Here is a 72,089-nt window from a genome sequence, read left to right as displayed (position 1 = left end):
GAAACATTTTTATGTGTCTAGAGGTGATATTCCATGTGGGTCACTACTCACCCATAAAATAAGAGTAATAATGGAATTACTACTACTATTGCTACTACTAATAATAGTGCTACAACTACTACTACCACTACTACTACTACTACTACAGCTAGCATTAGAAAGGGACAGTTGTGGTGTGCAGTTGACAGGGTCACTCTGTGGGAGAGAGAGACAGGCAGGCAGGGTTTCCCTTCATTTGTCCTCAGAGACACAGAGACCACATGGCTCCCCTAATGAAGAACACATGATGTGTGATCAGTAAGAAGATCACACATAAGATTTGGCAGCCATAATATAGAGAATTCAGAGGTCAGACCTCCAGAGAGGTAGAACACTGCACCTGAAACAATTCAGGTGAAGTCAAGCCTCACTGATTTCACTCATGTGTCATCTTCTTGTTCTAAACATCACATCTTTCTCCAACGTATTCTCTTTGACACTCAACTCACAAAACAAATGATAGTAGAAATGAATTAACATAAACATGTTCGCATACACACATATATGCACATATATTCACACATACAGTATACACACAGGAGCACAAACATACACACACACACTTTATTTTATAATATAATTGAAAAGCTCTTTTAATATCACTTCAACTGTACACTAGAGTGCTTTGTTCCATGAAAAATATGTTCTTTGTGTTTGCAAAATAAAGATGTGAATAAAATAAAACATTTATTAAGGTTGCATGTGTGATATCAGCCCTGGATGAGCCACACAGAGGTCTTGAGACATGTTTTTGGTGGTCCGGGACCCGGTGAGTGATGTGTGGGCAGACAGCGTAACACTGCCTATCAGATAACAAGGGGGTCAGATCTTAGGAGTCAAAGTTCAGAAATCTCCTCCTTCCTGTTCCAAAATTCCTCATATTTTATTCCTTCCAGAAGAAAAGGGAGGAGGTATTTTGAATGACAACTTGTCTAAAATTTTGTTTTTTTGTTTTCAAGCCCAGCCCAATTAATTATGTTTACAAAAACTGGAATCTTTCTTCCTGCATGTAAATTAAATTCCTTTACTATAGCATTTTCAAACTTTTCCCACCAGAAGGCTTTTGCTGAAAACCATTCAACGTCTTTGTTCTTCCCCATTGTTTATGTCTACAGTAATAATCTTCTCACATGTAAGCTCAACCACAAACATGAAAAAGTATCCAGCTCCTGACATCACACAGGTGTTGATTCAACACTTGCACTGTAGTAATCTCCCAATGGGAGTCTGTTCAGAAGGTGATGGGCTCAACTGTCACCTAATCACCCCAAAAGTGCTGCAGAAAATGAGAAGGGCCCTCATGCAACAGGCTCATCGTAAGTAAGCCTTATAAATGTCTGTTGTAATGACAGCAGGCTCACAGCACATGTGTCATTATGCTATCTGAGAATTACAAACCACCAGGAACATGCAGAAAACAGAGCAAATGCGTCAAACTTCAAAGTGTTCAATACAAACAGAGCTGCCTAATCCAGAACAGGTTAGATTGAGTGAGAGACGTGCAGACATGCACTGCTGCCCGTGTTCCTTAGTATTATCTCACTGCTTCTGCTTTTAAGCAGGGGGCATGGTGCTCTTGCTGACACGCACACAGAGAGAGGTGAGGGAGATGATATGACACAGGCTGAAATATGCTTTTGAGAGGCCTCACTGTCAGTAACATGGGAAGACATTGAGCTCTGATGGTCAGCCACTCTATGCTCTTATTTTGTATTTACGCTTTAAATTTTACTTAACATTTATATTCACTGTTGGTTGCTGGTGGTCCAAATATGGTGAGTTTAACATAATTATAGCCCCAAATATTATTAGCTAAAAGTGAGAGAATGACATGTTTAGGTAATGCAGAAAACTATGACCTGTAGCCATTTCAATGCTCTATCATGGGGTCAGAATAATATTATTCCATCCTGCAGCCCTACAAGGTCCCTCCCTTTCTGTTTAAGATATAAATCAGAGACACAGACACCGTAGGAATCCTAGAGCTGGTGTCTCACAGATCCTGGCATCATTTTATCTCTATGACAACACTGCATGTGGACATTTCTGTTGATAATGTTCTCAATATAGCATAAACTTGTGTATATTTGTACCGATGGACCTTTGATGGCATACTGAATGCTATACAGCCCTATTCACACAGTTGTAGGACACGTGTCACATGTGGTTCACTTCACTGCTGTAACATGAAACATCCTCATTACAGAACAGCCCCCTGCTGAAAGAGAGTTAGTGACAAGGGACCCATAAAATAGTTCATTTGTTTTCACAGCAGCCCTCTGACATGCCTGTAGTTGTGTTTTTTATTTCACCCCTCCGTAATGTCCTTTGTGTGTTTGAATGTGTGTGTATGTGAGAGAGTGTGGACCCCACAGTTCTGAACCTGAGGGGAGACAGACTATGCTGAAGTGGGGATGATGTCCATGCATATCCTCATCTGAAAGAGCAGCAACAGGCCCAATAATGGCATGAGCAAGGGTCAAAATCTGTTTTTATACCTGGATATTAAGATGATTGGCAATATGTCATTATTCTGTAGAATTTAGGAATTCAGTCTAGGAATCACTGATCTAAGTGACTTCGACGGTGGTATGATTGCTGATGTCGAACATGGTGTTCCCAGCATCTCAGAAACAGCTGCCCTGCCGGGATTATCACACAGTACATTCTGTATAGTTTACAGAGAATGATGTGACAAACAAAATACATCGAGTGATGTGGGCAAAAAAAAAACCTTGTTACTGAGTGAGGTCAGAGGAGAATAGGCAGCCACTTTTAAAAGCTCAAGCCATCTACTTGTACAGTAGTGCACAAATCCGGCCCCACCTTGAAGTGGATGTATCAGAGCAGCAAAATAATATGTTCCTCTCCGGTCCAGTCCATCCAGTCAGATGTCAGGTCTGAAAAAACACAATTTCTTTGCAAAATATACACAATATGGTCAGAATACAGTGTAAACGCTAGTATTTTGATAGTGAACTACGGTGCTAGATAAAAAGAAACTGAATAGGAAACAGTCTGTGATTCCTAAATGGATTACCCAATATAATAGATAAATACTGTGAAATTAAAGCTGGAAGTCTGCACTTTAACCTCATATTTATTATCTAATTTCAAATATAATGTGATGGATTTCAAATACAATGTGATGGATTCCAAATACAATGTAAACTTTCCAAATATTTAGAGATTACACTGTATATACAGTATATTCTGAGCAAATCATATGATAACTGAATCTTGACTGAACGTTTCTCCAACATCTGGGTTTGGGTCATGGATAAGCTGACGAGCGATATATTCATCATCCATTCCTCAGACAAGCACACACAGCGAAGGGAGCGTTTATCTGCCACAACACCTGGCTTCTGGCTTTCCGGAGTTGTCAGACCCTTCAAAAGTAGCCTTTCAAACTTGGATTTATGCAGCCACGGAGAGACCTCAGTCTGCCTTCAGTGGCGAGGATTGATAGTGGGGAAATAGCAATGGTGTGTAAGTACATATCTGTAACCTCTTTATTAGTGTCTCCATCCTGAGTGCACAGGATTGAAATTCTCACCATTAGACCCCGTGTCTCGTGCCAGAATCCCGTCCCAAGAAGAGATGTTTTATTGTGGCAAATTTTTCCCCAGCCAAGTTCAGAACAATGATACTAAATACTATGAGGGGTAACCTTCCACAATGACTCTGGGGAAAACAATAGAAACATGTAATCACACAGCCTGTGTGGCACATTGAGGAACAAACAGGTATGCTGGTCTGAAGTCCTTCAACAGTATTTCAACAGAGACTCTTAAATTGATTGTTTTCACAGCTGGCATGGCCTTTTGTGACAGAGGGATAAATGAAGAAAAAAAGGCATGTTGCTATCTGCAGACGTTTTCCTTCCCTGTTGACATCACTTCCTGCTTGTGTTTAACTCGGATTTTCACACAACACACTTAAATAGAGAGGCTATCCCAATATGGGCACTTGCACACATACACACTCGGGCACTTGGTGAGCATGTTCATGTGCTTAGCATGAGTGTGCAAGCGTGCTCCATTTCTTGAATAATCAAGGTTGCCTGGTTGTGTGTTTACTGGAGGCAAATTAATAAATATAAAAGATGTTTGCAAAGATAACATATGAGTTATATTCTATTTATTTCAAATTTTAGCATCATGATAGTATTTTTAATGTGAATATAACATTAGCCAGCTTGATTAATTTGTCTGCAGTTAGCAAGCTTTGCACAGCTATTACTAGCTATCAATTGTGGTGTGACAACAAGAAATTATTTGAAATCTACTTATGAAGTCATCGAAGTAGAGGAAGAAGAAGAAGAAGAAGAAGAAGAAGAAGAAGAAGAAGAATGCTATTGATTACTGTCGATCAAACTTCCAATTAGCCTTTCAGATTCCAGAACCACCAGGCAAATATCAATTTCACCTGCTTGGATAGGTTAGATGACATCCTCATCTTCACAAACAACAATTACCATTGAACCTGAAGTTCAACTTCCATTTCAGCTTCAGTTGTGCATGTTTATATAATCTGTGGAAGCAGGGATAAGCACTTGAACTGCATTAAGACAGGATTAAAAGGATTTGTGTAATTGTGGTATTCTGGGGTTCTGGGCAGATACAGCAGTCTGTCAATCAGGCTATATGGATAAATATAAGAGATGATTGACTAATGGGAAGTTATGACTGTATTCCAAACCCAACAGTAAAACCAGGCAAATATTCCTTGAAGTCACTGCAAACATGACCTTTGCCATACAAGTGTATGGGTATGAAACACGTTATACAAGCACTGTGTGAGATAGTGGGGGCATAAAGAAAATGAGAGCAGAGATGGGAGGAGGGAGTGGGGGGGACAGGGGGAGTGAGAGTTAGTGGGAAAGAGTGAGGAAGAGAGGCCGAGTGCACAGAACCATCTTCAATTATGGAACAAAGGGAACTCATTGAGCAGCAGGGAGCTCCAGTCCTGGGGCTTTGCATGGGTAATGAGCTCCTCTCTGAATGGTGAGAGGACCCCAGCTAAAGCACAGAGAGGTTCTGCTGTGAGCTCTCATGGGCGCTGACTGGTTATGAAACACCAGGGAGAGCCTCTCCATACCAAAACGAATCATTCTTTAGGTTTGGCTCTCTACAATTGATTTCAGCAGGCACCAGTCAATCAGGGACTCTTTTCTAGACTCCAAACAAGGTAGCTGCAAGCATAAACATACCTCATATTCATGCCTGCTTTTCAAAAAACGTGGTTGTTTTTTTTCCCCTCTCAGGAAGCAGCTCAGTGAGGCAGTTTGCCGTATGACTGGGCATCCTGCTGCTCTTATCCATCTTCCTGAATATGTGCAGACATTTTATCACCTCTCCCAGATAAACCTGCCATGCTGCATTAAGACTGTCACACCTTATTCACCCTCAAAATTCATCTGTTGCTACTTTGAACTCCAGCAGTTCCTGCAAGGTGGAACAGTTGCTTGATTCTTTGGGGGAAGGATGTGTATCTGTCTGCAGAAAGCCAAGGACACCACCGGTGGGAAGTTTGGATGTCACAGGATATGAGCGGTATTCGCCATGACATCCCTTTTCGGAAAAGGATTCAGTTCCTTTCAGGCTTTTTCCAACTTGTAACGTTTCTTTGATTAGGTCCCAACCGATTGCATACCTCATCTATTAGTCAGCAACCATGAGAGCACACATGTCTACTCACTGTGTGACCTCCCATTGTTTTCATATCAGTATATCCTTAAGGAAAGTGCTTTGCGTCATTGCAATAGTTTCATGATATATTACACTTTTCCCCTACTCTTTGATTTAAATTAGTGCAATGAATTGTTTTCTGTGCAATCTAATCAGTGGTAGTAGCAAATATACTCTAGATACTATGAAATGGGGGCCTGACATGATAATGTTTTCTAATACATTTTTTTAAAGAATGTAAGCACCTTTTATAGTGATTTTTTTTCTTTTTCAACATTCATTTTGTAATTCAGAATGTAATGTTCTGTAAGTAAGGTTAAAAAAAGAACTAGGGTTGGGAGTATGATCAATATGTTTCACTATTGTGAATAACAGCACATATATAGGGGAATAACAGCACATATATATAGGGGTATACTCATGCACTGTTCCATCATCCATGTGGAATCCACCATTTTCAGCATCCACTCCTAACCAAAGACTACAGACTTCAACAAGGGCAAGCTTTTGGAATCAACACTCACATTACTCAGACACAAGCCTGTATCCTATGAAGACAATTTTCCTTGGCTTTGACTTACAAATAAATGCCAATGCTTTTTCTTGCCAAATTTTTCTTCACGAACAGGAACAACATGGTTAGGACAAATGTTGATTGAATCCCTCCCACAGTTAACATAAAAACAAGCAAATGTTTTTTTTCAATCATGCTTAATTGAATAGGCAAGAGAAAAATGCAAACTAATTTGCACAATGCTTGTATAGCTAAATAAGGAACTTTGATGCTATTCTATGTTGATTGGTACCTTGCATGGCAGCCTATCATGGTTGGTGTGTGTGTGTGTGTGTCTGTGTATGAATGGGTGAATGAGAGGCTTCAATTGTACAGCACTTTGGATAAAAGTGCTATATAAATGCAGTCCATTTAGCATTTACAATTGATTTTTGAGCTCTCCCCTGAACAGAAATACAGAAATAATTCTAAAACAGGTAAAGATGGTGTTTCTACAGTCTTGTAAATGAACACCAAATAAAGACTCTTTCTCTCGTTGTTTTCTTCCAGTGCCCACTGCTGTCACCTGGTTATCTCGAGAGCAGCCTGCTCCATATTCAGACGGGTAGAGGTGAGGGAGGGGTACAAGGGACTGTAAAAACACACCAGAACCAAATAAAGACTTTTTTCAGTACTCCCTTGAGAAGTCTGCTTCTTAGTAGCAACAGCCTACCAAGGGAATAGTGACTTCCCTGCAGTGAGTCGTGGGAGAACTGAACGCTTACTGAAGGAAAACATTCATTTCATGCCTAGATTGGAGGATAGGGAACCAGAGCCTTTAATATAATTTGTTTATTTAATTAATCTAATTACCCTCTTTGGTTTATTATTTCTATTTCTCTTGTTGTATTGATATGGGAAGTTTTTCTTCATTTACTTCGTCAACAATTCTCCCACTTTCTAATCTTATTGTTTAACTTTACAAAGATGATGTATTCTTATATAAATGTACATATACATATAAGCTGCCACGTGTAATTCAGAACAAAGGGAACAGCATAAATGTTGGTGAAATAGAGTCACTGTATGAATCATTGTATGGTAAATACATTTTGAAGAAAAGAATATGAAGGATACAGCTAGCATATATGTCAGTGATTTTGGAATTCTGTAGACATAAACTTAGATTTTCCATCACTCACTCTTTCATACTCCATCCTTCAGTTCTCTCCCTTTGAGCTCATAAAAATCCTCCTCCTATATTTCTTTCTTTCTCTCTCCCTCTCTCCGTCACCATAGCTGACAGCAAATAAATGGGAAAGTGGAGTCCATGTTGAGAAACAGTTAATATCTGAGAGGAGTCTCCACACTCTTAAAGCAAATCAGCCCTTCATTGCAGGGAGATTTGTCACCGGCTGACTGGACTCAAACAAAACCGGGAGAAAATGAAGCTGGAGACAAAAGAGACTGTCCAGTTAGAGCTGCCTCACTCTCCTTCAGCAGACTGAATGCTCTCACAGAGGACCAGAGGCACCATTGCATAATCTCTTCCAAAAAACAACAATCTGCTCCTTAATTGGGAGGGTCACGTGTTCGATAGCTGACGGCCGTTTACTGCTGAAACAATGGCCAAGTAATGAAATTCACAAGGTTATAGCCAAAGACATGATGGTGTACGTTATTCACAGAATAGTTATTTAGAAAATGTGAGTGACTAAGCAGCGAGAGTATAAAACTATTTAAATATCAACATGTTAATAATATAATTAAACTATAATAAAAACTTCTTCAATGATATTTGTGATTACGTTAAAAAATAATGAACAACATTTCCCTTTCTTAGCTAAGCTGTAAAAAAGTATTTCTTCTGTGATACATCTCCAGTGACATGTCAATTACTATTTTAAGTGTTTTAGCAGATAAGAGCAGTTTATCTTTGGTATGTCTGAAGGCATTGAAATACAATACCCACAAAATTTTTTTACACAAAATGTAGGATTGATCTTACCATAAGTATTATAGAATAAACAAACAATAAAATATTTTCCTCATACAATACCCTCACCAACAAATGCACGCATAGAATGCAACAAATATGCAAGGGACAAGACCTCATTCCTTCCTTCCTGCCTTTCTCTCTCTCTTTCTGTCCCTCTCTCTTTCCCTTTCCCTCCCCCACACTTTTTCCCACCATTTGCGCAAAATAAATTCTCATTAAGAGCCAAATTGTTTTCAGATGCCGGGCTGGCAGAGTTTCCCTAGAAACGGTTGGGGTGCAGGGAGCAGCCTGGCGTCTCTACACTGAAACAGGCAGTGAGAGATCCGGGCACACTGCAAATCCTATTGCCAGGGTTCACTAAACCCATTCTGTCCAGCACAATGTTCACTGACGGGGGCTTTTCTGCTTTTTAAATACGGCAAGGAAGCTCCACTGGAAAGCACCCCGACATGTAATTTTCTTTCAGCTAAATTCCAAAATATAGTTAATCTATTGCATTCCATCACTGTCACCAACAACCCACCCTCACCCCAGACTCAAACCATCCATTCATGATACAGTTTACAGGAAAGAAAATAGCAGAATTAGGCATATCTTGTCTACAAGGCCAAGAAAATTTTACAGACACGTTTCAATTAGCAACTAATCAAAGCCTGGTGAAAAACAGGCATCGGACTTCCTATCCAAACAATGACCTCAGTGATGTGGTTTAGGCCAGTGCTGGAAAAGGAAACAAGTGGCCCCACTACCCTGAGGGAGTGGAGGTGGCCATTCCGGCTCCAGACCTCCTTTCCCACCCCTGGAGTTTGATTTCACCCTACAGGTGACTACCAGCTCATAGTCGAACTGTGCTTCAATCTACTCACAGTGACCTTTAATAAACTAAATTAATATATAATGTCCACAATTTGTAGTAAATGTTAACGGGACACTCTCCATCAGTCATGTTATGCTGTCAGTGCTGTGCAATCAGCACCAGGAAATTTCACACATATTGAATAAAGTTCAAAACATAATGAAACCAGGCATAATCAATGCATCCATCTGCTCTTTCTCTACAAAAACTGTTGGTGATATCCTTTAATTGATATTCACACAGGTCAAATTTAATACTGTACACATTACACAATATATGAAGTTGTTTTGGCATATTCTATTTTAATTCCATGTTTGAATGCTACAATGCTATTTGAATGCTATTCTACATTGTATTGAGAAGGTCATAAAATTAATTTTCGGTCCTGATTTGGAAACAGCTACCATTCACAATATGTTTTATCTATCAAAACATTTACCTTAAGTCCTCTTTTCACAGTTATCCAGAATATTTGGAAAGCAAATATACAAGACACATCCCTGAAGGGATTAATCATGAACCAGAACAATTCACATTTTACACAGCTTGTAAATCATTTGTAAAACACTAACAGTAGTAACAATAACTGCAGTAGACGCTCCTGTGGGACACTGTTTGGTGCATTGGTTCAGAGTGCAGATGAGGTAAGAGCGAGGAAGATTAATTATTATGTTTTTTCAGAAGGGTTGGGGTGGTGTGGGCAGAAGAAGGTTATGGGGTTCAGTTTTGGGGTCACCCTACCCCCCACCCCTAAGCACGCACACACACACACACACACACACTCACACTCTCACTCACTCACATAGACAGCCTCCCGTACAATGGTTTGTGCTGGCCTCATTCGGCCCATTCAGTGCTGGGATATGAAAGGGTTCTGTGGGGACAAGCAGCGTCCCACAAAGGCCTCTCTTCCCAGTCCCTGTTTCTGGGGGTTTTTCCCACAAGCAGTAAGAAAAAAATCTTTAGCTAGTTGTTTAAAAGTGCAGGAAGCAATAGATGGGAGAGAAAGCTGTTGTCCAGTAGTCCAGCAGTGTTGGGAAAACAACATTTTCTCTCTTTTTCTCTCTCTCTCTCTCCCTCCCTCATTCCCTCCCTCTCCTTCCCTCTCTTTCGCCCACCGTCTCTCTCCCTCCCTCCCTCTCTTTCTACCTCCCTCCTTCTCTCTTTCTCTCTCTCCCTCCCTCTCTCTCATATTAATTTATAAATTAATGTCATATTAATGTAATGTAATATTACTGTAAATGCTGAGAACATACAAAAACACTGTGTCACTGAGGTGAAGTTTGTTTATGGAAAGTTTGTTCTATATACATCACACAATTGTATACTGATGCACAGGAAGGGGGAAAACATTTACATCGTCGTATTTATTGAGGACTGAGGAAGATGGCAGCCTTTTGATCAAATTACATCACTCAAAAACAGAAAAACAGAGTTTAAAAAATGCCCCGTGACACGCCCAGGTTTCCCACACTTATCCTTAGCACCATTGCTCACAGTTGACCTTGTCTGACACTTCCCTGCGCGGGGGTCAGAGGACAAAATCCTCTCCTGGCGGGATTTCCATTTCCCTGGCTGCTCATGTATGTCTGCCTACTGCTAAGGCCTGAGAACTATTCTTGGACAAAACTGTTCCATATTTAACCACAGAACCAAAGGTAAAAAATACTTTGCGGGGCTCTATCATCATTGCAGCAGATCTACTTCAAATGCATAATAAGTGTTGATGTAAATAATTGTTATTGTTAGCTATATTTTACCAGATTGCATTAAGATCATACCATATCATCTAACCCCAGTCTTTATTGAACGTTCGGTATGCACAGCTACAAAACACACCCTTCTCCTCCCTCCTTCATCCCTCTCCCTTTCCTAGTCTAGTTCCTTAGAATGATGCTCAAAGTAGACTGTTTGAACCCCTCTGCCCTTCCCCCACGATGCTGGCTGAATGACAGCGGTGAATGGACATGCTGCATTTGTGACACAGACCATCCTGCTGAAGCTCTTTCATGCTTTCACCATAGTGTCAAATCGGCACGTTAGCAGCACAACAGTGGGGTCAGGGTGGTCTTTCCTTGACAGCCACAGTCCTGCTGGGATGTTTGGTGACACACACTGCACTGCACAGTAACAGCGCTGCATTACACGAAACAACCACTGCTGAATGCACTGCAGTTGGCTACCGTGCACAAGGCTGAATTATCAGAATGACCATGAGAATTTAATACCTAGATACAAAGAGCACTCTGTTGGCTTCTGGACTGGGTTCATCTGAGAACCTGCTTGGCAAATATCTTAGCAAGTTTCACAGAAAAGTTAAAGACTCTGGTGCTATGGCCCTTTTCCTGACTATGAAAAATGTTGAATTCCTTTGCTATAGATATCTATAGAATCTAAAGAATTTACAAAATGGAATAACACAATTTGGTCTTATTAATGAATCCATGAGTCTGGATTTGAAGTTTCTTTAAACATCATTTTCAGTGTAACATTATTTCCCTATTACTACATCTGCCCTCTAATACAAGAACTTGTGTATTTCAAATTTAAGTTATGACTAAATCACTTTTCAGTTTATTCAATACATTTTGTACTCGACAGCTTACAGTAATATAGCATATATTTTTAATCACTGCAGTATAATTAGTCTGAAGTGTAAGTAGAAATAAAACATTTACTCATTACAAATGACTGCACAAGGAATTTCACTGTTCAGTTTGAACAGAATGAAGAGACCAAAGAAGAGAGAAACTGAAAAAGTGACCTACAAGACTGAAGAATAGCCATTTTAAATAGACGTGATTAAATATTTTATTACAGTCCTATGTATTTATATCTATGCCATTGTAGTTTTGGAGATTCTCATCTGTGTGAGCATAGTGTTCCTGCCCCTGGTTACAATGAATTTATATATTGACATTGATTGATTTATCACATAAAATCATATTAGGCCTATATTTGAAATGCATATATCCACAGAAATATGTGACACTTTCATGTGTGTTTTTCACTTCTAAAAAATAAAATAAAAAAATAGCGCTGATATGATTCTTTTCTTTTCTTTTTCAGTTCTGCAGAAGGGCGTAATTCGCCCATGTGTATAATTCTTCATCGTAGCGACCGCTTTGAAAGAAAGTGTCTGGACACAGAATTCGAGAATGACATATAGCCTAAATAAATACATTAATAAATAAACGCTGAATATATTTGCAGCATATATTTTGGTCAAAGTTTCGACTTGTTGCGGGTGCCTCCTCTCTTCTACCTTCTGAACTTCTCTCGAATACGACTGTGACGTAAAATTCTTTGCTTTGCGGCAAGACGTATTTCGAGAGAAACAAGCATGTATTTCAGAGCTGCATGTACCGGTGGAAGGTTTCAGTGAGGAGAGGAATATTATTTTTTTAAAGGAATCTATAATGTAGTCTACAGTATTATTATTAGCGTTTTTTTAAGTGTCACACAAAGCGCGCCTGAATGTCATACTTTCTGACAGTTTTATGTTGAAGTGTTTGGTAACAGGCTAATTTTGCAAATTGACGATAAAATGCTCTACTTCATTGGTCTTGGTTTAGGAGATACCAAAGACATCACTGTAAAGGGACTCGAAATAATTAAACAATGCAGTCGTGTCTACCTGGAAGCATACACATCCATACTGACTGTTGGAAAAGAGGCTTTGGTAGGTTGGTTTTCTCTAACCTAATATTTGGCTGAACCAGAATTTCTGGAAAGTTGTGTCCTTTATTATTTTAAAACACTGTTTGTCTTACAAACATTCGGTGTCGTAGCTACTGACTAACCTACAACTACATCTATTACAGCTAAACCACTGAAAATATCTAACATTTATTCAGGGTATAATGTCAATATGGTCGCTACAGGTAACGTTAAACGCTCAGCCTTGACAGACGCGCGTAATATTTGTGTATTAATTGCAGTTATTGTGCCTTTTATGGCAATGGGAGTTCGATGAAAATTAAACTTATTTGTAAAGTACAGGCTACGCAACATTCTAAATCTTAGTGACTGAGAATTAAGGGTGATTTTGATATTTTAATCCAAATATGCAAATAGAAGTAAGTGCTGGTATTCGTTTATATTATTATATTATTATATTATTATTTTGTAGACGTATTATTATTATTGTTGTTGTTATTATTATTGTCGTTATGTTCTGAGTACTGGTTTTAGTATATTGATTTATTCAGAATTTGTGCAATATACATAAGATGAAGATTGTTGCAATTTCGTCATTATGTGATGCAGTTTAGTTCATTCCCATCCACAATTAGCAGGGCTGCAACCCTGGGCCTGGAGAGCCAGCAGCAGCTGCCTGTTTTTCATATTACTCTGGTCTGCACTTAATAATTAAAGGGACAGACTGAATTAATGTATGTTCCCCCCTACTCATAGTACTGTCTATCCATCCAGATTGTTGCACTTGATTTGGCGAGTTTTCTAGATATTTCTAGCTGAGGTTAACTCTGATGTAGTGGATCTCAAGGGATCCATATTTTTGTGGCGCTCAATACACAGGAAGTATACATTCATAAATCTCAACAGCAACATTTCCTCTGAATGTACTGCCAAGGTTACTCACAAACATCCACAGAGCTTAATTTGAGCATGGTTTCATGGAGAACTACATCTTCTACTGAAGTACGCCAACTGTAAGCTATATCTGCTTGGCTAGTCTCAACCAGAGCAGGTCATAGTGTGTCACAGTTTGTAGCTTTTTTGAGCCAGGGGTTCCCATTGATTTTTTCCATTTGGTTTTTGTTCTACGACATAAATTCCACCCGTTGATATCTCAGCCGTGAGTTGTTGAAACTACAGTACAACAGACGTCACATTACCACCACCATCTGCACGGGGCTTTGCTCGGATATATACGGTTGACGTGCACAAATTAAGCTCTGTGGATGTTTGCGAGTAACCTTAGCATTATATTTGGGCACAGACTGTGCGGTTGAGGTTTTTAGAATGCTTCGGTGCGTTGAGCGCCACAGAAACACGTGTAACTCGAGCTCCGTTGTATCAGGGTGTGCTGCAGAACTAGTCAAATCCCAGGGAAACTATTTGGAAGGATATATAGTACTCTAGGTGAGTGGAAACATACCTTCATTTAGTCTTTGGGTGAACTGCCCCTTTAATCAATTAAAGCATGCGTTTAAAACCCTGCTGTGCTAGGGGAAAATAAATTTATGTGTTTATTTGTAAGGTAAAATACGTATGTCAAATTATTACGTTAAAGTTGTGGCTGTATCCTAATGAGTTATGGTACAGGGATCACTCTTTCCAGCAGTTACTGTATAGCATGTACTGTGAACATCTGGGTATGTCTGGGTCTGGCCCACCAGGAAGACAAGGAAAAAGAAACTGGAACACCAGCACAGACTGAAGTTATTTGATCCACCAATATGTGCTTAATTTTGTTGGTTAATGTCCTTGTTCACATAGATCACTGACACCGGCATGGAAATCAATGTCCACATAGTTCTTATTTGTAGAGAGTCTGATATGGTGATGTACAGGTTTAATGTTCACCCAACCCCCTTCTTTGGATTTGTTGAAGTTACATCATTAAGCAACTTTTCTAGAAAGATTTAGCTTTGGTGCGTTTTGTTTATGCACTTCGAACTATCCTAACTTTATACATCTTTATCACCTTTTTATAATCTAAAATGAAAGAATCTGATTGCAATTAGCAGTATAGCCACTGTGGACTATTCCACTTTTATACCTGGTTAAATCTATTATGTTTACATTTAATCTAGTTTGAAGCTCAAATTTTCAGGAGTTCTATATCTCACAATTATCTACCAACACACAGAAAAAGAAAAAACCTCCTGCAGTTGGCATGGAATGGCCCTATTGCTTCCCACCTTCCTTATTTTCCCTGACGACTTAAATAATTACCTTTTTGTTCTTTAGAATTGTTCACCTTCACATGTTTATTGACCTAATGCTATTTGACCTCAATAGGAGGAGTTCTATGGCCGTGAGCTGATCCTGGCAGATCGAGACATGGTGGAACAGGAAGCGGAGGAGATCCTGAAGGGGGCTGATGTCGGCGATGTGGGGTTCCTGGTGGTGGGCGACCCGTTTGGGTAAGGAGCATTCTGCAGATTCTCCACCATCAGATGTTTGTCTCTACTTGAAGAGCGTTTGACCGAGGATGGGCTGCTTGCACGGTGGTTCAGTTTTACATACCCGTGATCCACAGGTGACTGCTCGAATGGGGAGTATCTGCAGGCTGCGGAAATTGGGATTTTGTCAGGAAGCTCACAAGTTCAGGAAGCATAGCCAAAAAGGCGTGAAATATTGTTTAAAAAGGCTTCTGGCCAAAAGCGATAAGTGCTGTCACAGCACTGCACATAACTATTTTTCAGATGGAACGACCCCTTTCAGCTCATTTCGAAGTTCAGTGCATTGTCAAAAAACTGGAACAAAATGAACCCATACTGTCGTATGCAAAATTTTGGGCACCCCTGGTCAAAAAGCCTTTTACAATTAATATCTTGGTAAACAGTTAAACATTGCAATTTTTTAAGCAAGATTGTGTTTTTGTTTTTTCATTTTTACTGTTTATAAATGATAAGAAAGGAAAAGGGCCATGTGCAAAAGTTTGGGAACCCTTTTGGATTATTCTTTGTTACTTTTAAAAAAGATCATTGCTAAGGCCCAGATAATTTTACCAAATATTTCCCAAAAAAATGGCCTACCCCAGCTTTAATTTATTCACTTTCAACATGCTCTTAAATCCTCCTTACATGTTTAATTTATTTCAACTGGTTTCATTCTGCTTTTTTATCCATACTCTGCAGTACCATATGCAATTTTATGTTTTGTATAGTACTACGTTTTATTAGTGTGTTAAAACAGTTCATATAACTTGACATTTTAATATCCCTAGGATGTAAAAAGGGTTTGCTTTTGTAAAACCTGGGTATATATTTACATGGAAAGCCCTTACAGATTTCAAGTATGTATCATACTGTATGACTAGTAATTTTAGTTCTTTACCAAAGGTTTAAATCCATAAATTCAACTACAGGTTTTGACAAAAATGGAATGCACTATTCACCACACATTAATTATTCTTGAATTGTCATCTTGCCTGCTATTTAATACCAAAAATATCAGTGGTGAACTATAAATTATCTAGCCCATTTCTGAACTCGTTTTAATATTTGAAAAATATTACAGTACACTATATAACTTTTTCTATGCTATGGATAACTTCGGGTACTGTTTTGCAAAGTGAGTTTATGTACACTTAACAGGAGTCAAAGCCCTCCTAAATTAATACAAAGTATTTTAATCTTCAGTTATCTTAACCCATTAGCATCATTCAGCTGACACAAACAATACAATTATGGGTAGTATTAAAATGCGAAACCTCATGTGTTTAAAAGAACAACAGAGACAGAGGTGTCATGGATTCAAGCAGGAAGGAGATTGTCCTGCCATGTGATGGTGGGAGCTTTTACAGTGTTCAGCAAAAGGCGAACAGTGTTGCTAAAGGGCCTTATCAGTACAATTTAAAACGACAAGAATTCCTGGGTTGGTAATCGCAGAAAAGAACACCACGCGACTCGACAAAGTGCTTTCACAGCCCTTTTCCTCGGGTCCAACTGCGATCAATCACAGTCAGACGTGGATTTCGGCTCGCTCGGACTTCTGCGCCGCGTAAACACTCGGAAAAGCCTCTGGAAAGAGTTTGCGATTGCACCGCACCCCATCTGCTAGAACCACTCGAACTGAGCTCAGGAGGAAGAGCAGCCGAGCGCTGGGCTCAGCGATTTTTCCGTCCAAAACCACCAAAGCCCACATGAATGAGCAGCTTGCCCAGGCCTTCCCTTCTGTCATGGTCACGCTGGGCTCGGGACGCTGCTTGGTTTTAATAAACTATAATGACATATTGTGAGGCCAAGGATGACAATTTGGGGCCAAAACCTAGTTTTCTTTCCATTTCAGACTGCATTGTACGTCTGTAAACCAATAGCCATGCAAGCAGGAATTTTACTGACCATGTGAAATGTACTTCCACCTCATACACTTTTTCAAACAAACGAGTTGGCCAACTTAAGGAATAATAAAAGCATTTCTTGTTATATTTAAAAGGTCTGCTACGGTCTATTGTATACATTGTGTCAGTGTTCATTCACTAATAGGATTTATTGTCTTGTGTATATTTAAGAGCCACCACCCACAGTGACCTGGTTTTGAGAGCAGTGAATGCTGGGATACAGTACAGGGTCATCCACAATGCCTCCATCATGAATGCAGTTGGATGCTGTGGGCTTCAGGTAGGGATCCGTTTCCATCTTTATCTTTTACTGTTTCTGTGAGCCAGTAACCATACTACCCTGTCTGATGGCCAGCTGGGCTTGGTTAGTACTTGAATGGCAGAAATGCTGTTTATAGGCTTATAGGGGGTGGTCTTTCCTTGAGACCTATTAGAAAAAACAGTGATGCAGTGCAATGACACTGGACCAGGACACTATGTTGCAGTAGATGCTACCTTTCAAATAAAAAAAATCGATGTCCTTGCTCACTAAGGAAATGAATGTCCGTGGGCATTTACAGTATAGGAAATAATAGATAAAAAATAAATTACCTGAAGACCTTGCTAAAGTGCTTTGGGGTTCAGAGATGAGACGAAAGGCACTAAGTAAATGCAATCAGTTATTGTTTGTTTCTTGAATGTTTTGCCGGTTGAAGCTCTAAATGGATCTGTCACCTCGTCAGTGTGTGTGTGTCCAAGCTCTGTTGTCACTGCTGTTCATTATCAGTCTGAGATGACAGTGGCCATTGTGCATCTATATTCCAGTGAAAAGTGTGAAGTGAAAAATTAGCATAGCGGCGCTAAAGCTCTCGGTGCGCGGTCCTGTCCATTAATAAAGCGCCTGTGAATTGAGCTGTCATGGTGGCATTGTCAGCGCTGAGGCCCAGCCCAGCTGGTGCTGCACACCCCAGCGTCAGGGCCTCGGTGGCAGGCTCCTGGCAGAGCGCAGCTGGCTGTTTATACGGCGCGTTATTGTGGAGCTGGGCTCACCACGTCCGTCATTATCGCCGCTCCTCAAACGTGTTAATTGGCCGCAATTGGCCGGTCCCCTCTCTCGCACAAAGGGCTGTGAGCGAGGGGGCACCAAGGAGCCAGGCTGTACTACTCCAATTAAGGACCCGCCATACGCAAGGGACTGGCCCAGGTCAAGTTTGTGTGAGCCTGAGTAAGCATTGTCCTGTCTGTCTATATGACTGTCTTATTCAGACAGGAAAGAAACCATATGTGTGTGTGTATGTGTGAGAGAGAGAGTGTGTGCCTGTGTGTCGGTCCGTGTCATCAATTATCTTTTGAGCTTTCCATCTTTCCTGCCATTGGATAGATCAGAACATCCATGACTTTATGCAGTATCATGAGCGATAGCAGGCTGGCAGCACCCTGATGGAGGGCTCTTGCTTCACCCAGTATCATGAGCGATAAAGCAGGCTGGCAGCGCTGTGATGGAGGGCTCTTGCTTCATCCAGTATCATGAGCGATACAGCAGGCTGGCAGCGCTGTGATGGAGGGCTCTTGCTTCATCCAGTATCATGAGCGATACAGCAGGCTGGCAGCACTGTGATGGAGGGCTCTTGGAAGAGACCCAGGCGTGTCATGTGCCCTATGCTGCTCCGTGTGATTGAGGCACATGTTTTTTGGCAGGCTGACCAGAATGCCACTGCAGTGCGGTGTGACGTCACTCGCAGGGAATAACAGGAAACGCCTCGTCTGGGGCGCTTTGTGCTGGCAGTCTATAAGATGATAGAGTACTGCTTACACATACACACACACACACACACACAAACACACACACACACACACACATACTCACTCACACATACATTCACACAGCCACCCTTGTGCAGACACAAAAGTAGTGCTCATCAAAAGCAAACAAGGAACATATTTGCACAGTTTCCACAGTTGCACCTCAGGAAACTCCTTTATGTGCTCTTGGACATGTATCTGTATAACTCTGTATAATTCTTGAAGGTTGACATGAGAAAGGAATACTGTACGTCTAGGTATAGTTTGGAAATCAGCCTTTTGCCAGGAATGTGTTTCCAAGCACAGAATCCTTTGAGTGCTATGTAATGAGTTAATGACCTGCACTCACTGTATCAGGAGAGCACAGCAGCCTGGTCCAGATAAGTCACTCTGTTACAGTTAGACAATGGGCTTTAGCCATGAGCTAACTGTGCCCTGGGCCTCCGCATTCAACCCCACATATCTCTGCCACCTCTGGAGGAAAGGGTTATCACAACACAGACTAGGAAACGCTACCTCCTCAAGGCCTGCTCTTTTCACAGAGACCCTAAGGCCCTGGAGCTCAGTTTGTTCTCACTGCCCTCTTCAGAGACCGTAACACCCTGGAGTTCAGTCTGCCCTCATCTGATTGTGTCGGGATTTATGTGAGTTCACATAAGCTGTGACCGACCAGGTTCAAAGGCCAACTTCCTGGCACTGGTGTCATTTCCCAGGTTTTGAGTTGATGTGCAAAATGGGTTTCTGAGAGAGCCGGCTATGTGTGGACGAAGAATATAAGGATAATACAACATTATTACAAAATAGTTTGTTGGATTGTTTTTCTTCAAGGAATTCATCAATTAACAAATTACTATTTGGATTTTTTCCAGCTCTATAACTTTGGAGAAACCATTTCCATTGTGTTCTGGACAGACACCTGGAGGCCGGAAAGCTTTTATGACAAAATTCATAAAAACCGTGCGAATGGGCTGCACACACTCTGTCTGCTGGGTAAGTGGAATTTCTTCCGCTCACAAATGAACTCTTCCTTGTCTTGTGAAACTTTGAATATATATTCACACTAAAACTCACCTGTTCCGGCTGCTTCCACCAGAAGTTAACGTCCCCTGACGCTGACTATCCCAGACACTAAAACACTTTGATTGATGTGAATTGGACCAATAATTATAGAGAAAATTACAAATAACTGTACAACGTCCCCGTGTTCGGAAGATTATGTTAACTCACGATGGTCGGAACACTGCCGTATAAGCCTGCCCGGTTCGTAGTCTCCTTAGCAACAGCTTCCCCAACACAATGTCACAGTGGAGCTCTATCTTAACTGTAACTTCATGCTGAAATGGATTGCGTATGTGACTTGTACCAAGTTTTTATGAAAACAGAAGGAATTATACTTTACACACACAAAAACCAAAGCTGGAAGTAATTTTTTAGTTATTCATCATGAAAGTTGCACTGTTCGGAACATGGTGAGCTAACTTGGTGTTCGCAACACGGCGAGTTTACATTACCATATTATGGTCACCTGCTGCCCTAGCACTTTGTCCTAATGCCACGTAGCGGGCCATAGATTTGTGAGGTGATGATGTCTCGGATGTCTGTCCGCTCTGCCTGCTCCCTCGGCCCTCGTTCTCCCGCTCCGCCCGGCCGCGGCGTGACCTCACTGCTCCAGGTGGGACACACGCGGGCCTGTAAAATGACAGATTGGCGGGCGGGGCGTGTGTAACCGTGACTGTGAGCAGGGGCCTGCTCCATCAATCAGACGCTCAGGCGCACGGAGCCCGGGGGACCAGGCCCAGGTTAGCGCTGCGGTGCGAGCCTGTCCCAGCGCGCTGTCGTGCAGCTGCGCATTAGAGGGACCTCATTCACAGCCACAAAGGAGCTGCTGCGAGTGTTATTCCTGTGCTGGAGAAGAGGCCCTTATTACGTACAGCAGAGACAGATGGCTCGATGCTCATAATTTACTTTTATCTGCCCGGGTTTGAGGTTCTTTTCCCCCAGCGCGAGAGCGGGGCCACGGGCGGGGCTGCCCAGCGAAAGCGGCCCTGTAGTTTAGGGTAATGAGGACAGGCTGAGGGGTGAACTCCCCTCCTTAATGCCTCTGTGGGCCCAGGGGGGGGTGGGGTGGGGGTGGGGGGGGGGGGTCAGACCCAGCATGTCCCCTCCTTATTGCCTCTGTGGGCCCAGGGGGGGGCGAGAGGGGGGGTGAGACCTAGCGTGTCCCCAGGTGCGCTCCCAGCTGGGGAGGGGCGTGTGCGCGAGCCCCACATTATTGATCTCATTACTCGGCCACAGGATCACCTCCCTCCCCTGGAAGGCAAGGCGTGCAGCAGAGACAATGAGTGTCAGAGACAACAAAAGCACACAGACACACACACACCCGCACGTGTACACACACACACACACACACACACACACATACTCACACTCACACACACTCCTCAGACACTGAGCGCACCCTGGTGATTGGTATATAAATCACCCTTTCAGCTGGCAATGTGAGGACTATTCATCTGCATGACAGAGAAGGGAGAAATGCTATAAAAAAATAATGATTTTTAGATAATGGTTGCGTGGTGGTTATCACTGTGGTTCCTGTAGCGTTCAGTGTTTCAGAAATGGTGCCATGAAGGTGTGCAGTAATTGCAATTAGTAAAATTTATGAAAAGAAATATTTTTGTCTTGCCCAAAAGTTGGATATTGAGTGCTAGTACTAGGGTGAATACACTCAAAGCTGCTTTCCTCCTGTTTAAAAAGTTCAGTGGGTGTTTAAAGAACTGTAGTCCTGGACAGCCTGAGGGGGAAGTTGTCAAGAAAAAGCCAAAGAAAAGTTTCAAACCAAAGCATTTAGCGCACCACTCTAAAACAGTTTCTGTTTTCCAGATATTAAGGTCAAAGAGCAGTCCATGGAGAATTTACTGAGGTAAGCCCCTCTCGCTTTCTCCCTCTGCCGGGAATCGGGTTCCTGATTTATATCTTGTCAGTCACAGAAATGTGAGCACTTTGAGGTTTATTGCAGACGCTCACTTAGCATACATTTATATACATGGCTGGAGCGGATCCACGTCAGTGAGCGAAGAGATGTCAGGCAGATTTGTTTGGCTTGGACTAAAGAGCTGTTATCACTGCAGACTTTGGGAATGATCCAGGGAATTTCTGAAAGCCTTCTGCATGTTTTTAAGAGAAAGTTTGTAACTACATGCAAACACTCCCTTTGTCCTACAACATAGCCTTATAGCCTTCAGCAGTTATGCTCATTTTGGGAAAGGATGGTAATGGATGCGGTTTGCCCATGTACACAGGACCATAAACTAGTTTCTCATGGTGGAATAGTCATTCTCTCAGCTATAGCACACCTGGTCAGTTTATAACTCAGTTCATAAAAAGAGTGTAGTTTTAAGTCATGTATACCAGAAAGGGGGGTTTAAACCAAAGCATATTTTTATTATAGAGTGAAAAGGGACATAATTTCGCCCAGATTTTCTGTAGAAGTCATATTATTTTAAGGAAGTAGCATAAGCGGATGCCGTGTGATTATGGTTAAAATTAAATTTTTGTGACATTATCATGTTTCGGTGAGAGAGAAAGAAATCCAGCCACAGGTTTTCCAGGATACTCCTTGTGCGGAAATAACTCCTTAGCAAAGACCAGCAGTGCTGTTTAATGGACAGGGAACTTGATGAAGAGCTGGAGATGAGTTTCTTCTGCTGTTTTTATAGCTGTGGAATGGTGATTAATGATCTGAGCTGTTCCACCATGTAGGAAGACCTAGAGAGGTCATGGGAAGAGTAAAAGTGTGTTTATTATGTGCACCTCACTATGCTGAGGCATGGGGGTGCGGGGTATCCGCTGGTTAAAGAAGGACACATGGAGACCCTGGTCAGCTCAGCACAGCTCAGAGGACAAGGGTAGAGAGAGAGAGAGAGTTCATGAAACATAGATGGTAGATATCAAACTGAATACATGGTTTCAGTTCCATCCTGATAGATAATAATAGTTATAATATTTGCATTTTAGCACTTCTGTATTCCAGACATCCTAGACAAAATTTAGCCTTAGGTGCAAATTTAGCTGTTCGCCAAACAGCTACATGTTTGCCTTGGTCACCAGGACTGGGTTCAGCCTCAGATTGGAGCCAGTGACCTAGATAAAGAGATTGATGGAGGATGAAAATGATGAGACATGGGGGAGCTAAACCTGTAGCGTGAGCAGCATATCTTCAGCTAATGCTAAGTTTAAGTGTTATAGCTTCTAATGAGAACACATCCTCAATCCCACACCTCTCCCTCCTACTCTCCTCAGAGGCCGCAAGATCTACGAGCCCCCCAGGTACATGAGCGTGAGTCAGGCAGCCGAACAGCTCCTGGAGATCGTAAAGAACCGCAGAGAGAGGAAGGAGGACCTGGGTGAGTAAGCAGCCTCTGTCTACATATGGCTGAGTGCTACTAGGCTAGTATTAGCCTCCCTTGTTGAGCTTGAGTAGCCGTATGTTACTGTGAGTCAGGTATTATGGGTTTGTGCTTTGCCAATGGTCAGTTATTTCCTCTTAAAATTCATTTTGATATCAAATGACTAGTTTAATGACATATTTGACATCTAATAGCCCCCTGCATGTTCATTTAATTCAAATCAGTATTTAGTCAAACCTGATTCAGTAAGGTATTGGACATAAAACCAGAATACACAGTGTCCAGTTCCAGGACAGAAAAACATAAAGCATAAACCAGAAACCATACCTTTATGTCACTGTGGAGATGTTCAGCCATTTTCCTTACTGTCCCGCAGCCTTCACAGAGGACACGGTCTGCGTGGGGCTGGCCAGGGTGGGGGCAGAGGACCAGGCAGTCAGGGCAGGGTCACTGCGCCAGCTGGCATCATGTGACCTGGGCGGACCTCTGCACTCCCTGATTGTGACGGGGCATCTACACCCGCTGGAGCTGGACATGCTTGGGCTGTTTGCGGTGGAACCCTCCGCTTTGCAGGGCCTGAAGACGCTGGATAGCTCCACATACACCTCCTGACCCCCACAAGACGGTGGGAACAAGGTGTTCCAATGGAACGGGAAATGATCGTATTGGTTAGGATGTATGAGACCGAATTGGCATGTGTTATTTTACATCAGAAAAAAACACAGCAGAGCTTGGCAGTTAGTTAGGCTTACGAATCTTCTTGCTGCTGACTTGACAAATTATCCTCATTTATTGGAATCATTCATGTCAGGTGACAAAGTAATTTCAGAGTCAGAGATCAATTAAAGATTTAAAAATGACACTGAGAACTGTCAGGCCAACATCATCTGGGTTGAATTGGAAAAATGAACTGATATTGGAAAACAAACCCATTTCAAACTAAAATAGTCCATATCCTAACAAATGCTGCAGAATTTGAATGATACAATACCTGTATACGTAGTTTTACCAAACGTATTTGTACGGACTGTTTCCTCATGCATTGTTCAAGATCCGTCGTCAATTCACAACAGGGTTTTCTATGCTTTACAGATGAGCCATTTTATCATTAATATAAATCAGGCCCATTTTTTATTGCTGCTGGTTTCCTGCAGCATTCCTCAACACATGTGGAGCTGGTTTATAACTGGATGTTCTGTTTATGGCCGTCTCTGGTGGAACACCACGGTGCTGCAGTGATAGAATGCGACTGTTAGGGCACCACCCGACATTAAAAAGCAGCTGTGGGCATCATATATGGATGAATCTATTCAGTCATACCATGGGTTTAAAAAAAAAAAAAAAATCCTTTTGGGAATTAACTTTACAGAGTGGGTTTGAGGTTAAGTGTCTTCCAAATGACTAATGGTCCAAGCTAATGGCTGGTTTTTTGGTTCCATTTCCCTGTGGTTGCATAATTTGATGGGAATGTAAAGGATGCTTTCACATTTCTGTCCCCTTATTAATACTGTTGAGGCCAGTTTTTTTTTTTTCCTTTTTTTTTTTAAAGATAGGGTTTGAATTTTAGCCAGGGACTTGAATCTGGGGACAACATTAAATTAATAGGGAGAATTGAGGTCAGAATGACATCTGTGCAAAGCTGAAACAAGTGTTCCATGCCCATACCACTACAAAGCCTTACTCGTGTGTGCCAGTACCCCTGGGTGTGGGGTTATGTCACCCTGGAAAAATCAAAATTAAAATACGAAGAAAACCCATGAAGTACGTGCTCAAATGTGAAACGCATATGGAGATCTATTCATCAGGCCTCACAAAGGGATCACAGAGACTCCTTCCTCTTCACATAATTTAAAAACGACAAGAACTGACATTGAAAGTGCAGATAATGCTTTATTACATTGCAAAAAATACAACTGGCCAATTGCGAAGTTCGCTTGTTAAATAAAATTAAGACGAAACGGGGAAATGAAATCATGAACTACTTCACTTTCGCATCTGTTTTTGCCATCTTCCCTTTTGCACGGGCAAAAAAAACAGACGTTTATCATTTATGAGGCTCAATCACGCTGGTGTGCAGCCCAGGGAAACTTGGAGTTTTCGAATGGTCAAGTGGATTTCACACAATCCATACATCTGGAAAAACACCCTCATGTTTTGGGGTTTTAGAAGAAACCTCACGTTGGAATGCCAAAACACGGGCCTGAAGGGCTTCAGTCTTCTGGGTAATTCATACGAGCCTCTAAGAGGGCTTCAGTCCAGCTCTCAACATCTACAGGTGCACACACGCACACAGGTAAATCAGAGATTGTCCATGATTTAATTAAAAGGCACTTTGGAAACCAAGAAATACTGTTTGGCTCAAGAAGTCCACAAAGTGCAGTAAAACAGCCAATTAGAATTTACTCCATTATGGTTTTGCATGATGGCATCAGGTTGACATATAAAACGGACGAGATGGAGCTGATGGGTTTTGTGTACCGTTTGAAGATTTTAATAACTGCCCGGTGTGCTCATTGTGTTCACAATGACTCCAGGGAATTACATTAAACCCTTCACGGCAGGGAGGGGAAAACAATCGATTAAAAGCATCCACATATTTATAAAAATAAAAAAGATGACAAAAGATATCCATGGTAGTCCATGGGGAGGAGCAGTTTTGGCAACTGGTGAAAACGTTCACCTTGATTTCCATAAACGTCACATTATTGGCAAGTTCCTTTCCTTTTCTAGTTTCAGTTTTATTTCCTTATGAGAGTTGAGTAGCTGCTTCCATCTTGGTCCCAGGTTTGGGAGGGAGAGCAGTTTGGGGTGCGGACGCTCCCCACAGCAGCACAGAAGGCTTTGGTCCCAGGATGCCCAGAGAGAGGAATCCAAACACTACATCGCCGCAACGTCTATCTGAACGTAGAGCTGCCGGACCCCGACCTGGAAACGAGCACAGGACACACACGAGGAGCGCAGTTACCGACACTGCATAGCCACAAACATCGTGTACATGCAACACCCCCCCCCCCATTAGGGTCCGGTCGACGTCCACACCTGTGTGAAAATGTTGTGCGTTTGGCTTAGGATCCAGCGAGAGTCGGCATCCGGGGCGACCAGCAGTTTGAGCGTTCCGATATAGACGTCCGTGCACAGCGTCCAGAAGTGGGGCTCCTGCAGGTTATACACACCCTGCAGCTGCTGTACCTGCAGAGGGACAGAGACACAGTGAAGCAAACCTCTCTCAACCTGCCCTAAGAGAGCAAAGCTGTAAAGGGCCTTCAGCATGCTGAAGACTGGCGGTAGAGGGAGTGGATGGTATTGGCCTTACCCTCTGGTAGCACTCTGGCAAGGCCTGGTCCAGTGAGGGAGGAGTCCTCTGCATCAGAATACCGATGGACTCCCTCAGGAGAGGAACCACACTGCAGCAGAGGGGAGGGAGAACAGGGCGAGGTCAGCGGCAGTAATTACCAGTCCTTCAGTCTGCCAGGCCTTGGGCATTCTGCACAGTCAGGGAAAAGGCCAGCTACAGTCAGGGAAAAGACTAGCTACTCCACGGGGGTACAAGTCCAGCAATATCAAAAACATACGACACTTGGAAAGGAAGAACAGTTAATTGCCTTTATACTTGAGAAGATGTGGCATCAAGATGAGTAGATGCATTTACTTATTGGGGACAATACCAAAACTACAAGTTAAAAACAAGAAACAGACGGCATATAGGTTTTTGGACTTCAGTCACTGCTTGCTTCACTTGACATAATTTAGGCATACAAACTCAAATGAATATCTTCATTACAATACATAATATATATATGTTTAAAAAAGCTTCATAATAAATATTAAAATGAGGCCATATTGTACAGCCTGCTGCTTAGTTGCAACACCACTGCAGAGAATTGTATTGTGTGTGTGTGTGTGTGTGTGTATATACAGCAAGGTGGTGAGGAAGGTGCACCACTTGACAATGCTTAAGACATCTGCAGTCAGAGGTCATTCTGCCATTCACAGCTGGGACCCATTGCAATTACAACTGACGCTGCCAAGTAAAACAGGGACTACATAACTTTGAAATTAGCTGGAATCGCTGGACCTGGAAACTGTCAGACTTGAATTATAAAAAGGGAGAAACCAAGGTCACTGGTGTAAAGTTATACGTTTGATTTTCTTCTATAATTACTTCAGCTGTTTGTTTAACTCTGGACATAAATGTCATGAAATCCTGCTGCCGTATAAGAGAAGCAAAGTTCTGACGAGATGAGTGCTGACCCCACTGGTTCACCCAGTTCACGTGGCAAAACCGACTCGCAAAATGGCAGCTTTGCTCCACTTCATACAGACAGCCAGTAAAGGCCCAACCACATCACTGCCATGAGAAATACACCCTACCACATCATATCACTGTTTCTTCACTCAGAGACAGAAAAGCAGAGAGCCATCTTTGTTTTTCCTTCTTTTGTTTAGAAGTTAGAAATGAGCCTGGCTGTTCTCGGGAATGTTTAAAAGCTGGATATCTACGATGTTTGAAGTTGACTTTAAAGAGCCTACAGAACTCGAGCCAAGTCTGGGCCAAGAGGGCCTCTTATCCTCCCTCTGACCCCGCCCCCTAGCTGTGAGGTCACAGAGGCTACTCTGAGGGAGCAGCAGCAGATAGGACAGAGAGGTCGAAGCCCCTCCCCCCCAGATGACAGGCATGTAATATCACAGAGAGCCACCACTCTCCTCACTGGCGAACCGTTTCAGCTCTGCCATGTCACATTTTGCCAGACTAATGACGTTCTCGGTCTTCTTCCTAAGCCACACTCAGACCACTACCGCATATGAAAGCCATTAGTGGGTTACTGGGCTTGGAGCCTGTCCTCCTCCACCCCCCCCCTCCAGACCCACACCCAACCACAACCCCCAACCTCTGCACTCAGTCCTGCTCAATGGAGGCACGCGTTCCCTTTCACTACGTCAGCAAACTTCCATACTCTTTCCTGGGTTACATCCATAAAGCACCACAAACAAAGAAATTGCCACCGTCTTTATGCACGTGACCACGTCACCCTAAATTACTGCAAAGTCACTGTTATATCAAGCTGCAGAGGAAGGAAGGCACCTTGCCCTGCTCGGGTCTCCTGCTGAAAATGAGTCATCAGGGTCACGCTATACGTGCCATCTCCAAAACAAGACAGAACAAAGTACAGACCCCATGGTCTAAGGACAGACTTTATGACCTTATAATACCCCATTACAATGACAGTCCATATTAATAGTGATTTTGTCATTATTACCATGTTAATAATTATTTAAGCAGTTAAAAAGGTCAAATAAAATCATTAGTAAATAGTGTGAGGCCTATATCGTGACTACTTCTAGAAGACCAAGATTGAATTTTTATGGATGTTGTCTTCTTAGATGGAGAAAAACAAACATTTGACCTATTTAAATTCAGTGTGACTTTGATTCATGAGACGCGTGCCACATCGCCCTGCCACTTCCGCAATTCCCCAACATCTGCTTTTAAGGTATGTGCAGTGTTCCTCATGTCTTTCAGTAAAGCCTCTCGTGAGGGGTACTGAATACTGCACATGCAAGCATTTCACCTAATACCCGGAGCCCCCCACTCCCTGCTCCGAGAGGCTGTGGTTCACCACACCGCCTTTGCCACTGAGTAAGCGGACAGAAGCCCATATCAATCTTTATGAACCATAATCAGCAACGCAACAACGTTTACTATATAATCAATCTGAATTTCAGAGGAAAGAGGTCTGAAAATATGCTCAGATGTAAACTGCACTGATGGGGTCCAAAGCCAAACATAACATCACTTTTCAGAAGCCAGCATAAACAAACCTTTCTTACAATTATGACAGTATGATATTTTGAAAGTATGACATTTCTTGAAGTCCTCTGTCTAAAGAACAGGCTAGTGGGTCGGAGCAGTAAATTAACCTGAAGGCGAGTTGAGATGGGAGTGTAACGGGCCCTCCTGACTGGCTCTCGTCTTTTAAAAATGGGGGGAAAACAGGAAAGCGCAGCACGAGGGCCCGCCAGGCTGTGACATCAGCCCATTGTTCCTGCACTTCCTGTACGGAGCCGCAGGGGGAGGGCCCCCAGAGCACACACAGCACCTCCCGTCAGCTCCACCTGAGGCCGCCGGCCTGGCCTCGCATGCCCACTGCAAGGGCACGCAAAATACATCTGAGGGAAAAGCCAGGATTCAAATGTAGAGAGAAGGTCGGTACGACACAATGTGCTTCTCACCGCACCGTTATCACAGCTGCGTGAATTCCTTCCTCAACTTCGTTATTTCTCCATTAAAATAGCAGCTCTCAGTGCATTCCATTTGCTCCTTTTACTTAGTGACTCATACCAGTCAGGAATGTCTCAGAGACCACGTAGATGGTAATGCTGGTTCTACGGCGTCAGAAACATCCGGTTAAAACATCCTGGCCATAAGCAGCTGAGCTGGAGCTAGCAGCAGTGAGAAATGCTTTTTCCAGTCCGGCCTGAAGACCTCACAGCTAATATTCACTGCACTGCGTTAAATTGAGAGGCACAGCAAAGCAACATCAAGGCGACGCAAACAATACTGTAACAGCTTGACTCTCTGAACGCCCTGTCCATCTAACACAGAACAGTGTGAATTAAAATGGCTGCTGGACTTCACTTTCACAGTGAACATCACAGAGTGCTGCTTAAAAAGAGGGGGGGGGGGGGGGGGGGAGGATGGGGGGAATAAAGATGACGCATAAGCCAGTAAAAGGAAGGTTTTACTCCTAACATCTTATTAATAAAATATTTACTTAGTCGTCTTCCATTACATGGGGAAATTATTCTAAATCACATCTCCACCACAAACACTCGCCTGACAAGTCGTTGCCAAGCCCGACAGTACACCAAGAATGTCTGAAGCTCTGGTCCTGCAGTAAGTAATGGAAACGCTGTGTCTGAACCTACGTTCCAGTGTCTCTGACCTGCGTTTACCACTGTTCTCTGCTCCAACACATTCCAAGCTGAAAGGGCTAAAGGCTAAATCTGATTCTCAGCTTTCCCCTCCGAAAAAACTCAACTAAACCCTACCCTCCTGCCAGAGCAGAGAATCTGGCCACGTTTGGTGGGACATTCAAGATCTCGGGCGAGGGAGGAAGGAAAAACCATGACATTTAGTCCGTTTTGTCTATTGTAATTTCAGCGGAACCAGACTCTACCAGACTTTCGAAGCTCAGCCAGCGGTTTCACTGTGGAAGGGGTAGGGGGGTCAGTCAGGAGAGCGGGCCTGTAAACCAGGCTGGAAACAGGCACATGGGAGAAGCAAACTCTGCAACCTGTGATTAGTGAAAGGGAAGCCAGAAGCAATAAACACCATGTGGGATAACTGTCCCATTACAGCCAAGTCAACGCGCCACTACAAAGACAAACAGAGACTTCAGATGCTCCAGGGACTGAAAAGTACATGTAAACACATATTATTATTGTAGGTTGTGCTCAACTACAAAGAAAACAAAGAAAAGAACCAACTGAAAGCACTATGCTCTACATGAAAAAAGAAATAATGGAAAAGACCAAGCACTGTTTGGAGAAATAAAAAAGGCCAATAATAACATCAGACTGTCAAGCTTTGCAGTCATATCTTGAACAGATTAGTCACACCATTTTAAACTATTATCTTTCTTTTTAAAAGCCCCACACTTTCTTTTTTTGAAACCAAGTTCGTGATCAGTCTGAAACACTCAAGACCAGTCTCACAGATGCAGATTAAGCTTAGTCCTGGACTAAATTGTGTTTTGTTTGGAGAATCTGCATTCAACATTAGATTTAGTCTAAAACGAGGCTTAATCTGTGTTTGTGAAACTGGCCCTCAAAGATTTGGCCAGAGAATAGCTACTATTATCAGTAGGTTGCACCTGCATGCAGGTTGTCTCCATAAATTAAAATTGGGCCAATGTATTTTTGTTAAAGAATGATAATTTGCTGACGCAGACTGTAGAGACTTTAAAAGAATTGGTTGCGACACAATTTGAGAGCAGGATTATTACAGATTAAACAAATGAATCATATTGCTCAAACACTGACGGTTTACATCCCACACTCAGAACAGGGCAGCTTGGGAATATCGGGGGTGTAGCTGTCAGGAAATGTTTTTGTGCTGCTTGCAAAAGAAACAAACCCATCAACGCTGGCCCAAAACTGGCAGCTGTATTTTGTCAGGCATGGGATATGAGCACAACCTTTGAGGAACATGAGCAGTGCTAATTGGAGCGGCGCTTGGCGGAGTAATCGCAGCCCTCTCTTCTGCCTTTTTCTGCATGCAGATTCCTAATTACTGGGCGTTTCAAAGGACCCGATTAGCGAGAGGCCTCCTCCGAGCACCACGTCGATGCTAACGGCGCTTAACTCCGCTCATTCATTCAGCCCGCCGCTCTAAATCCCAGGCAATTAAGGGTTCCTGGAAGCCTTTCATACCTCTGCAGCCGCACTCCGCCAAAGAGGGAGAGCGACCCGCCCCAGGGCTGGAACAGCGGGCCGGAGCAGTGGTACCCCCAGGGGCCCCGGGGGCCCGACCGCAGCTCCGCTCTCTAATCACAGACCGCAGAGCCGAGCCAGGCCCCCCCGCTGCTCATCCACATATCTGCCCTCGGGGCACTTCATCCCAGAAGAGCGCAGAACCTCGCGCCCAACGCCCAGCGGCCCCATCCCTTCCAGGAACGAGGGGACCTCCGTAACCTCTCGCTGTGGTCAATGTCGAGAAATCAAAACAAGAAAGTTCCCCAGAGCCATCAATCTCTCAGCCGGGGTCCTGGGGTGAGAACGGAGGGGAGACCGTCTCTCCGACCGGCCAGACAGCTCTCCTTTCATCCGCCCATCCTTCCATCCCCTCGGCCCTACACCTCCCCGAATCCCCTGGGTCAATCCCTGTGCCTATCCACACTGCGGCAGGTATGTGAGAATCCTTAAGCCCTGCTGTGCTGCTGCGATATGATCCTGAACCCTCCCTCACAGGGAGATCAGTTTTACGGACCCGGGCTGCTGCAGCCTGATCATCCAGAGGAATATTTTCATACGATGTCAAGAAGCTTCTAAAAATGACCGTTTTAAAACCATACTCTTTCTGAAAGGTCATGGTCCACTCGTCCACTGAGAGGGAGACGAAGATAAATATTTTGATAAGCCAAAGACGCTTCTAAAAATGACCGTTTTAAACCCTTACTCCGTTTCTGTAAGGGCATGGCCTGAGCCATAATTGTTTCAGTAATCTAAGACCAGCATAAAGATGTCACAAAATGTACATACCACCTGACACAGACCCAAGATAAACAAGATGGCGAGCGTTAAATTGAGAGGCGCAGCAAAGCAACATCAAGGCGAATGGAAAGCCATCCCTGAAACGGTTAACATATCTGGGTGGAGTGCCAACGAAATACCCACAAACGGGAAATGTTTTTACTTCCCCGCGTGACTCGCTGACATTTTTTCTATAGGCAAGAAATTGTCCTCGTGCATCTTAAAAAAAAAATATCATAATAATAACAGCTGCTCATTAAGGGGTTTATAAAAGTGAATACAGAAATCAAATTTCGTTCATGTTTTCTGCGTCCAATTATTTCGCGTGGTGTGGAGCCCTGCTTTGTCTTGCTGTGGGAACTCATTAAAGACACGGCCCTTCTTCAGCTCTGTCCATCAACAGCACCTGTACCAAAACCTGCATTCTCTCCTTAGGCCTTGCTCTGCATGAGAAAGTTTAGCTTTATTTCTTAAAGCAATCATTTCTGTGCATTTCCACAGAAAAGAGACGGCCAGGGCACAGTTCTGGGGAACAGAAAGCCCCTCCTGATAAGGAGGGGAAAGCTGTGGTAAAGGATGTCTTTGTGCACGCATGTTTAAAGGAGCCGTCACACATCACAGCCGCATTCCTGCGGCAATAAGAAAGGCCTGAAACGCAGAGGGGGGAGAGAGATTATACAGGAGGCTTTTCAGCTCCTGCATTTCAATAAAGGGGCCTTCTGCGCTTTCTCCACTGTGATTCAGTGCTCTCTGTACAGTGACGTACCCTTCCAGTGCAACTGCCATCTCTGTATAGTGATGTACCCTCCCAGTGTAACTGCCATTTCTGTATAGTGATGTACCCTTCCAGTGTAACTGCCATCTCTGTACAGTGATGTACCCTTCCAGTGTAACTGCCATCTCTGTATAGTGATGTACCCTTCCAGTGTAACTGCCATCTCTGTATAATGCACTCTGTATAATTTACCCTTCCAGTAGAACTTTCATTGTTGTATAGTGCTGTACCCCTCGCACTGAAACTGCCACCTCTGTAGTGCTGTAACATTTCAGTGTAACTGCCATCTCTGTACAGTGATGTACCCTTCCACTTGAAGTGCATTCTCTGTACAGTGCTGTAACATTCCAGTGGAATTTCCATTTTTGTAGTGCTACACTCCATTAGTGGAACTGTGATCTTTGTCCAGTATTAAATTAACTCCATATGTAGCGTTTCCCCCCCAATTACCAAATACACTTCTCTCCCAAAAAAACTAACTCTGGAGTGTCCATTTAAACAATGAAAACATGAAATTTAGATTACCAACAGCAGGGTTTATGACTAGTTTTGACTTTCATGGAGACTTCCGCAGTATGGATGCAATTACACAGCTGAAAAGATAAGCAAATAGATATTGGGAGTAAAAACAAGTTTGCAACAAGCTGTGCTCAAAATAAACACACATGCCTCCCAGAACGGCTTCAAACTGTAAACTATTGAAAATGCCACAGGAAAGAGAAACAGTATGCCTTCACTGTTCCAGGAGACCCCAACCCTCCACCCAGCTTGGATTAATTCCCTCTGGAGTGGTGCCATCCATTTAGGATTAACAGCCACCATCTTACGAGGCTGTAAACATGCATGTGTGATACAGAGGTGGAGCCCGGGAGGGATTCAAAACACACCAGTGCAGCGGATCATTCTACCCAGTGTAACGATTTCTCCCGGGCATTTCCGGTTCCCTAACACTGAACTGTATGAACTAGGTGGTTAATTTCATACATTTGCACAATTAACCTGTGAATAAACCTCTGTAAAGGAAACCTATATCCGTCTTGTATGTGCAGATATACATGATGTTCTTGAGTATGTTTAAAACAGCTTTTAAGGGTATGCATCTGCAGCTAGCCATTAGCATGGTAGCCAGCATTAATCCTTTATTAACCTATGGACCTCCATAACGTTCAAAAAGCCGGCCTTTTCATAAATTTGCACAAACCTTTTCTGGAATACATTGATCTGATTGGACACTGCAGAACATCCCACCTGTAGTCAAGCAGTGATTGGTTATTTGTCAGCAGAGAGTGACGGAACAGGAGATGACCAGGAAAAGTTATACGCCGGCAGCAGGAGTCAGAGGTCGCCACGCAGGCACGACGAGCGGAGCCTGACAGGGCTGGGACGGGATCTGTGTGCGATTGCTCTCACCTGACGCCGATCAGGATGGAGATGAGCATGGAGCAGATGGGGTCTGCGATCATCAGGTCGTACTTCTGCATCAGGAGAGCGGAGATGATGACGCCGATACTACCCAACGTGTCGGCTACGATGTGCAGGAACACTCCTGCAACACAGAAACCACACCAACGCCACAGTTACTGCACCTGTCACTCACACTCTCACAAACCCAAGTGGCCACTCAGACAGTTTACACAAACTACACTAGACACTACACAAACTGTTTGCAATTTAAACACATTTCTTTCTTCACAGTGGCATTGTGTCTAAACAGTTACACTGCTCAGAGACGCCACATGCGTTTGTATGCATTTGTTCAGGTGTTGTGTTACTTGCGGTCGTCAGTTGTCAGCCGAGTAAGACTCAATCATCAAAGGAGCCTCTATGACAGCACTGAGCAGCTGAAGCAAAGGCAGCCTCTGTGTGGTGTGGAATGTAACCCTGTCACTCCATCCACAGGGAGATATCATAGCAACAGCGTTCACAGGACTGCTGCTATGTGACCGCACAGACAGGCAGACGGAGAGACAAGACAGACAGACAGACACACAGTATCACCACGTTATTCCCCATGTGGAGGAGAGAGGGTGGCACACAGCAGGGAGAAGCCGAAGCATTCCCAGGACCCACACACCGTTTCCCACTCCTCCTCGAACCCCACGCCCTCTTTCCTGTTCTCTCACGTTCCCCTCCCGCTCCACAGGCACTAGTGGGAGCTGCTTCCAGTCAGAGCTGCGTGAGTGACGCGCAATTTCCCCAAACATAACAGTTTGGTGAAGTCACCGGAGCGGTTGCTTTCTGATTGTTTGCGAGGAGAAGGGTAACACAAAGCAGAGCTCTGAATCAGAGCCACATTCTCAGTGCGGGGCAGCGGCGGGAGAGGAGAGGACAGGGGGGGGAGAGGAAGCGGAGAAAAGAAAGGGGCACAAACGGGCTCTGTGTGCACGGCTTGTGACGACAGCGCAGGAATGCTGAAGAAGTGCTCCCTGCGCTGAAGGGGAGCCGCACAGGGGCCACGGGCAGACGGCCGGCCCACGCCACGGCCCTCACACAAGCGCACACGATTCATCACCGCCGCAGAAAGGCTCCTAGAGCCGTGACAAAAGAGCCAAAGAGGGGGTGTCACCTCCCCCTTTCTCCCCCCTGTTCTCTCATGGAGCTCAAACCCCCCCCCCTCCCCGTGCCCTGTGTCACCGTCCCCAGCGCAGGCCTCCCAAAGAGCCCATTCTCCCTCTGTGTGCCAGCCTGAAGGAGACTCTCTCCTTTCATTTCCACACCGGTCACACACAACACTCCCAGACTCGCACACAAAGCCCTTTAAAGGGACAGCGTTCCCAGACACTCCACAGAGGGGTGAGGCGCCCAGGTCAGTGGGCTGGCAGAGACGCACTCGAGTGACTCTGGTCTCAGAGGTGAGGGTGAGAGCGGGTATGAGAACCTGCACTCACATTCCACTCCTCCTCATTCAAACGTTTAGTGTTTCTCCACGAAACACAAAAACTCCCACTTAAATAATTGTCCTCGGTTCGTGAAAACTGCAAGTTTTCTGACAAGCCAATACGTGTTATATCCGAATCAATGTTTTTCTCCATTTAAAGTCAGTTATGAACAAACTAAAACCACCATTGCGTTTCAATGGAGGTTGTGTAGGTCACGCAAGTGCTAACGTTGTAGTTTTTGTAAATAATGGCGACTTTAAAATGAATAAAATTCAAAAATGAATGCAAAGATCACCACATGTTACATTTTAAATGCAAGGCATATTTGTAAACCGTTTGATTAATCTAATCCATTTGATTAGTCTGGAGCTGTCCAAACTGATGCCAATGTCCAGTTCAGACTGCTAAGAGCACGGACGCCATCAGGTGGTGGTAAACTGTACTACAAAAGTAAAGTTTACCTTCCAATATCTGTCGGCTTGAGCCTTTTCCTGGTGTATGGAACTCATCTGGGGGGAAAAAAAGAACAAACATTTATGACTAGCACAAAAAAGGGTGTGAAATCTTATAGCTTCACACAACATAAAACGTAACAATCACCTTTTTGTCAATTGCCCCAAAATATGAAGACTGGGGTAGGTGAAACTTGCCGCACCTTCCAAAAGCAAATACACCAACTCCCCAAATACAACTTTCTCCACAGCCAACAGCACACAGTAAGTAACAGAGACCATGCCAGAGAAGAGTGACTGTGAAACTGCGAGCAGGTCTTACCGTGACAGTGTGGGTCATCGTGAGAGTGCCCATGACCGCCATGACCGTGGTCGTGTCCGTGACCGTGACCGTGGTCGTGTTCATGACTGTGTCCGTGACCTTGGTCGTGCCCGTGGTCGTGCCCGTGGTCGTGACCGTGTTTTGCCCCATGGCTGTGACCGTGACCACCATGGCCTGCATGACTGTGTCCATGACTCACACTGCCGTTGAACAGAGAGTGGCTGTGACCGTGCCCTAGACAGAAGAGACACCAATATAAAAAACTAGCTACATAACATTATGCCAGTCTGCCCATTCGACCAAACTGGTTCAGTAAATGTGATGTTTCCAAGAACGCAGCTCAGCAAATAGTGAATGATGAGATGTAAGAGAGAGATGTCTGTGATAGCAACAGAACAGAATCACACAGCTCAGTGTTTAATATTTTTGGGTGACTGGCCCCAAACCTTACCTTCGTCCCCGCCGTGAGAGTGGCCATGGCCTCCGTGCTGGAACACAAAGATGCCCACCAGGTTGACCAGCAGCCCAGCGACGGACACCGGCAGCAGACGCTCGTGGTGAACATCTGGAGGCTCCAGCGCCCTCTGGTGGGGGGAAAGAGCAGCCAAGAAAAATCTAAAGTAAATGACAGCAAATGACATACCGTACTGCGCAAGTCTTAGGCACCTGTACAACATTCTGTACAGATAAGATTCTTTCAAAAATAATTCAATGAAAGGTCCTAAATAAACGTACTATACATTTTAGGAATTTGGCAAACAATCAAATTCGGTGTTAAAACTGCATCACTTCTTTGAGATATAGAACTGCAGGACAGCGTTGGCTAAGACAATCAGTAGGGAGGTTGTTCCAAGCATGTTGGAGAACCCGTCACAGTTCGTCTGCAGACTTTGGTTGGCTCCTTGCTTCTGATCTGACAGCCTTGATAAAAGTAGTCAATTGCTTACAGTAATATGTTACTTTTAAAAATTAAATACAAAAAAATCTCTGTAAAATGAAATCTTTTGGAAAATGAATATTTGGAAATCTCAAATGTGATATTTTATACTAACATACACAAAAAAATTAAAATATATATAATAAAGTCTAGGGTGCCTAAGACATCTGCACAGTACTGTACAAGATAACAGGTGTACAATAAAACACCCTCTTTAGCTGAGAAACAAACGCATGAGCAAGACTTACCTCGACTCCCTCTGAAAAGATGAAGAAGGCTGTGAAGATGAGGAAGAGGCCGTTGACAAACCCAGCCAGCACCTCCGCTCTCACGTACCTGTGGGTCAGGTTGGCTTGCATTAAAACATTATTTCACCCCGAGGCGTGGGTTTATATGCTTACACAGCAATGTGTTTTTCATATGGAGTGCCTCAGACCCACAATACTACACAATACTCGGGGCCACTGATGTCAATCCCATAATTCACAGGGTATCCTAAAATTATTTACAATTATTTTACTAATTATATGTCGCTCTTCAGTTGACAAACGTATACATTTTAACAAAGATAAATATGAATTATACAGTGATGACTAACGGTAACGAGCGGATGAAACAAACAGCAAAGCCTTGCTGAAATGCGTCAGAGACTGGCCTGTGGTCACGGCTCAGCCGGCCCCCTTACCCGTATGAGAAGGCGTCGTTAGAACGCCACCTGGATATCACAGAGGCGGCGAGCCCGGCCAGGAGGGCCGTGCAGTCAAAGAACATGTGAAAGGAATCCGATATCAACCCTAAACTGAGAGACAAGGAGAGGGAGAGACGTCAAGATATGGATATCGACACTAGTGGAGGAAATGTGCATTTAACCGGGAAAAGCATTTTGTTAATGGTCAATGCAACTTTAACATCAAGAGTTCTGGGGCCTGTGTAAGCAGGGTTACTGAGTAAAACCCAGAACCCTCCAAAATCTGGAAAGAAAAAGTCGGAAAGAGAAGTAAAAAGCTGTTCTGGGTTTTACTCAGTTTTAACTCTGTAATCCTGCTTCGTAACACAGTACCCAGGAAGAGCAGGTTAAACTTCTTGAACCTGTTGCTATTGTAAGCAGCCTGGCTAGTCTAGATAAACTTGTGTAAACCGGTGAAAGCAGAAACCTTACCTGGTGCTAAATATTTACAGTACAAATTCACAAATTTACAAAGCCTACTCATCCCCCGTCTTGAAATACGCCCTGATTTGACAGATCAGGTTAGCCTGCTGTGTGTGAAATCTCAGAGTGATGCATCAAGCTGAGACACTGATTGTGATAGCAGTGGTGCGCCCTACTGTATTGTTCAAACCCTCACTAAACCCATGATGACCAAGGCTCGGAGCCACACATGATGATGCACAACTGACTAAATTGTCACCCACAGTTGGAGAGTTCCCTTCTTCCTCACTCAAGACTCGACCCGATGCCTGCGATCTGGCTACCCGTATTTCACATTACACTAATGCTAGTATGCACACCCTGAAGGACATTGCAGCAATTCTGGTGTTCAGTGCCAGCCAAACATTCAAAACATGGGACACGAGGGGGTAAGTTATTTGAATTGCATTGTGTATGCTTCACAGTGGGCTAACAAACAAATCCTATAAAAATTTGACAGGGGGGATACTACTGTATGTAAACATTTTAAAGATTAGAACATGGAGTCTTTAGTAGACATGTTGCTTCATGCCAGTGCACCTGCATATAACTTGGTAGTTTTCTGAAGACAAAGTTTTTCAAGACACATGGCCGTTGAAATGCACTGTGATTCCTAGGCCTTTCTATGGGTTTTCTATTGGGCACCATAGTCCATAATGGGTTAACTTAGTAAGACAGCCAGTTTACACTCTCTATACAAACACACTCCTTAAGAGAGCAAGCTGGTACTTTTACAAACTCTGGGTGCAAATGACTTAATGACCAGGATCCCTCTGGTGGAGTAAACCACCTGCTACAACAAATGGCCAAGTTACAACATAATGTTGAGAACAGGCCATTCAGCCCAGCAATACTCACCTTTTCCTACCACTAAACGTACCTACTGCTTAGTTAGCCTAAAAGCGAAATAGTATCTAGCACCGTATCAAGCCTGGTCTTGAAAACCCTGCAGTGTGTTTCTGGCTCCACAACCTGGTGTGAACTTTAGACTTCATCACATGAGCATTTTAAAACACAAATTCCCTTTTCTTCCGAATGGGTCCAGATAATAAGGTTGTGAACATTTTAAATTGTGAGTTATGTTAACAGACATAAATTTGAAAACCCCACCCTATGGTGTTGCAGTGTTGCATTGTAAAGAAGAGAGCGGGTAAGGTAGATCACGCCTTGTGTACACTGCAAGGTTTGAGCTTTATTGTTCCATCAACAAAATTCAGCTGAATAGATCACACATCTGACCACTTGAAAAACCCAACCAGACAATTAATGTTGACTCTGTCTCGTCACAAAAAAACTCTGTGACCCTGTGCTTTGCCATTTCCAGGTTTACCAAATCATTTGTCAAAACAGAAATGTACTTTATATATTGATACTATGAGCCAAATATTTAGACAAATTCTAAGAACACTGATGTTCAGTGTAGGCTTTACATACAATTAAGCATTAAAACCATTGGGAACATGACTTGTTGTCCAGAAACAGATAACACCGTGGAATGATGTTGCAACCAGCTGCTGCCCCAGTTACCGCCCTTGATTTCCCCCACGCAAACTCGTATTCAAATAATATAACGTTATGGCAGCTATATTGCTCCTCATTTTGCGCTGTCTGTACGCAACACTGATAATTCTTCCAGTGTGACAACAAATGATGCCAATGAAAGCAAGGTCTTCCCTTTCCTTGTTTAGTCCGACGTGGCACATCCTGTATTGTGAGACGTGTTTCTATGGTTTTTTCTCCTTCCTCTATACTGTGGCTAGCAAGTGTGCTAAAATTACCCAACTTACCTGTTGCTCCATATGCCGTACAACAGCTCAACAAAGGCGAAGGACAGGTTCAGGCACAGGAAAAAGAATAGGTTTCTTGATGTTTTGTCCGACAGAATGGATCTGAAAATAAGTAACCCCGCCATCAAAACATGTTCTACTGAAACACAAGCAAGCTAGCTGAGAAAGCTAAGGCTAAACGTTAGCTTGCTCACGATAAGCTTCCACATCTATTGGCCAAAAACACCAACCAGTAGACAAGAATAAGTAGTTCATTTAGAGAACGTAATTACAGGCAAACAGGCTATACTACAGGGACACACGTCGTTATCCAATTCATTAACTAGCTAAAAAGAGCTGGAAGGAGAAGCCAGCTAACTGGGCTAGCTAAATACCGTTAGCTCTAGTCTAACATAACGTTCTGCTGCAAGAAGGAGCTTGCTGGTTAGCTAACCACATTCATTCAAAGCAAACACAAACTCTGGATTTTTAGGGTTGATTGGCGCTGGTTAACGTTTAGCTAGCATATCACTGGCACTACAAACAAGCTACATAAACTAGCCAGCGGGATAATATTTTGCTTGAATATAGCTAGCTAGCTAGGCTAGCTACAGCTTGCCGGCTAGCTACCTAACTTCATAATGACTGAATCGAACAGCACTTGGCCACATTCAGTAATCAGAAACAGAAATAATTTACTTTGCTATTAGTTTCTCGTTTTAATGCGAGCTTTCACGCATATCAATGTCTAAAAAACAAGCCAACTTGGCCAATGTTACGCCGATACCAAATACGGCCTCGGGGTTCCAGGGTCGGTACTAACCGAAGACAGTCTTTCTAACTCGGATTCACCAATAATCTGATACCGCTGATTGTAGAGAATAAAACCATATAATAGAAAACAACGCGTAATTCACCTAAACCATCCAGATATCTTGGCAAGTAGGTTGAATTTCGTAGGCTTGTATTCATCATCCTTGACTGACAATGGTAACATTTTAACACAGAGAGTCCTGCACACTGATACCCAGCCAGTAAAAACTACGGACTGGGTGAATAGATTTTTTCCAAATTGGGCACGGAAGGAACAGTCATGTTTCCGGTCGCCTGAGGGCGCTATGTGCGGTACATAATAGATATAATTCCAACCAATATTAATAACTGTATTCTTAATAATTTTTGGCTCTATAAAATGCGATGTCATAAATGCACACTGCTAGGTTTGTCTAGGTCTACAAAAAATAAACTGATAAAATGATATCGTAATAAATTGAAGAAAGTCGGTTCCAGAACTGTGTTCTGGATTCAAATACTTTTCTGTGCTTGATTGATCCTGCCTGATGCAATTGAGCTGTCGTTCTATAAGTCTTCTACGTTCTATAACTTATCAAAAACACGTGAAGCCATTTGTCCCAAATGTTGTGGTGCCCTGAACTGGGGCATGCATAAAGTGCTGTAATTTCTACCTGAAAATCTGCACCTTGTGTGAATTGTTGGATTTCAGATCTAAAATAGTGGAGTACAGAAGTAAATGCAGGAGTAAATCAAGAGGAAAAAAGTCTTTGTCCCAAGATTTATGGAGCTCAATGGACACACACACAGCTAAGATCCCACAATTGTATTTCTTCGAAGAAGTTTTAGTCGCTGTTGTGTTATTTGCTGGCACAGCTGTAGACAATTTTCTGGTTTGAATTTTCGCATCCAGTTGAAGCCCCACTTAAGCAAGGTAATGATACATCACGATATAGGAGAGCAACTGATCACTGCTTTATTAGCACAATCCAGCCCAGTGCATGCCAACCTGGCCACGTTTTTAGAACTGTATGGTTCTGAGCTTGCCAGATGTGGCTAACAGTAAATGGGTTTGGTCTTAGCCTGCTCCTGCAGAAAATGTTGTTGGTGTTATTGTAAAGGCTCTGTACTTTCTGGACAAAGCAGAGAACATGACAGGGATCTTGATGATTAAATTATAAGCTACGTTTCTGGCTTACTGTAGTCATCAAAGATTCCATGACTCTCGCCATTAAGAAATGTGGTCTTCCCTGGTGTTATGGCTAAATTCCTAATATTCCACCGGTGTCTCAACCTGACTGTCCTCGAGGGTATCATAATGGATTAATAATCAGAATAATAATTGGGTGATTAGATCTGTTTTTCCAGTTCCAGTTTTTCCAGTTTCCAGTTTCCAGTTTTTTAAGCTATTACATTTTTGTAATTTTTAAATGAGGTGTTTTGAGGAGAAAGTGCAGCAACTGGTTTGGACTACTTCCTCCATTGTTTATCATTCAGTGTTGTGGATTGGTGCCTAAATAGTGGTATATTTCACATACAGCATACATTCCATCAATGTACATTTTTTCACACTTATGCCATGAATTGAGCGCAATTAAGTGGGACACTGTTGCTCTCATCCCCCATCCCCTGAAAGTGTGTGATATCCTATTCATTGTTGCCATTTGTGATAAAAAAAAGCAATAGTAACTACTGTGAAACTATTGATGTAAGATCAGAGAATGTGTTAGAGATACTGGTTTTAAAGGAAGACTGAGGGTAGGATAAGAACAGTGAGGTGTTCACAGTAGGTGTGGTATGGGAGTGACATCACACCCATTGTGTTAACACAGAGACAGATTAATCACTTATACAAATGAAACTCCCAACTGATTTTCTGTTTGATATTCTTCAACACTATGAAAAGCCAGCAGAGCTACCAAGTTTCAGATGGTATTTGGTGCATCACAATCCCAATAATGGGGGGAGGAGACAAGTGAAGGAAGGAGGATGCATTTTTAGAGTAGGTGTCAAACTCAAGTCCTGGAGAGCCACAGTGTCTTTTAGCAGCCAATTAGGACCTTGTGAACAAAGTGTGTTGATTCTTTAGCCAATCAACAACTGAAATTAATCACACAAAAAACAGTCGGCCCCAATGCACTCAGTTACTCGATTTTGACATTCTTGGTTGAAAAGAACTAAAGAGAGTTGCCAGCGTTGTGAGGAGGACAGCTAATGTCCAGGTAGGAACCAAGATTTGGACCAGTATCCAGATTCTATGGATGCCAGGTATGACACCTTGTTTCATACCAAGCTTCCAAAATTTGAACAAAAATATTTCTTGCATCATTTCTTGTTGTATTCATTGTCTTGGTGAAATATATTTTAAAGCATTAACATTTTCAGATGCAGCATAATAAATTGTGGAAAAAGGGGGTCAATATCTTTTGAAAGTAATGACACTGGGTAGGAGGTGGGTTTCTCTCTTTTTGAATTTGTTCTCCGAACTTCCATTTCTTCCAAGAACTGCAAAGCTGCGCAATTACGTTTAAAATTCACTAAGAAAATTGTGTTTCTCTTCAAAAGAACGGGTAACGATAAATGAAATTCATCTGAGTTTACATTATTAAACCTGCAGATGGCAGCATTATACACTTTCTATAATTCTGGGTGAGAGATTTCATTTGGTAATAAAATAATCCAACTGAAGGAAGAAAAATAAACTGTGATGCCAGAATGTAAACACAATATAACTTTATTGATATTACATAACTGAATACTTCTTGTGCTTGGATTTTTCCTGTGTTCCTATGCCCAGAATACTTTAAAGTATTTTGGTGTATTTTATATGATTTCCAGCCTAGATTAATTAGTATGTATGCAGTAAAATGTGTATACTGCATTGTAAAGGTATATAAGACCAAACATTGTGTTGAAGGTAATGCAATTTTTTAACATTATGTTATGTTCTTCTGTAAAATTAAAAGGAGTTTTTAATTGAGAAAGATAATGTATTTGTGGAACAAAAATTCACAACCACGTATGCCCTCAATTAATTTTGTTGTTGTGTGTTGCTTTAGAAGGGAAACACACCTTCTTAAAAATCTAAACGTCAAATAATTCTTTGTGAATAATATTTAGTAAGGGTCTATTTTTTGCTTGACAAAAGCTCTTTTTTGTTGAAATATTAAATTCAATATATATTTCGAATGAACTTTTTTAGAATAGAATTTAATGCAAGATGTGTTGTCTTTTGGTATATTTGTCTCTCGGAACTTCATCCTTTCTGGCCTGTAGATGTCCTCCAAGTATGAAAGTGGCAAACCATGCTTTGGTTAGAGGCTTTCAACTTGCAGCAAGTGAATACGCAGATTTTAGAAAGAGGCATCACATCACAAACTAAAATATAATGATGAGATGCATTTTTGCTTCTCATGCTCCATTAAAGTTAACACATCAGAACTACTGGAATGCAAGAAACAAATGTGGACACTGACAGGGATAGATGTCACAGGATCTGCACTCGCATGGTTTTCCTCCTACCTCTCTGGTCGCTCCTACCAGGTGACTTGGAGGAGCTCAGTCTCTGACCCTCACCCCCTACAAACTGGAGTCCCACAGGGCTCAGTTCTTGGTCCTCTCCTCTTCTCGCTATACACCATGTCTCTTGGTTCTGTTATCTCTTTCCATGGCTTTTCTTACCATTCTTACACCGATGACACTCATCTCTTTCTCTCCCCCCCCCCCCCAATTCCCAGGTCACCACACAGATCTCTGCCTGTTTGGCTGATATCTCTGTGTGGATGACTTCCCACCACCTGAAGCTTAACCTTGCCAAGACTGAGCTTCTCTACAGCCTTGCTAAATCCTCTCCAACAATCGACCTCCCACTGATTGTTGAGGACTTTGTAGTATCCTCCTCCCATACAGCCAAGAATCTTGGGGTGACTCTTAATAACCACCTCACCCTCGCTCCACAAGTATCCTCCACTGCCAGAACCTGCAGGTTCTTCCTCTGCAATATACGCCGTATCCGTCATCTCCTGACGGAGAAAGCCACCCAGCTCCTAGTCCAGGCGCTCGTCATTTCCCGCCTGGATAACTGCAACTCCCTCCTTGCCAGTCTCCTAGCTTGTGCCATCAAGCCCCTCCTGCTGGTCCAGAATACTGCAGCCCACCTGATCGCCAGTCAGCCCAGGTCAGCTCATGTCACCCCACTCCTCATTGGCCTCCACTGGCTTCCTATTGCCGCACGCATCTGCTTCAAGGCCTTAGTGTTGGCATTTCAGGCTGCTCAGGGGACTGCCCCACCTTACATACAATCCTTAATCACTCCCTACTCCCCAGCAAGACCACTCCTGCTCTGGTCGCCTTATGGTTCCCTCACTACGAGCACCTGGCGGTCGAGATGCATGTTCACACCTGTTTTCCGTTCTGGTTCCTCAGTGGTGGCAGAATGACTTGCCTACCACTGTCAGTACAGCAGAATCCCTCCCCCTATTTCGACGCAGACTAAAAACACACCTTTTCAAACTATGCCTTAGTCCTCCCTCTTGATTTTTGATATCCTTCTTGTCTAACCCAAAAAAATAAAAAATAAAAAATAAAATTGCACTTGTGATGACTGTATTTTTGTTTAGAACAGCCCTTCATGTGTATTTTACTAGTTATGGATGTGATGCTTTAACTTGTGGAAGATCGCTTTGGATTAAAAGCATCTGCCAAATGACTAAAATGTAAAATGTGAATGTAAAATGGACTTCCATGATGAGAGTTCAAATCTTATATTCTAAAACCAACATTTATTAGATGTACTTGAGCTAATCTAAGGGTTTCAGTCTAGCAATTACTTTAGTAAAATAGACTTCTGATGTCAGGACGTTTTTGGTTTTTTTAAAGACTGAACATATCATGCACAGCAGGGAAGATCAATATCAAGATTAGCGAACTGGCAGTTCACTCAATAGCTGACAATACTATTAATTATGCACTGCATACATGAAGTAAAAGATTGTATGCATTGTTTTAGCAGTCTATATATTTTCCCTGCAGCTCTAATTAAAAATTAATTTAGAAAAGATTAAGGCTAAAACACAAATGGCAGACAAAGCTATGCATCCTGTGAGGGATCAGGTCCTGTCTCAGACTTATGAAAATTGCCTGGGGCTACACTGTAGTAGAATTCAGGAGCATCTTTTGCCACATAAATAATGGCTTGTTTTTTCTTGTTTTACGTTACTGTTCAGCCTTTATGCTAATAATTGCACTAAGGTATTGCACAATATGCATATAAATTCCATATTCTGCATGTTCATTTTAAACACCAGGAATACGGTTTTGTACTGTTGCTTTGTTCTGTTGCTTAAAGAAGAACCCATTGTAAAGCAAGAGAAAAAGAAAAAAAGCTTGGCAAAAAGCATTTGATGACATGGATTATAACGACACAAAGCTCAAGAACAACTGTGCATGGATAGAATATTAAGTACTGTTACGAAAAAAATCCAAGTAAACAAAATCTTCTGCAATGAGTGCAGAACAAAGATCTTCTAAAACATTCAAATGGAAATGTTCCCATGGTAACTCTTTCTGTAGGCACAATTAGGAGTCCAGATTACAGCCCCAGTTTCTCAGAAGCAGACCCGCTCAATGTGTGTCACTCCTAGTTATACAGAAAGCTGTTTAAATTGACATCTAATGAGTGAGTTTTTGGTCAAGACCAATCTTTTTGGGGCCAACCACATAACCAGACGTATGGAATGAGCAGCATGTTGATGACTTGCTGTGTTCTAATAACCGCAAGACTGACTATCCCTGAACTAATTTTCTGTTTAATATTCTTCAACACACAGTTGAGTGTCTGAACATGAAAAAACAAACAGCTTATATTACATGCTTCGCTACAAAAATGTATCACCCTTAGGTTAAGAAATATACATGTTAAGTTATGGATTAATGATCTGGGTAGATCCCTCAATGTGATATGATTTAGCCAGCTACTTTCAGCTATGGTCTGAGAATGTGAAACAATCAGAACAAAAATTAATTCCAGTGCCAGTAACAGGCTCAGAAGTTAGATTTTTTTGTGGACTATTATAAGGAGTTATACCCTTATATTGAAAGTATGCTTATATTGTATTCATAATTATATTGAATGTATGCTTGTGTCTGTCAGGGTAGGTAGGATATACTATAATCATGTGATTGCAAGAGACTGATAGCTTTCATTTTCTTTGAAGTCATATAAACCTGGCAGTGCACAGTATACATATAAAAGAACAGTGCAAATTATATTATGTTGAATAAAAGGAATTATCCAAAACAATAGCATCTTCAAAGACTTAAAAAAAAGATTCAACAGCTTTATGAATATTTATAATCATGATAATAATGAGCTTTCATTCAGAGCCACCATATAAATCGTGACTGGCTCTGAATTGTTTTTCTCTTTAAAAAAAGAGATCTGTTTCATAAATGGTACAAAACATGTACCTAGCTGCTATGTTGCCTAGCGCTTGTATCCTTTTTATTTTCTTTGCTTGAGCTTTCATGTTCATTCTAAATGCCCATCAGTTTTATAAAATGTCCTAATAGACACACTTATGCAACAATACATTTTCAATACTTAGACAGTGTTATTGGCACCTTTCACTGGCAGTGCACAAATACAATGGACAATATACTGTACTTTATTAATGTTTCAATTAAACCTACCGAAATCAAACATTCATTTAATAAAAAATTGATTTCACCAAAATAAAGGTTCAATAATCATTGGCACCCCTGGTTTAGTACTTGGTACATCCACATCTGGCAAAGATAACAGCATGGAGCCTTTTCCTGTGATGCTTGACATGGTTAAGGAACACATTGGACCATTCCTCTATGCAGATGATTGCATGATCCTTCACATTCTTGGGTTTTTACGCTTATCAACTGCCCTCTTCAGTTCAGCCCACAGCTTTTCAATTGGATTGCAGAACAAAGATTTTGTTGTCACTGAACCATTTGTGAGGATTTTGAGGTATGCTTTGGGTCAAAGTCTACATATAGCCAAGTCTCAGCCTTGTGGTAAAGGCAACCACATTGTCATCCTGATACTTGGTGGAATCCATTATACCTTTTAACCAGTGCCCCTGGATCTCGGGAATTAAAACAGCCCCAAAACATCACTGACCCACCACCATATTCCTGACCAAAACATTCAATTTTGATCTAATGTGGTCTCATTTGGTTATTTAAAGTATGACTGAACAAAGGTGCAGTGGTTTGATCATTTGGGCAGATACAGCATCGGTATGTTGTGCCTAAAAGGAGAGGTGACTCATAGTCACGGTGAAATAGTCAGCAATGTTTTGGGGCTAGGCCTAGGGGCACTAGTTAAAATCAATTGGTGAAATCTATGTTTTATTAAATAAATGTTTGGTTGGTTCCATTGAAACGTTCAGTTGATAAAGTACAGTATTTTTCACACGTTGAACTTTTTTTGCATCAAACAACTAAGTATTGTCACAATTCCCATGTGATAATAATTTACTGCAGCATACACTACACATATGAATTTGATGACATTTTAAGTATGCTCAAGTATAAAATAGTTAATAAATAACATAAAACATGCAAATGTACTGTAGCAATTCACAATAAACATATACTTACCACAGTTAACCCTATTTACAAGTAAACTATAGCTTGTTTTATCAAATGATACCTGACTATATGAATTTACAGACAAAGTGCAGTTTGTCATTTTTTTCCAGCTTTGATTAGTATATATGACTGAGCAGGAAGGAAAAGGAAGGAATGACCAAATATGGAGATACAGATACACAGTACATACATCCTCTTGTACAAAAGAGAAGCATACTTTTATATGTTTCCAGAGAGTAAAGCATACAAATATGTATAAATAATACAACTACTAATCTGTATACATGTGAAAATGTGAACTGTGGTCGCTTCAAGAACTTGAACTGGGCAGCCAATCATCATGGCTCTGTGAAAGCAGGAGCAGTTTGCACACAAGGTTTGACTTGGCAGAGCGTGAGAACCCTTCATTATGTGTACACTCTCATTTGCTGAAAAGCTCTTACTTTTAAATGAAAAAGATCCTGTATCCTGTGTTGATCTGGGTTTGTGGCTCTTATAAATGGACAAACCACCTCCAGTTTTATCAAAGGTATTGTTAATATGAGATGAAGAAGAATGAAATAATAGTAATCATCATTATCATCATCATCATCATCATTTTCATCATCTGTGGAAATCCCCATTTTGAAGGATTTTTGAAAACTGGCAGTGACCATATGTTCATAACAGAGTTAATAAAACAAGTACTTCCCTCTCACACCCACACAGAAAATAAACCCCCATTCATGGACACTCTTCATTCCGCTCTGACTGCAGCATCTGGAAAGTGTTACCAGTCTTGGCAGTAGTGAAGGAGACTGCTGTGTGTTCCTGTTTTTCTTAAACTATTAGGATTTCAAAGAAAAGAAAACTTTGGTCCGTAACAAAACAATTCACTATGTAGGGGTTCACTTATGTTGTATTTATTTATCTTATTTCAGATTCTTATGGAAGCGTATACAAAATAGACTGTTTCAAAAGTCTCTGTAGCTGTAGTTAGTTTCTCCTCTGTCAGACGGCAAAGAGCAACTCAATCAAATAATCTCATAACTGAGGTCACTGTCACTGAAATCCAAAGAATCTCAAGCTGTCAAAATATCTCTTGGCACTTCAGAAGTTTCGGGTGGCAGTCTCATGAACAAACGTCGTGCTGGAACAAACGCAGACAGCTGCAGAGGAGCAAATTCCAAACTCGCCCAGTGATGGCGTACTTTCAAAGAAAACCATTTTCATTGTTTTTCTCTTGCATAATGAATCTAATATTCAAGCAGAAAAACATTTTCCTCAGCCTGAGGCCTTATGTACACACCGCAGTGTTGCAACAATGTTGAACACAGCCAAACACCTTCAACAGAGCAAATAATGAACCTTGATCAAAAACAGCAACCTAAGGAAAAAGAACAAAACAACGGCAGATAGTCAAATATTCTGCTGACCCTGACAATGCTGTTACTCTGATAAAGCCTGAGTGGTAAGCCAAACAACAGGAAGGGACATTCCTTATAAAATGGAAGACCTCTGGGTCACCATGGATCTGCTTAAGCATGGGGTTTAGTTCCACAAATCCCGTATTGTTTCAGCAGTGGCCAAACGTCTAAAAACAGCTTGAGTTTGTTCTTTCAAAAACCAGTGGATGGTGCTTGAAGAACTCTGACCAGGAAATGCCTTATGCCTTATCCTTCATTCTTAAAAAAAACACGGCTCAGCAGAAATTATTGTCTCTCATTACGATGTGCGTATACTACAGAACATCCTCCCACACTCAAGTCAGACCATATCCACGGGAGTCAGAGGTTGCAAAGGTTTAATGGCTCTGGTCCTGCTTGAGATCAGCCTGAGACGTGCTTCCAATGAAATGTTCTGCACAAATATAAAGCAAGTGAAATTTATTACACTTGCTGACAGATATACTAGCTCTGAAATCTCTCACATTGTACAAGTTGTACCTTGTTCCACTCAGGGCACTAAGGTATGACACTGGCAATTTCTGTAATTTCTTGCACAAACATCGTTAACTATTAGTGAATGTCCTGCCAGCTTGTGCAGTTTTCACATTGAGTGTTAAGAAAGCAGCAAAGCAACTCAAGCAGCAGCACAGCTGTGAACCTACGATAGCTAAAGTCAATATTCTCACAATTAGGGGAGAGCAAGGCATAGTGTCACACCTTTCAGTCTTTCTTGCATTTCTTGGGCACAATACATCACAATGGAATAAATGGCATACCAAATGAAATAATTAAAATAAAATAATTACATCTTCATATCTTATATCAGTCCAGAGTTACAGATAGTAGAGGTTGTGCACTTGTGACAAGGTGTCCCATCAGTTGGTATGTTGTCCCTCTATGTGGGGTAAGTTGACACTTTGGAGTTTTCAACAAATTAGAACACAACCAAGTCATTGTGAATTCCGTTTTTTGTTTTTTTTCATCTAAAATTAAAAACTAAATATAACCAGCAAGGCTGGATCTGGGAGATGCTTTGCCCCCAAGCGCAATTGCTGGTACCCCCATTATCATCTAGGTGAACTTCTGCAACTGTCAACACCCCCCTTTACCCCCTCTATTCCCCATCAATCATCTCTATAGCGGACAACAGCAGACCATGAGCTACACCCCCCCCCCCAATCAACAATCTGTGTGTGAATCTATTGTGGAAAAAAGCTGTCAATCTGTGACAACTTGCCCCAAAGTCATTGAGACAACTTGGTCCAAACTGAATGTGTTACAATATCTCAAGGTCAACATAGGACTACAGCTAAAGAATCAAAAAACCCTTTATTCTCTCTATACAACATAATATACTCTCTAGACTCTCTCTACTATAAAATATATGTTTGGATATTCGTACCGTGAAAAGTTTTATTTCATAAAATGTGAAATGCCATTTTTACTTTTGATGGTGAAAGTAAGAAAACTATCCTCACCTCAGATCTGTGTGATCTTGACTATATGTAAACAGGAAGGAAACCTCAAACACAAAGCCACAGGAAATAGCTATTCTATTTTTGAGGTAGTGCCTCTTGTTTTAGAGAAATGAACACTGTGACTTATCCTCATGCCAACTTACCCTGCTCCCTCCTACATCAGGCCAGACCCACACAGAGTCTGTAGTACTGGGTGTTGGTAAGGCCCAGGTTCAGCTAGGAATTATAGGTGCCTACCAGCTGTACCTCAACCAGTGACTGACAACAGCACAGCTCACAAGGTGATTTCCTGCACAACGTAAAGGATAAAAAGTCCCCCAAGATCCCAGGCTTGCTCAAGTGTGACTCTGTGTATACACCATCAATTGAGAGTCCACTCGAGATGCAACTAACCCTAAACCCATTCTTGTTGTCATTTCAGCTTAAGATCACTGATCCTCATCAGTGGAATAATTACTGTTAATTAAAATCTAGAATGGGCTACAAAGAATCAACTCAGTAGAGCGCAAAGCACAACAATCTCCCCCAGCATGAACATCTCCATCAACATCTTACCAGCATTACTGACTTTGTACGTGTCGGGCCCCAAATTAAAAACATATAATATTGCCTTTCCATGTCCCTAGAGAGACTAGAACTCACATGGAGACTAGAACTGGCCGTGTGAGAACTGACTTGCTGAGGAAGCTAATTGTTTTTATTTGAGAAATCAGAATACACAGATTGCAGCATGGCCCAGTGTGACCATATGTCTCCAGTACTGTAGCTCCATTTGCACCTCCCTGACGCCCTCACATCTCCACACCCCCCCCCCCCCCCATTACTTGCACATAGGGTGACATCTGTACAGTTGCCATGACTACTCTCTAAATTAGAAGCAGGAAAAAAGACAAGAGTAAGAAGAAAGGAGTGATGCAACAAGGAAGAACACTCTTTCCGCAGTTCCTTCTGTTGTTAACACTATATTCTGCCACCTAGGACACATCTACACTAGTATATTGGTTATTTTAAAAACAAGTTTTTAGCACGGTGGAGAAACAGAACACAGTCAATGCAGAATTAATGGTGCAGCCTCCATGTTACTTTATGGTCTCTTTATTTTTACCTTTTGTTGATAAAATACATACACTTATAATATCTCTGTATTTAAAATTTGCCAGATTTTAAATAAAACATCGTATATAAAACATACTGTCACAAATCAAAACGTATTTAAAATTCAAATTCCAGTTATCACTAAATGTTCAGACACAGAACCACAGTAACAGAGGCAACAAAACAGCTGAAATAAAATCAGCACTTGTCTCTCTGTCTTCTGCAGAGAAACCGCATTTGACCTTTAAGGGGGTTGGAGTAAATGATCATTTCTTTACAGTGGCCTGCCCCCATTTCTCTCGTGACAGTCCTTTATTTTTGTGGAAGTCCAGCGGAGAAGATTCTGGACAGCAAAAGAATGGCCTCTGTTGTTTATCACTGCATGAACGTTTCACTACTTCATTTCTAACTCTGAGCCAGATACTGAACTGACATGAGGTTGTTCTGGACTTGCTCATAGTTACTGGAATAATATTACATAATAATGACTTTTTATCCGTTTGATAGGAATCTGTTCGTTATAATATGCTGTATGGTGGAGAGAGTCTTTCTCCTACAACCATATCTAATCAGCGTGCTGTTAACAGGATGAATGCCTTCAGCGGGAATTGAAAATGAAAGTGCATGTGTGATTACACACAGTCCATGACTCAACGGCTCAGAATTCCCCTCTGACTTCCCCCACACGAAGCTGTGCTTTCCAGTATCAAAAATACATTTTATATAAAACATCCAACAAAACATGTATTTAAAAAATAAATATTTTATTTCTAAAAAAATCTGCCAACCTGTAAATGTACACACATGTATCACATTATTCAAATTCAGTTCAGAAACAGAAAAATATGTACAATTTTACAAGATACAATTTAGAGAAAATATGAACATAACATAAACAATTCACAAAATAATGTTCCATGTAGGTTCTCTTATTGAATCACGTAAACGTACCAGAACTGGCCCTATTACTGCAGTATTAGATTGATTCAGTCTCATACAGCCTTAAAATATATAGTCGTGCTTCTGTTCCACTCATGTAGTAGGTAACATGACACCTACTATATTTCTCTCACATACAATCCCTGATTGGTGTGTGACTCATTTGTGAGAAATAGCAACACAGAAAAGCTGGAATTAGACTGTACATCATAATGAAGAAAGTGCATTACTAATTCAGTTGCTGGCTTAACAAAGTTCAAACATTATTACAATGGGTGTTTGTTCAGTAGAGTTGCAATTAAGATGATCTTAATTACAATGAACCATCACAATTCATTACATCTCATGCAATTAAACAAACCTAGCTTGGAATAAATTACCTTCATCCTTCCTGTAGCGATGTTCAATTTAGTGGTAAAGGTTTTTTTAAAAAGCAGCCTAGAAACAAGGGGATGGTAGAGCAAATAATGGCTGGCATTGATCAGACAGTCTCTGCAGTCTTTCAGTGTTTATCAGGGGGAAGTGTCCAAGACAAACAAACAGCTTGTAATGCACCAGAAGATCTTACTGCATACAACAGCTCCACTGTGCAGGCAGTGCATACATATGGCATTCCTGTCCAGGAGCAAACGGCATTGCCTCTCTCCAGATGTCCATGAAAACAAACCCTTCAGCTCCAGTCGTGCAATACCCATCATGAGCAGAGCAGTTTCTTCCAGTGCCAGGGCCAAGTCTTTGAGCAGTTTCTCTCCAGGTGATTAGACGTCGCGTGGCACAGACTTTGCCAGCTCATATGAGCCCCTTTTACGGGCCTGGTTCAGCTGGTAGACGGCCAAGCCAGCCATGGATGCCATGGTCACCATGGCTACCACGCCAACGACAGGGACGATGAAGTCATTCCAGCTGGGCGGAGGGTCGGACTGCCTCTCTAGATGTGGAGAAAAAAATATTATTATAATTTCATATTATAATAAGAACACTCATTTCAGATGCATAGAATTTGGTTTTCATATACAACGGCATTAAGCCGAATGCGTTTTAGCTGCTATTTATTATAATTGGTTATTGTCTTTTGTAGAAATGCTCTGTTCTGTTCCAGAAGAATCCGTCCCCCTAAACGACCTGTCCTTAGTGCCAACCGAGCCTGTGCCTCTGTCCCCAGCATCGCTCATGTCACACTCACCCATTACACTGATGGTGAAGACCTCTGTCTCGAAGCCCAGGTCGTTGGTGACGTTGACCAGGTACAGGCCCGTGTCGTGAGGTGTGAGGTTCACCAGGATGAAGTTGCCGTCGGGGGAGTACAGCTCCGTGCCGTTGTTCAGTTTCCGCAGAATCACTGCAGATGGAGGGAAACTCACGGTCCTGCAGCAGATGGTGACATTCTGGCCCTCCTGCACCTGCGAGGATGGCAGCACCTGGACGGTTGTGTTCCTGGGGGGTGCTGGGGGCAGGGAAATGACAGACGTCAATGGCAGAGGCAAAGAGATCTAGGGCTAATGTGTCAGCCACACTTCTGTGCATAATCATTATGTATCATATATTATTATGCAGTAATTATCATAGTGGTTAAAAAGTCCACAGTATCATACTGGATTACAGCTTTGCTGATCATGATGTGAACGGCTGAGCAGTGTTCAGTTTCAAAGAAGTGAAAGTCCCAGTCGTGTGAATCTACGCTCTGGTATCTTTACTGTATGTCCACAGAAGTCATGTGGAATTTAAAAGGTCACTCAGAAAGAGAGGAACACTGGATGACCTGTAGTTTCACTACGTGCACAGGAGTCATGTGAAAAAGCAATACCACGAGCCCATGACAGACACATCACAGAATATTCAAGTGAAAAGAGGAACTGAGAGCAGCGATTGTATTTCAAAGCTGCATTCAGGAACTCTGATCTCCTTATAGACACAGAATTTTTTTTAATTGCCGAGAGTGAGGTCAGAGAAAATTCATGTGGGAGGTAGATGGGACTTACCCTTCACCATGACCCTGATGCTGGCAGTCTGTTTCCCATGATCGTTGACAGCCTCACACTCATACAGGCCTGAGTCAGATAGCTGCACGGAGGGCAGGGAGATGGAGGTGGTGGAGTCGGAGCTGGTCTGTAGGTCCGTTTTCTGACCCTCAGACACTCTGCGAAGAACCAGGCGGCCTGCTGGGACACTGTCTGTGTGGCAGGAAATGGTCACGCTGGCCCCTTCCTTCAGCTCACTGGCTGGGCTCACGGTGATGGAAGTGTTCCTGGGAGCATCTGAACAGCGAGAACATCATCAGCGCCTGCTACGCTTTGATTCCTGACTAATCTACTGCAAAAGCTACAGTAAAAATAATCCAGCTGTCACTCTCACACCTCGCAGAAACCCTGGTCACTCACATTGAAGCGCCACAGTGGTCACCGCAGACCTCACTATCGGGCTCTCGAGGATGCCTTCCATGAGCAAAGTAGCCCTGCAAGTGATCTGCCTGCCCTGGTGCCCCGCCCTGGGGGTGAAGGACAGCGTGGAGGTGAGGTTCTGCACCCCGCTGGAGAAGGAGCCCGTGTGGGAGCGCAGGAGCTCGTCCTCATCCAGCCACTCCACGTGCAGGCTGCTGGCGGGGAACACGTCCCGAACGCTGCAGCGCAGGGTGGACACCTCGCCCTCCAGGAGCGCCCCGCTGCTCTCTATCACCGGATCCCAGGGGAACGCTGAGAGGGGGAGAGGGAAATAACCCGTCAAAACCGAGACTTCAGACATCTCACAGTATGAGTAACGGTTTTCACTCTACATAACCTTCATAACCTACGGATGAAAATGAACTCACAAGCTAACTCTAATGACTGAAATGCTGATTAATGTGCATAAATGTCCCTGTCAAATAAATGAATAAATACATGTGGACCAGTCGCAAGAACTGTTGTTGCAGGCCCTTTTCATATTTCATTAATTTCTCATTGTTGATACACAACAGAAAAGTTATGGCAGGGAAGCAGAGAGTTTAATTAATCGTCATTTTGAAACATTGACTCATTACTGAACTTCTGGTGTCGGTGCCAAAGTGCATCAGTGCATAGACCGTGTGAAGACAGCTTGTGTAATGCAGTGTGTGACCACTGAAGCCCCTCATCAGGAAAGTACTCTCTCAAGTGCTTCTCTGGGTCCTGGAATAACCCTCTGATGATTATCAGGACAGTGCTCAAAAAGATCCTCACACTGCACAAATTCCCAGCAGCTCAATCCAGCTGTTATTAAGTGAGCCCTTCAGCCTTGAGTTCATATCCACTAAAGTGACCCCTTCAGCCTTGGCTTTACATGCAGAAAGGAGGCACGGAGTTATCCATCACAACTCTTTGAGGGTCACTTTGGCAGGCATTTCCTGCTACAATACAGCTAGGGTTCCTCAGCCAAAACCGGCTTCATGACAGAAAACAAATCTAACTTTGTGGAGAGGTGCTAAAACTACATCTGAACTATAAAGATGAAGGGGCCAGGCATACAGACAGTTCTACTCCTAACCAAGATTACAAAAACAACAACGTGCAAGAGTGAACCATTTGAAATTGATAGGATAATCCCTGCTTGATTTAAATACTGCGTATTCCGTCCCTATTATGGAGAAAATCTAGATATCTGACCTCAGCACACGCCCTACACGTTGCATGCGGATACTCACAGAAGACCTTTATCTCCTTGTGCCTGGCCTTAAGGACCGAGCCACACTTGACCTCGCAGATGTAGGCCCTCTCATCCTCCAGGCCCACAGGGCCGAGGGAGAGCTGGGAGAGGGGTCCCTGGGTGCGGCTCCGGCCCCGGATGGACGTGTCCAGCGGACTCTTCCAAAAGAAAGCCGGGGAGGGACAGCCCGAGGCCCTGCAGGACAGGACGAGGCTGCCCCCTCTCTCCACGCCGATCACACCGGACCCTGGGTTCAGCTCCACCTCAAGGGGGTAGACTGACCAGACAAAGAGAACCGACAGATTAGGACACATACGCTATTACTAGTAATATTGCAATTATCACCATTATTATAATCATCTTTATGATGTTAATGGCTATGGCTACAAAAACATTTTTGTGCTCCCTTGAAACACTTGAAACTCCTCTCTTACCTCCAGGTGAGCGCACAAGACAAAGGCTTAGAGTGATAAAGGCTGTCAACAACATTACAGTGCTATCAAAAGCCTGAAGCACAGATGATAGACACTCGATGCCTTTTAAAAACTGTAAGTCTCCTCCAGTCACTCAGTTTCTCTTATACAGAGGGGCAGTTGATGAAATTTCCACAGAGCTTAGTAAGTGTGCCCCCAAGGGACTTGGGTCCATTTTGTACTTTACAGACAAATTCCCCTACTCTAGTCCCCTCTCGCTGCTTCCTCCTCCATGCCCTCCTTCCACCCAACACGCTCTGTCAATTGCGTCAGTAACAAAGCAAAATAACACTGAAAATCATGTTGACCTTCAGCTTACTTCATGGAAACTGAAGTAAACGGCACTCTAGTCTCATTTTTTTTAAAAAGAGGATTCCCACCTTCAACAGTCACTTGAGTGCTGGCAGTCTGTTTCCCGTGATCGTTGACAGCCTCACACTCATACAGGCCTGAGTCAGATAGCTGCACGGAGGGCAGGGAGATGGAGGTGGTGGAGTCGGAGCTGGTCTGTAGGTCCGTTTTCTGACCCTCAGACACTCTGCGCAGAACCAGGTGGCCTGCTGGGACACTGTCTGTGTGGCAGGAAATGGTCAAGTTGTCCCCTTCTTTCAGCTCACTGGCTGGGCTCACGGTGATGGAAGTGTTCCTTGGCGGAGCTGGCAGAAGACATTTTCAAATGAATGGACTTAGACAATTAAACTAAGTGCAAGATGAGCTGTTTTTAGAACTGAGTCCCTCTTTAAGATGTTCTCCCTCTTCCCTCCTAATGTAAGGGAGCTCTTCTCAAAGCAATAATTTAACAGGAACATTATGCTGAGATTTAGAACCACTGTAAGTAGGACATAGGGCCCCAGAAAAGAGCCTTAGTAGAAGAATTATCAGCCAATTACAATCAATAGGGAATATTACTGGATGCATAAAATAAATTCTTGAAATATTGTGATCAAAATATTGCAGCATGTAACAATATACAGGATGCCATGGAATACATGAATAATTATACTTTCAATAAATCCACAGCAAACGGCCACACATTTACAATGTTTTTACAGCATATTCTACTTATCTAAGGGAATAACATATCTTCTGTTCCTTGACTGTTACATGATCAGACACAGAGGGCACTCATATAGATCAAGGGTGTCCTATCTCATCTGAAAAGGTTACGGTTGTCATTTTAGCTTAGCACTAATATACACCTGATTCTACATATCCATATCTCGATGAAAGACCAGGATTTGTTCATTTGCTGATTGTCATTGTGCTGGGCTAGCCTAAAGCAAAAACCCACACCCACACCAACCCTTTACAGATAGCGGTTGGACACCCTGTGTGTCTCACCTTGGACAATGACCTTCACGGTGGCTGTGAGGTTTCCCAGCATGTTCCTGGTTTCACACTCATAGGTGCCAGCATGGGACACTGTCACATGACGAACAGCGAGCGTCTCATTTTCGCCCACTGTGACATATCCGCCTGCGGGCCCAACTTTCCTCCACACCGTCACTGGCCTTGGGTTTCCTTCTGCGGCGCACGTCAGCGTCAAACTCCTTCCCACTTTCACCACGGCTGCCTCCGATATTCTAACATCCCTGGGTGCGTCTGTGGTAATAAGAGCAAGAATAATCGAGGCATTAATGAGTTTATATGAGTCAGCGGACTCATCCATCAAACTTACTCTATCAGACAAAAATGTCATCTGAATTTATCTAACGTTCTACCCTCCATTTCATTGAGGGTAGAATGCCATGGCTGTTTACTTTTTATCAACTTTTCATCTTATAAAAACAGAACCTTCAATTAATTAAGAATACACAGCAACCTCATGCACAAACTCCAGTGTAAATACAATGACTTACACATCACATTCAAGGAAGCTGTGGTTTCCTTTATCTTCTGATCCTCAGGAACCCCTTCGAAACTATGGGTGGCCCTGCAAGTAATAGCTTTTCCATTATCTTCGGTGGTTGGTGTGTATTTGTATCTGGAGGTGACAGTTGAAATATCTGCTTTTCCCTCATCGATGTGAAGGACTCTCTCGCCCTGTAGCCATTCAACCTCCAGGTACTCTGGGGGATACACTGCTGAGACCTCACAGATGAGGGTGTTAGCTTCTCCCAACAGCATGTGGCTATTCCCCAAAATGACAGGTTCTCTTGGGAAAGCTGAAATGAAAAACGCCCTTATATATTTCAAGCAATATTCAATAAAATATTTCTAGCATATGAATATAGATTATTGAAATATATATATATATATATATATATATATATATATATATATATATATATATATATATATATATTGTAGATAGGTTTAAGATGAAAAAAATCTTAGGTTTGGTAGATTGTGGTCAACAGAAACTATTCCTTTACAACTATGTCTGCAAAAATCTGTCAGCTATCACCCTGATGCAGTTTTAAATCAGAATAAAAATGAAGATATGGCATATAAAAAACAGAAAGAACTTACAATAAACTTTCACAGTTGCATGCATCTGTTTCCTGTGATTCCCGCAAGTCACTTTGCAAACAATCAAGTTTTCATGCGCTGTAGACACGGGATCAAAGACGAGGAGAGATTCCGATGTGGAGGGATTTTCTATGATCCCGGAAAGCGGTTTATCTTCCAAAGAAGCCCAGGTGATGGTGGTGCTCTCGGAACAGTCGCTGGCACTACACCGCAGCACCTGCCTATCGCCAACCCGCAACACCGTCTTACGTGGCTCCAGTTGCACGACAAATGATTTCGCTGTGTTAAAAAAACAACGTTAAATGAAATATATCACAGTTAAATTACTATTCAGTGCGCACTCGGTGGGACCTACAAAAAATAGGTCCTACGTTATGTGATATTTAAACATAGTAAAATGTTCAGTGAACAGTGAACATTTTCCTGAGAATGCTTACAAATAATTTGTCTGAAAATCCCACAATTCAGAATGGAACACAATGAACACAATTCAGTAACGACCAAAAATGAATTAGATGTGCTATGATTGATGTGAAACGAATTATATATAAAATGCAGACTTTCAAATACGATCCCGCATTTTAAGTTGCCAATATAATAGTAACTTACCTGCAACAGGTAATGCCAAAATCATAATTATAGTCAACGCCATTGTTTAAAGTTCCTTTGAAAGTATATGGAAGGTTAATACAATCCAACGAGAATAGTAGGTTCTCTGCTTCAGTAGGCAGAGTAATGCTGGGTCCGTAACAGTGATAAAGGATTTATAGTGGGGATTGCAATGGGAAAAGAAAAAAAAGTACCAACTCCTCTTCAAAAAAACCAAATATGTCATGCATGAATTCCCCTTCTCCTGGGCCCCCGAGACGGTCAGAGCTTGAATGAATTTTTCGGTGTGAAGAAAGTGCTCCCTCTTCAGTATGAGTTCTAAATAACGGATCCTCCGAGAAAAAGTGCGAACATGTCCCGCTGGTAATACCTGTTGTGTTTGAATCAATTCAGCCCGTGTCATTTACTAAAACAGCAAATGTCATTATCTATAGTGCAGGGATTACAAAGCTTTTTCAAGAACCTGACTCTCAAATCGATACTTTGGCTATCTTTATTCAATTAGTTCATTGGCTTCTTACAGCAGCAGTGCATGTCCATCCATATTTAAATCATAAACGTCATAATAATTTTATTATGTATTCATAGAAGTAATTTAATTATTGATTGTGTATGTTTGAATGTTCAATTATCACAGTAATCCCAGTAGGCATTGCTAAGAATGTGAACCAGATGGTTTATTTTATCAGGAAGCATTAAGTAAGTTTTTAATGAAATGTTCTGTATGAAATGTCAGTTTTCATGTATGTAATTGCTAGTAGAATTCCAAACTCATTAAATGCTAATAGATCCCAATATGTAATACCAGGAACCAATCAGGGACCTTTTCCAGCTGGATTACTGTAGTTATGAGTACTACTGTGTATTATTGAGTAAAACCCATATCGCCAACATCTGGAACATGGACTAAAGTTTGACTTTGGGCAGATATCCAGCTAACTCAGTAATCCAGCTTTGTGGAGGCGGCTTTGGTATTCAACACTTAGGGTTCGATTCTCATTTTCTATTAATTTTTTATTATTTCCCAATTAACAATGACATACCACTTGATGTAATTTTCACACACACGCCCACTCATCTGATAACCAAGGCAATGCATGCGCACCAATCAAAGGTCTGATTATATAAAATCGACCTTCTCTCCTCTGGCTTCTCTTACCATGTTCTATGTTCTTAGAACCTGAGGGTGCGTGACGTCTTCTCCAAGGTCGTCTAGGTTGTGCGTGGGAGGATAATTATCGCCGGTAATACATTCGCTGTAATTATGCTGCAGTATATTGTAAAAGGATTATGATTGTACCCTTGGAAGTCCCTATCAAATGTTTTTTTAATTAAATTCTGGGTAAAATGTTAATTACATAGTGTCTATGAAGCTCTTCAATGAATATTCATCATGAATATACTAATTGTAATTTTTATTCTGTGTAGCAGACATGGGCAGGCAAGAGTTAATTTGTGTTTCAACTACAGTATGTGCAGATTGCATAATCCTGACTGAACAACAGCCAAGGATACAATCAGCCAAAATTTCTGCTGACCTCAGAAACAATGAGAAAATGTATCCCTTAGGTGTCATTTATTTGGTGCAGGAGACCCTAATTCCTTTCTTTAAAAACATAATATGGACCTTTTCATGTCAAATAGAAATGCTCAGCAGAATTCTGCATGTGTGGCCTTTCTGCCTCACTGTTTCATGTAAAACAATTATTGTAATAATCTGGAACCTTCTGCAGCAGACAGGCATAGGAGAAGTTGTGTTATGACAGATAGATTGATAGATAGGAGGATGGATGGGCGGGCAGATGGGTGGATCATTATCGATAGTAATACAGAAGAAAGAATACAGACAAAACCTATTCATAGAGACACTGTGGGAGAAGAGAACACTAATGCTGTTGAGTTACTGCTGTACTCACATGCTGATCCATGGCAGGGTTAATCACCTATCAGCTCTGACCTGTAACTGTGTGGAACCACACTCAGTGCCACTGGTGTCTGTCAGTGAAACTGAGTGTTTAAGGTGCTATAGAGGTGCAGGGCAGACTGAGAATGGAGTGAGCATTCTTTGTTCCTTGCTTTATCTGATGTTGCAACCATTGTCTGCTAATCTCAGTTACTATGTTGTTACATACTTCTGACTAAGGGAGGTCAAAGGGCACTGGTGTGGAATATAAATTTGCTTCCCACAGAGCGATGGGACAGCAGAATGTGAGTGGGCCTACTACACAGTGCTGAAAGATTAGTTATAGTTAACAGCCTGGTCATGAGTACATGAGAGCCATTGGAGAGGTAAAAATAAAAAAAACCTCAGTGGCTGAGCAGCTATTTTCAGAGGACATTTTGCCTCAACATCAAGCAGCAGCCAAACACTTCACTTTGACAAGATGTCCTACATACCATCACAATCAGGAGAGAGCTAACAGAAAAAGCTTTCCGTGCATTGTGCTTTGTATGCGGTGGAATCGAGACCTCACTTATTACAGTGCAAAGTCACAATACAAGCTGGTGTGACACTGAGCATCTCAGCTCAACTGAAGAAGAAAATGAATCGTGACAATAGCTGCCAGTCTTGCTGAGGAACCCTAACTGGGGAAACTCCAGCACTTATTGATACTTCAGACAGTGCATAAAGTGCTTAAATTGTATTGAGGATATCTAGAGTATGCCCCTTACACCTGTAAGAACACTGGCCTTTAGATGTGAATTAGAAAATACCAAGGTCAAGCACCATCTTCAGGCCAACATTTACCACCTGTTCAGTATTGGCGCACTGAAAATTTTTAGTTCAGTACAGGAGTGTATGGGTGATTTGTGGAGAGAAAAACTGCTACCATTGCTGAGCCACTTACCTGAACCTAGAATTTAACACACATTTTCAAAAATAATTGTAACACTTTGACCCACTTCTAATTCCTCCTAATGTATATTCATAATATTTATTGTGGTTGGACAAAGAAGATACGTAAGATTAATGCATTTGAAACTGTTTCCTAGGAGGATGACACATGTCACACTGCAATCCTGGATGTGACCCGAAACAACCTCCCCCTTCCATTGCCTACATGGAAATAGGACATCCCTACATTCCTCTGACTTACCACAAATGATTAGTGAGTCTATTTACCAAAACAGTGACCATTATGGCACTTGCATTATGTGTTTGTATATTAAAACGGGAAGATAAAAAGGATTTACCGGTGTTACCAGGAAATAACACCAAATGAGTCAAGCTTCTGTTCTGCTGGCACGATTTCAGTACAGTACTTCATAGGCTAATCACACACAAGCAGCATTTTTCACACTTAAGAAAATGTCATATCCCCTATTTTTGTTCTCTTTGCTTGATTAGTAGTGTACCCACACTGAGCATCTCTGAACATTGCAAATAACAGTCCACAGCCACTGTAACGGAGTATCTCTGTATCAGTGTGCAGCATGAATACTGCGGTTTGTGCTCAGTGGTCAGTAGGGCAAGTGGCATTCTGAATAAATAATCAGCCAGCCTTAGTGTTAAACACACAATTTTCTTTTAACTCACAAATCTACATGTGAATTGTAATACAGTTGTGGAAATACTGGCAACAACTTACATAAAATACTTTTAATCTGTGAACTTGAAATACAGATACAACTCAAGCAAATGGTTCTGAAATTATGCAACTGTAATTATGTCTGTTTCATCTCCAAATAACTCGAGCCTATTGTAATAAAACAATGGTCATTTGTTGTATAGTTATGAAACATTCGACTCCTTCACAAAAAGAGACTCAAGGGAGGTCACAAATGCTGTTGCAATGGAAAATAAAATAGACATCATGTGTTTTCAGTCCAATAAATACTTATGAAACCTTCAGATCTTCTGCAAAACACATGGACGGTTATAAATCTAGAACTTAAAAGATGGTAACCAATTACTGATTAATCTGTATTCATAAACTATGGTTTCCATTCAGAATCGCGCTCGATGCTTAGGTTCGTCCTCATACATTTATTTGGCATTAAATCGCACGTGACTTGGCAATCATTCCCTGCAGTGTCATAACACTGGGAAATAAACGTGCTGTTCATAGCAGTCCAGAGTGTTTTAATCACTTGTTTTCACTTTATTTCACTTTTGCAAGGAAAAAAATTATTAGCAGCAAATGATTGGCTTTTGAAAAGCACACAAAAACTTTCGAGTTGGTGTCAGGCTTCCTCAAATGATGGACAAAATAAATATTGACGAACAACACATTGTCAGCAAATCATGCCTAAATATTAACCTGCAACGCATCGCTTGTCCTTGTATTATTTGAATTTCATCATAATGAAAACTACCCAAATAAACTGCTGGGAGTATCAGCCATGTAATATTTAATGCCATCACGAACGCACTCCGAGAAATATTTTAATTAACCAGAACAATATGAAATATATTACACCTTTGGTGCAAAATAAAATGCTAAAAAGCCACAGGTCAAGGAATGAACATGGATAAGGTACAGGATTGTCAGCAAAAAAGCAAAAACATTCAGGAGTTATAAAGAATACTTTTGCATTATATTTACCATATAATATCCATGTTGTCATTTTACATTAAAGCACTATAGTTACAATAAATAGTTGCAAGACATGTACTTTTCACGGGTGTGTCTCCTCCATCCTGCAACATTCCTCCCATCTTGGGCATGTACACCTTTTCCTCAGCGTAGCCTACTGCAACACATTTGACCACTTTCCACTTCTGAGATTTATATACGCAACTGAAAGAAATCGAGGAGAAGAAACTCCTCTAAGGCACGATTTCTCACGAATAACCCGACTCTATTCAATTCCAAGTTGGAAGAGTTGAAACTATTAAAAGCACTATATTTTTCAGCGGAAAAAAGTAGGTAGATTTTTTATTAACTCCTAACTCGTAGTATCAACATAATCAGGTTTTACGGGTTTTAAGGCCAGGTGTATACAGTATATGTCTATTACAAACAAATATTTGACCGGTGAGGTAGTCACAGTTCAGCTCACTTCGCCAAGGAAGGTTCTTCTGCTGTTCTGTCTCGGTAATAGATGAGAGATTGTGTTGATCGTGACCGGCTCGACACCAACCGTCGATCCTCTCCATAATTCTCCTCTTACAACCGATCTGAAAGACTTCCGAAATTCTTCGTTCTTCCACGTGTAGAGAAACGGATTCAATGCGAATAGGGCGCAGAAGACCATCCATGTAGCTGTACGAACTGCTATGGGCAATGTTACTGAAAGACCCACAAATAAAACCCAGAAGAGTGGTTCGGTAGTGAGCAGAAAGATACAACACACAGCCAACATGTAAACCCCAAGGCGCTTGTCCCTCCTTGGAAAGGAGTAGGGAAGATTGTTCACAATTTGAAAATTTAATATGCTAACTCTCTTCACGCTGATCTGCACTCTACGAAATATTTTAAAATAGCAATACAAGACAACCACAGTATGGACAAAAATGGTGAGTGCTAAGGTACCCGCCGCAAAAGGGTTAGACAGTACGGATCTTCTCGTGAAGGATGTTGCAACCTGTAGATCTAAGCATCTTTCGTTTGGGTAAAGAGGGGATGAGAGCCATGGCAGCAAACATCCGAGCGATATAAGCCACGAAGCGCATATCATCCACTCTGTGTGTCTTTTTTGATATAGCGACATGTATGTTGCAGGAACCTTTGTAATCAACACGTATCTGTTGACTGCAATGAGGGAGTGGGAGAGAAGAGAGACCGTGATTCCAAGAAACAGAACAGCTTCTTTAAAAGCGTGGTACCCGACCGCGGATGGTGCTCCAGTGGATATAAACACAGCCTCGTGAGGCATCCAAAACGCGCACACCAAAAGATCAGCAACGCAGCCGTTCACAATGAAAGCATTGCTGCAAGTCCTGAGTTTTTTAAAAGACAAGACCAGGTATATCACCAGAAGGTTTAACGTTGTCCCGAACAAACACATCAATGTGTAGATTGTAGTGAGGCAAATGTTCATGCTGTGTCCCATCCCGCATCCAGTCAGTGGCTCTGAATCGTTCCACATTCTTGAGGATAGGCTAGTGGCTTTGTGGATGAATCTGAGGTTTCGTTTAATATGACACTCGGAAAAAAATGAAATAGCCTAATCGAATCTGGTTCCGTTATAATAAAAAAAATAAGGCTACCGTAACTCTATATGCTTATTATGTTCTTGCGGCGGTGAGGAGGGATGCCTCTGAAAACGCGTTGTGTTCGTCGACGCCTCCAGTCAGTAGAGTAAGGCACCTACCCATCGCTACTATATGGTCGCATGATCATGAATAATTCAGAGGAAAACAAAGCAACCGCGATTAGTCATCTAGCATACACATTTATGAATACCAAATAAATATGCATGTATGTGAATAAAGACAAAACCACAAAATATATCGGCCTATTATTATAACTTGATAAAATATCATCAAATAGCTTACAAATGGACGAATACGGAATCTTTGAAGCGAGACTTTGAATTGGCATCCCCAAGGGGTATTAAAATCCCTGGTACTTTTTTAGCTTTCACAAAAAACGGTTTCAGTTTAAGGTTTTAGGATAAGTTAATCCAATTAGTCATATACACTCAGTGAGCACTTTGTTGGGTATTTATTGGACTTATGTTTTAGACTTATACGTCTTCCGCTGCTGAAGCAAATCCAATTAAGAGGTTTGACGCATTGTGTGTCTAGAGAGGCTGGTCACTGGATGTTTTTTATTTTTCGCACCATAATCTGCAAACTCTAGAGATTGTTGCGCGTGAAACTCTCAGGAGATCAGCAATTTCTGAGATACTCAAACCATCCTGTCTGGTACCAACAATCATTCCACGGTCAAAGTCACTTAGATCACATTTCTTCCCCATTCTGACCTTTGGCCTGAAAAACATCTGAACCTCTTGACCACATCCGCATGCTTTTATGCATTTAGTTGCTGCCACAGGATTGGCTGATGATACAGTACATTGTCATTAACAAGTTGGTGTATAGGTCTACCTAATAAAGTACTCACTGAGTGTATAGTCATATTACCATTTCCACTAAAAGGTGCTGGTTTCATGGCTGACAAGATTCAATGATTTTTCTAATTGTTCTTTTAGATGAAACCAAGTTCCAATGCCTATGATTTACTATTCTAACCGTGTAATCCAGACAATGGTGAAAAAAGTAATCAGTGATAATTACAGATATACAATTAATTAAGCAAACAAGTAAAACATACGATATGTGAGCGGATCCTTGTTAATAGCAGTTTATATAGTGGCACAGGAATAAAAACACAGTTTTGTCTGAAGCCACAATGCTGCAAACAGCCCATTACAACAAAAAGCTATTAGCATTTCAATCAGTGACACGATCAATTAATTTGGTTTTTCACAGTAGGTTTGGTTTAGCAAGAGCTCATTAACACCTACAAATGAATGCACAGAAGACAAAGAGCAGGAAACAAAAGATAGCCTAATCACTTCTTCCATCCAAGCCTACGGCGTGCCGTTTATGAAAAAGAGTCCTTTTCATGTTGCCTATATATTTTTTTATGTAATGTACACTCAATACCCACTTTATTAGGTAGACCTGTACACCAGCTTGTTAATGCCAATCATGTGGCAGCAAGTAAATGCATACAAGCATGGTCAAGAGGTTCAGACAAAATGTCAGAATGGAGAAGAAATGTCATTTAACTTTTGACCGTGGAATAATTGTTTGTGCCAGACCGCGTGGTTTGAGTATCTCAGGCAATGCTGATCCCCAGGGATTTTCATGCACAACAGTCACTAGAGTTTGCAGAGAATGGTGCGATAAACCAAAAACATCGAGTGAGCAGCAGTTCTGCAGGCAAAAATCACCATACATTACAACAGTGGTATGCAGAAGAGCATCTCTGAGCACTTCTCAAACTTCTCAAAAGTGGATAGGCTACAGGAGCAGAAGACAAATAAGTCTTAAGTCTAATAAATCCCTAATAAAGTGCTCACTGGGTAGACACCCAGTGTCTTTAGCTATGTAATGGAGAAAAGGCACATGGTCACATGGTAATCAAATGATATTATGGGTCATATGAGATATAAAATATGAGATTGTATACTAAATGCTGCTGTAAGAAGTGTCATGAAATTCTACTTAAAAAAGTGCTCACTTGCCAAATATCCCATTAACACACCAAACACATTGCACAATTTCACTAACCATTTATTATTCAAAAGTAGGCCTACTCCGCATTTATGAGTCTACTGAATAATAATAAAATATTTTGAGAACGCATTTAGATTCTCACCGATATAAAAATGGGATCAAGTCCTTCATTGGTCACGCCCTCGGGTGTGGAGTCTAAGAGTTTTCACTGTGCTCCTGAGAAATATTCACTCACTCATAATTTCTTACAATGCCTTCAAATACAGTCTACTACTTTGACTGGGCATCACACAAAACACTTCTTGGTTTAAAGCATCAACCTCTTTTGGTATAAAGTCTCAATAACTGATTCTTTGTTAATTGTAGCTTTGCCAATCTGTTCTGTAATTTCTTCGAATGCCATAGAAGCCTACAAAGAATACAGGGTTAGAAATGCAGTTTCATAAGCCTACATTCATAAACGTTCCTCAGTTTTCACTGTAAAGGCTTGCTGCAGGCCAGCTGTGTACTGAGCAAAAATTTTACTGTAGTTGTTCGCACAATGTCAATGCCTATCGTGAGCCACTCCTCGGCCAGTACTGGACAGTAGCCGGGCTCATCTTGTTCCAGAGAGCGTATCCAAAACATATTGTACATAGGAATGTTATCATCTACAAGTACTTTTGTACAAGTATGCATGAATGGACAAAAATGATATAACCTAAGTAAAAAATGAAATAAAGTTTTTTTTATTTTTTTTATTTTTATTTAAAAAAATTTATTTTATTCTTTTTTATTAAATAAAAACACTAAGTTAACAAATAGACATTCTATTAATGTTTCTCCAAGTCAGGCATGGTTTTCTTTAATTGAAAATGAGGTCTGCTGGACCCTTGCCATGAAAAGGATACACTTCACCTCTACCCAAATAGGTAAACCTGGATTTCCAAAATGCAGAGGTTCATGAAGTCCCCCCACACTTGATTTGCCACTCCACATTACACAATAAGGAACAGTTGTCTACAATGGTTTACAAGAGAACCATTAGTTGTACCACTTTCAAACGGTAGCCTATCCTGTGACCATACTCAATGAAAATCACTGAAAAATGTGTCCTCCAAGCTGGACTTAAGGGTTAAAGTCCCGTGTAATTATCAATTAAACCACAGACAGAATATTTAAAATGTGTTTTATTTCATTATTTCCTTTGCAATTTTCTTTACATTGTATTTTAAAATATACATACAGTAAATACATTAGTATCTTACTATACGTTTATATATATTGTATATGCTGTTATGGAGAAAAATACTGATCTACAGTAATGTGGTTATATTTTCTATACACACTGCTTGAAAAAATATACGCAATAGTATTATACAGCTATATTCTCTGTTTGAGGAGGTAGAATGCTTGCATCAAATAGATTCTCCCACTTTATAAACAGAAAAGCATTACATTGTTGGAATGTACAGTGTGCCACAAGGCGAGGGAAACTGATCCAGTACAGTACTGAACAAGTCTCAGTCCCCATGCTCTAAGGGACACATGAAAAGTTCATCAACAAAAAGAAAACAAGGCTAAGGTTTTGACATATTCAGGTACATAATGTTTTAGTTAAAAGAAGTTCTTAAAATGAAGATAAATCCCTGTACAGTTCCTGTTTCCTGATGGAGGTTACTCAGTTTCTGTTATCGGAGATAACTGATATCATAACCTTCAAAAGAAATTTGGAGCATATTACACAAAAACCATTTCCATTGTAACTCTACTGTAAACATTCCCTCCTGAGAGAGATAACATTAACTGATGCCACCAGGAACACCCTAACATCCAACCATATATAGTTCATTTTATTTATACATTCTCAAAGCACTCTTATGACAAACAAGTTAGAACCGAAACAGGTTTTGACATTAGGCATTTTCCATAATTTAATCAGAGATGGGGGATAAAAAAGCCCTCACTAACATAATTGGTCTTGTGTGCCAAAAATGTCTGGTCATAATCAAGGCAATATGTTGAAAGCATGTCACAGAATAGAACTATAAAAGCTGTGCTTTAAATCCAGCAGAAAACCACGCAGTCCTTTCACAGATTGCAATTACAATCATTTTGTGAAGATTTGAGTGCCAAATTGCGTTCAGAGCTAGTTCCACAGAAAGAGAGGGGGAGTGCAGTCTAGAGGGAGCTTGTGAATTGTAACTAAAACAGTGCTAATCATCACCCATTCCTGTGAAGCCCACAGACAAAACCCTCATTTCCCCCACCCCCTTATTGCTTTTAATAGTTTCATCACGTGTAGGGGAGTGAAAAGTAAAAATATAGAGCCAACATGAATACTTATGCATTTAGATGTGCATTCTCAATAGTCCTATTTGTTCCAGGGAATTATGAGTACATCTGCCCACTCACAGGCTGAGATCCCTTTTCAGACTGGAGGTAGAAGAACCCATGTGCCAGACCAGAGAGGTCCCACCCTGGCCCAGCTGGGTGCATGTTAGTCCCATACAGTCGGGTCACATAGAGA

The 72,089-nt window shown here is 41.9% G+C and overlaps 5 protein-coding genes across 7 annotated transcripts in view; 1 reads left to right on the top strand and 4 right to left on the bottom strand.

Moving 5' to 3' along the window:
- Nucleotides 1-12,404: 12,404 nt before the first annotated feature.
- On the top strand, nt 12,405-24,601 carry dph5 (diphthamide biosynthesis 5). The gene is made up of 7 exons (XM_061239596.1): nt 12,405-12,762; nt 15,069-15,193; nt 17,287-17,395; nt 19,767-19,887; nt 21,781-21,820; nt 23,200-23,303; nt 23,683-24,601. The coding sequence occupies exons 1-7, from the start codon at nt 12,628-12,630 to the stop codon at nt 23,916-23,918; spliced, it is 870 nt and encodes a 289-aa protein (XP_061095580.1). The 5' UTR covers nt 12,405-12,627; the 3' UTR covers nt 23,919-24,601.
- Nucleotides 24,602-25,176: 575 nt separating this feature from the next.
- slc30a7 (solute carrier family 30 member 7) lies at nt 25,177-41,958 on the bottom strand. The gene is made up of 11 exons (XM_061239595.1): nt 41,796-41,958; nt 40,900-41,001; nt 38,609-38,722; nt 38,172-38,259; nt 37,438-37,570; nt 36,987-37,220; nt 36,674-36,721; nt 34,744-34,879; nt 26,620-26,710; nt 26,346-26,495; nt 25,177-26,231 (listed from the first exon to the last, which is right to left on the bottom strand). The coding sequence occupies exons 1-11, from the start codon at nt 41,873-41,875 to the stop codon at nt 26,184-26,186; spliced, it is 1,224 nt and encodes a 407-aa protein (XP_061095579.1). The 5' UTR covers nt 41,876-41,958; the 3' UTR covers nt 25,177-26,183.
- A 12,083-nt stretch (nt 41,959-54,041) lies between these two features.
- vcam1b (vascular cell adhesion molecule 1b) lies at nt 54,042-61,602 on the bottom strand. The gene is made up of 10 exons (XM_061237230.1): nt 61,447-61,602; nt 60,838-61,116; nt 60,225-60,530; nt 59,707-59,967; nt 58,746-59,021; nt 57,891-58,169; nt 56,614-56,925; nt 56,215-56,490; nt 55,419-55,679; nt 54,042-55,163 (listed from the first exon to the last, which is right to left on the bottom strand). The coding sequence occupies exons 1-10, from the start codon at nt 61,487-61,489 to the stop codon at nt 54,994-54,996; spliced, it is 2,463 nt and encodes an 820-aa protein (XP_061093214.1). The 5' UTR covers nt 61,490-61,602; the 3' UTR covers nt 54,042-54,993.
- Nucleotides 61,603-65,032: 3,430 nt separating this feature from the next.
- Nucleotides 65,033-67,669, bottom strand: gpr88 (G protein-coupled receptor 88). Its single transcript, XM_061240626.1, has one exon. The coding sequence runs from the start codon at nt 67,477-67,479 to the stop codon at nt 66,442-66,444; it is 1,038 nt and encodes a 345-aa protein (XP_061096610.1). The 5' UTR covers nt 67,480-67,669; the 3' UTR covers nt 65,033-66,441.
- A 3,062-nt stretch (nt 67,670-70,731) lies between these two features.
- Nucleotides 70,732-72,089, bottom strand: part of cdc14ab (cell division cycle 14Ab) — a 48,083-nt gene continuing 46,725 nt past the window's right edge. For all 3 annotated transcript variants that reach the window (XM_061238491.1, XM_061238495.1, XM_061238492.1), the window contains one exon: nt 70,732-72,089. This exon is cut by the window's right edge and continues 1,181 nt beyond it. The gene's annotated coding sequence lies outside the window, so the exon portion shown is untranslated.

This window comes from Conger conger, chromosome 4, assembly GCF_963514075.1.
Source record: "Conger conger chromosome 4, fConCon1.1, whole genome shotgun sequence".
Lineage (NCBI taxonomy): Eukaryota > Metazoa > Chordata > Actinopteri > Anguilliformes > Congridae > Conger > Conger conger.
Note: the sequence above shows the minus strand (reverse complement) of the source record. Positions and strands in the feature narration are given on the sequence as shown.

Coding starts and splice junctions, on each gene's coding strand:
- dph5 (XM_061239596.1), top strand. CDS start 12,628: ATGCTCTACTTCATTGGTCTTGGTTTAGGAGATACCAAAGACATCACT. Junction 15,194..17,286: donor GTGGTGGGCGACCCGTTTGG/GTAAGGAGCATT, acceptor TGTATATTTAAG/AGCCACCACCCACAGTGACC. Junction 17,396..19,766: donor TTGGATGCTGTGGGCTTCAG/GTAGGGATCCGT, acceptor GATTTTTTCCAG/CTCTATAACTTTGGAGAAAC.
- slc30a7 (XM_061239595.1), bottom strand. CDS start 41,875: ATGTTACCATTGTCAGTCAAGGATGATGAATACAAGCCTACGAAATTC. Junction 38,260..38,608: donor AACGACGCCTTCTCATACGG/GTAAGGGGGCCG, acceptor CCTGACCCACAG/GTACGTGAGAGCGGAGGTGC. Junction 37,571..38,171: donor TCTTTTCAGAGGGAGTCGAG/GTAAGTCTTGCT, acceptor TCCCCCCACCAG/AGGGCGCTGGAGCCTCCAGA.
- vcam1b (XM_061237230.1), bottom strand. CDS start 61,489: ATGGCGTTGACTATAATTATGATTTTGGCATTACCTGTTGCAG. Junction 61,117..61,446: donor TTTGGCATTACCTGTTGCAG/GTAAGTTACTAT, acceptor TTTTTAACACAG/CGAAATCATTTGTCGTGCAA. Junction 55,164..55,418: donor CTTCACCATCAGTGTAATGG/GTGAGTGTGACA, acceptor CTCCACATCTAG/AGAGGCAGTCCGACCCTCCG.
- gpr88 (XM_061240626.1), bottom strand. CDS start 67,479: ATGTGGAACGATTCAGAGCCACTGACTGGATGCGGGATGGGACACAGC.